Genomic DNA, 61,008 nt, shown 5'->3' on the forward strand with positions numbered 1-61,008 from the left:
AACACTTATCAACAATAGCCTTGTGTTTTTATTATTCATTAAGAGGTTCACAAGTTTGCCTCATTTAACAAGAATTTAATTTAATTTAATTTCTCAGTAAGAAACAATTACCGTTTTGCTGCCATTGTTTAAGAAACTGTCACATTCTGGTTTATGTTTAATCATGTTCTGATAACTGCTAATTGGTCTTTTGTGTGGTGTTAATGTTACTGCTATAAATCCCTGTACCTATGACTAACTCTTATCAACAATATGGTGATTGTTTGCTGAATGGTCTGCTGTGGACTTGTGACTGCATTGTGCCTGTTCCAGCTCTCAATACGACTTCAGTTTTCGAGCTTCAACAACGATGGTAAGAAAGCATCTTTGGTTTTATTTTCTGAATTTTGAATTGGTAAACATAGTCGTTATTAACTATGGAACCTGACCTTTCTGTAAAAATATACTATATCTTATGAACAATTAACTTATATTTATCTTTTTAAAAGTATTATTTTTTGGGGATAGAAAATTATATTTTTTGTATATTGCAGCTTTGAATAAGAATCTGGTTGTTTAAATCCTCATTACAAAAGTGCATCATCACACAAGAAGTCAAATTACCACTAAGATCACTTCACAGAGATGCCTTTATTATAACTCCCATTGTTTAATTTAAATCGTTCTGTAAAAATATAATGAATACATTATTTTAAATAACATCACGGTAAAAGTAAATATTGTTGTTATTTTCCCAAAGAGGCCGACCAATATTTGTTTACTAAAACCTCACCTGTGATTTTATAGGCCTGGGGGAAAACCATGAAAATCAATACATCAATGTTCTCTGGAAACCAACGTTTACTTAAATCGAAATTATAACTGTATCCAATGCAAAATTAGTTTATCATTCGACCTCATGTTCTACTAAAAAGATTTATCTTTGACTATTCATGTTAAATCAACGGCATTTACTAAAACTGAAGGTAGCATTACGATGTAGAGAGATCTATGTGAATCGTCTGTTGGTTATACTAAGTAATGTTTTAAGTGTTGTTTCAAACATTTGATAACTACTAAATGTTTTCCATTGAGCTTCTTCGTTGTTTTCAATCCGGTGTCTGTATTAATTTTTTATGACGGATTTAAAAATTCTAGTACTCATTACGTTATTACTATGTACATTAAAGTCCAAATATCTTTCACCATTAATCAATGTGTATGTGTCCTATTGTTGAATGATGCGTTTGCATAGATATTTTTCATATCGAACTGTAACATGCTGTAACTTAAAAACAAGAATAGGTAATATTTTTTATATGAATTGGATGAACCTTGTACATTATGAGTAGTCAGGTTTACTTCAGCTGAGAGTAGATTGCCGACACGCGCGGTGTTGACGCACCAAGATAAATTTCTCAGAAACCCTCCCGACGTCGGGACCCCACATGACCTCAGATAGGGCAAACGTTGATAGAGAGGCAGGCCCTCTGTACTGCACTACCATTCATAGACATGGCGTCTACAGTCAGTACACTTCTTGGTGTATGGACAGAAGTACAGTAACATCCTTACCGGGTGCAAGATCCTCTTCGTAGACATTGGGGACAGAGGAACAATCATTTTACGCTGTTGTCTGAGGTGCAATATATGGATTGTTATCCTTATTGGGTAGAAGACACTCTTCGTAGACACTGTGTCTACATGTCTCGGTGGAGGGAGACAGAGGTAACATTCATGATCGACTTTGATTCCCTACGAAGGTTTTTCATCCTTTTACGCCCCCTACTATAATAGTTTCGTTTGTTTCTACTAATGATAAGCGTCCTAGTCAAATTAAAAGTTAATACGATTGCTACTTTTGTCAAATTATATGCATCTGAAGTAAAACATAATGATCGTGGATTAATTCAAATGTCCATTGTCAATATAGAATGAAACTTGTTGTTAGAGAGATAATTACTGGAATGAGTAAAAGTACACGTACTTCTTATCTATTGATATCGTTTACTGAAAGAGTTAGAGGTATAGTTTTAAAATCAAATTGTTTTCACTGTAGAATGAAATACATCTGTTAGAGATTGACATTAAAAATCAAACACGAAATCCGTCAAATAACTGTCACATGCAGCTCAACAGCACTTAAAATGTTTATTACTTTATCTTTATCTTTAGGAGGTTTAAACGTTTTATTTTATATTTACTTTACATTTATAGACCCATAATTTTGAAACTTAACAAAATTTATAAGTTAGGTTTTACAAATATATTAGGAAAATTTCAGCTCCCTAAACCTTGTAGAAACAAAAGGGTGTTACAGTAGAACCTTGATAACAAGACTCTCATGGGGATTGTAAAATAACACTTGTTATCAGGGTTGACTTCTTATTGAGGTTTGTAATAACATGTGACTAGGGGTAAAATAATTTTAAGGGGATGCTAAATTTTAGCGAATTTCCTAAATAGGGAAAAAGCTATTCCGTAGGTCTCATGGTAAAACCTAGACCCATGACCCATTTACTTTTCCGTTTTCAGGTCCCCAGAGGCCAAAAACCTCCTCCGTTCAAATTCATATATATGTTTGCCCGTTAGCACGATAATCGAACAGATAATTGATTAAATTTGGTACAAACGTTTAAATCTACGTTTATTCTATGGGGTTCGTGAATCAGCATGATCGGACTATGGGAATGGGGGTTTATGGGGGGTTTTATGGGGTAAAAATTGGATTTTAACATTTTTTACCCTAAAAACATAAAATTTAGCAACTTATTTCCAAACCATTTTGTAGAGTAAAAAAAAAACAAATAATTTAGTATATCGAAGCGTTATTATGCGCCTAATGGCTACGGAAAATATTCAAAGAAATTTAAATTTAAAATTCCCATGTTATTCTTATTGTAGAAAATTGTTAACTGTTGTAGTTTTCTTGTTTATGAGCATATTTTGATCGAATTTGCATTCATTTCATACTAAACTAATAACATAAAAAAAATTCCTTTTTACCCTCCTTGTTGCAGCAAACCAAGTACTCAGTTAAAATAAAGGTATAGCTAAAGCTAAAGGAATAGGGAATAAATGTGATATTGGAGACATTTTAGTGTAAATCCAATAAGGCAAATGGAAATTCGCTTAGCCTGCAGGTTTGCTGTGGCGGGGGTATTGTATCAACATTTCAATAAAAACACACCTCAATACCTTTCCTGTAGCAGCAAACCTAGGTACTCATTCAAATTAATGTTATTTAAAATGGAAATAAATCTGACAATTGTCAGGGAATATTTTAGTAGAACTACTGCCAGATAAATGGAAATTTGTTTAGTCTGCAGGTTTGCTGCGGCGAGGGTATTATCTGTCGTTATACGGCACTGCATGCTATTTGGAAATCAATATTTTGGAAACTATGTATAGTCTATGGTATAATACGATGATTTCAATAAACAGACCTATTATGTACACGACTAATTGTTATCATCAACCAAATTCTATGTCTGGAAAGGGGTTAAGATTCCGGGGGTAAATTCCACGGGTAAAATTCCGGCCCACATACTAGGTTTTATACAGTAATTAAGTTTGTTATGATTAAATTCAAATGCGGGTGCAAAACCATTACGAAGCTAAGCCTTTGAGGGATATCAGTAAAAAAAAAACAGACAGGATCAGACGTGTTAACATGTGTTGTTCCTAAAGGCCCATTTACTTCTGAGCAGAAGGATTTGCTCGGAAGTAAAAGGTTATTATTATTAATACGGTTTGAAGGATATGCTTTTACTTTTACCTTTTACTAGAAGCAAATGCTTATAATCGATACCTTTTCCTTTTGAGCATATCCTTCTTTTTATTAATACGACTCATTATCTGATTTGTTTGCTACGTTGCAGTTCTGACGCTCATTGTTGAAGAACAGCTGTTTGACTGGAGAATATCGCTTGAGCCATAAAACATAACCTTACTTTCTCCGGTATAGTTTTACTGAAGTTGAGAAATGATGAAGCAATTAGACAATATGACCTACCCATTTAGCATACCATAGACCTATACCTATTTTTTGTCTAGCATTTAGGTTGGCTATCCAGGATATGAACCACCTATTAAAATAACCAAGTGGAAACATCTTTTGTTAGAAACTAGTTGTGTTGAAAAAGTACTCTTGAGGAATATCTAATAAGGAAATAGAATAACTGGTATGCGCATCTAATTTCTTTGTAGATTACGATTCATTTGTTAAGCGCTGTTATCAGTGTGTCGCTCGCTGTAGATGAATCAACATTGAATAATTTTGGACATTAGGATTTTCATTAGGTTATGCTCTAGTTACCTGATTAAAAATCCTTCTTTCCCTAGAATTTGAGGGTAAAAATATTTTACAAAACCAAAAACACCATTTTAATCTTTTTAAAGTATCATTTTCAAAATGCCACCATTTTGTTTCTAAAAGATTTAAGGAGCTGAAATTTTCCCACAAAATTTTTGAAAACTAACTTTATAAATTGTGTAAAGTTTCAAAATGTTCGTTACATAAATGAAATGGGCAAGTAATACAAAATAAAACGTTTAACTTCTTTGTGGAACACCCTGTATATAATTTTACTATGTTTCATTATAATTTATGTTTTGCCTAGATGACAACATTGAGTTTTTGCAACAATAAGAAAAATAGGAGGTCCGTTTCAGAGATGTTGAGTAGCATGTTCATATGGAGGTTAACTAACTACTGTAACAGCGTCGAAGTCTTTTGTATAAACTATGATCGATAAAAGTAAATCATTGCAGTTAAAATGTGTTTGTTTTAGTATATCACCTACGTGATAAGTGAAAGTGTCAAGTGTAATGGCCTACAACATGGTGCAGTCTTTTCATCAAGTAGAAGATGGATAATGGACGAGAAATAAGATGATGATGAGGAACCTACGCTTTGTACCAAGTTACATTTAGGTAAGTGTTTAAATTAATTATAGAAAATGCCGTTTTTCAACCACCCGATCAACCAACTATATCTGAAACAGTTGATCAGGATTGGCCCATATTTAAAGAACAGTTCTTAATCTATTTAAAAGCCACCGAATCAGACACTAAATCTGAGGAATTTAAAGTAGCAGAAGCATTATCAATCTTCCAAACTTTTAAGATAGGGGAAATAGGTAAACCAAATCTGGAAAATTTATAAGCCGCATTTAATACATTTTTTATACAAAAAACTGACTCTTAAGAGTAACTAGAGGAGTAAGGAGCACTTCCACTAACAACTAGTCAAAGCCATGCATATCCTTTCATGCATAAACGCGTATGTGTGTCCAATAGTTAAAATATGTCTAAGAGTCCTGTAACTCAAAATAGGTCTGAGAGTCCTCCAAGTCCGGAATGGCTGAGAGTCCAGATAGGTCTGTAAGTTCTAAAAATACAGATGTACCTTTGAACCCTAAAATTCAACAAAGCCCTAGATAATTTCTGAATCAGACTGTTAACCCAGAGGTAGAAAAGTCTAGTTTTCAAACACCTATAGGTCTTTGTACTAGGAGTAGAAGCTGGAAGGTTGTAAGACTTCCTAAAATATCTAAGGAGAAAACAGTAAAAGATGTTAGTTTAAAAAATCTTATGTAGAAAATGTCATGTAGGTTTCTTTTATGTAGGTTTCATTATGATTATGTTTTACCAATAACAAAAAATAGGAGTTCCGTTTCAGAGAGTAGCATGTCTATAGTGAGGTTGACTAACTAACGGCCATGATGTCTTTTGAACAAGCTATGTTTAAATAAAAGTTATCTATGGCATTTAAAAAGTGGGTGTTTGTATATCAACTAAGTGATAAGTGACAGTGTCAAGTGTACAGGCCCACAACAAAATCAACGCTATTTTGTTACATTTTTTATATTTGTTCCATGTAAATAGCATGAGGTTTTTCAATCATAAATGCTACAGAATTGCTTATTTGCGTAATGATGAAAAAAAACTTTAAAACTTTAAAAATTATGTTATTGCCAGAAGTCCCACATGTTATTACCCTTCAACGCCCAAACAAATCCATGTCTATATGATCCCCCCTTGTCCGAATCTTGAATCAATTGGTTGGATCAATTGGACCAGTGCGTTGAGTCGTTGGAAAGACCCAATTATTTGGATCAACGACTAATTTAAATTGGGGGATTTCCCAAACACTTGAACGTAATGCGATAACATTCACCCCGATCAATCTTTCTGAGCCTGTAATACCAAAGCCTTTTAAACATTTGACACATTCAGCACAATCAGTGTTATGATCCATAACGACAAAATCAATGCGTAGTTGTCAGCACAAATAATTTGGTCTGGCAAATTTAAATCCTACCATTACTCCAACTCGAGTGCAGGGCCGAGTACCAATTGCCTAAAAACTTTGACGAGGGTCATTTTACAGCCTGAGGCTTGGTGGTGCGAGTGCCGTGCCAGTCAGGTATCAGTGACCTGTTCCACAGTGCGACGGGTTTGGGGTGGAAAGATCGACCCGGAAGTGGGGTAGGATGAGCAAAACTTGTTTGAGGGATGAAATGAAACTATTATAACCTAACCTAACCTTACCAAATTTGCTGATTATGAAGATATTGAATGAAGATTTACTAATCGAATCGATACTTTCAATCGATATTAGGGTATCCCAGTTAAGAAACTGTACCCGGTCTCCAGTAAACCTGCCCAATACACCCCCTTCCACTAATACCCCTCCCCTGAATCACTCTTACCGGAGAGTCAAACAGCACTCGGGCCTACCTGACGGTTTTGTCAGTTTATGACCCACACACGGCAAAGAATAGAACGACACTCGCTCCGTTTCCCCTCCAACTCGTTATTGTTATATTTCGTTATGTCCGGGGGCCTCTGGTTCTATCCCTTACCCCATGTCATTCTATGTCAGCCTTAACCGCTTGAGATTATTCAAACTAATTTAAGTGATCGAAAGACTAAAAATGATTTACGAAGATTTAATGTTAAGAAATAAGCAGATTATCTCCGATGCCACGAACTATAACTCAATTCATCCTTACAACCACTAGAAGATTTAATGAACACCAAGTTACTGTTCGCAGAACTATTAGCTTTAACTGGACTGTCACGCGTTGTCCTATCTCTCCCACTGGAAACACTAGTTCCACTATTAACCCCGATTGTAGTTTTCCGGCAAAGTTGAAGTTGGATTAGAAGGAGGATTCAGAGAATTTTTAAATTCCTGAATCGTTTCCTTCCCTTCATATGGCTTGACATCTTGTGGAATCAGTTAGTTAGCGTGCGATTGTCGTCAAGTGTGATAAGACTTTAGTGCGTAGCTGTTTTGATTGCTGTTGCCTAAAAAGTGGTAAGTTTTTTTTTTATTTTGTTTAGTTTGTAATATTCTCCACTTTCATATCGATGTCTTATCATTTTCTTGATTTGTTACTAAGAATTTATACTCATTATCAATTTGTTAAATTATGATTACCAAATCTAGTTCCGCAGTCACATTTGGGAGAAACTGTTAATATAAACTGTTATCTTGAATTAAAAAATTAGTTCATTTTTTTATTTCAAACAGGATTGATTAGTGATATATTAACTAGTTTCTTTGGACCATAGACGCTTTGTATGTTTATACTTATAACCTAAATATTGTATTTTACATACACGTAAATATAAAAAGTTCTTGATACATTTCACCCTTTTACATACTTAAATTAATTTAAACTTTTAGAATAGGTTTTATTTTATTTACTTTCAGCATACATTTTAGATTTATGATAAAGTAGCCTACACTTTGCTTACAAACATCTTATCAGTAGTTTTTTTTTCGTCCTAGGACGCTAGGCACGAACCCGAGATTGTTTTTTACATTACCTCAGGCTATCCTAGGGGTTGTGGCATTATCACTTATACAGGGTGTCCCGGAACTCTCTACCAATATTTTAGGGCATTGTTCCTGGGTAAGAAACATATCTAAATATCATATTTAAATTGTCCGGAAGTCCTTAGTTACTCAGATAGCCGCCATTTTGTTTTTTTTTCACTTATTAATTTTTTTCTGAAAATTGGTTAAACATACGAAGTTGAAACTTTGCACAAACATTTATGACAACTAGACAAAGCTACAACAAAATTATGACGACGCTTTCAGCATGCGCTGCAACTAATATCCGGCGGTCACGTATCACTGAAACTGCCATATCTCAGTTAATACTCGTCCGATCTTAAAGATTAAGGTGTCGATCGATTTGTAATAAAAGTGCCTTAAAAAAGTTATTCTTGTAAAATTTTTGTCAAATCAACGGTTTTCAAGTAATTTAAGAAACAAATTTTTAAACAGCCGCCATTTTGTTTTATGAATTTGAAAAATCGTCATAATTTTTTTGTAGCTTTGTCTAGTTGTCATAAATGTTTGTGCAAAGTTTCAACTTCGTATGTTTAATCAATCTTCAGAAAAAAATTAATAAGTGAAAAAAACAAAATGGCGGCTATCTGAGTAAATAAGGACTTACGGACAATTTAAATATGATATCTAGATATGTTTCTTACCCAGGAACAATGCCCTAAAATATTGGTAGAGAGTTCCGGGACACCCTGTATAAAATCCATTGGTGATTCGGTGGGATTTGAACCCGGGATCTCAGGGACTGAAGTCCCGTGCTCCACCACTAGACCAGCTCGTTCCCCAATATCAATAGTAATGCAAAAGTGCTTTTCTATATGTTTCAGGTATCATGTTAAATAATATTTTATGCCACATTTTCTAATCTTTTATGCAATAGTTTGAAAAGTAGATGTTTCTTGGACGTATAAAGTTTCAAAACATACGTTTCAAATCAACAACTAAGCCTGTGGTGACAAAGGAAACAATACAATGTAAAGTGGATTGTCAGTTGAGCACTCATAATTGAACGCTCATAACAGTTAATTGTGCAAAGGGATCAAAATATAGCCTACTCTCCCACTAATACAATACTGATGTCAATTCCAAGAATGGGAATCATGTCGGACAGAATAGAATCACTTGTTACTTATACGATTGCAATGGCGAACCATTTAAAACTTAGTTTCACACTTTGAATGTATGAATATATTAGAGACTGTTTACGAGGTACAAACTAGATTCTAATCATTGACAATGTATTCAAGTGAAAAGTGTTCTATTGTTGCATACATAATCTTCAGCTTCAACTCTTAACAGATGAAGTTATATAGTAACTAACAATTGACTGAGGTCCTCAATCGTAGCCACAATAAACAACTATCGATATCTAAGACTTATAAACGTCGAGTGGTAGGGGGTTAGGTTATGTTAGGTTGTGTTAGGTTAGGTTAGATTAGGTTATCTATGCCAATTTATAGTTATTGGTAGACTTAAAGGGAAGTTGAATGATCTTTAAATTTGGTGACATTGCACTAGGTCATTTTAATGGGCGTAATCCATCATTCTTGACTGTCATTAATTCGAGAAATCAGATGAAGCAATTAACTACGATTTTGTCACTGAGTCTTGCCAATTGGCGTACATAACTAAAATACAAAACTTATCCCTTAGTAACCTAACTTAGCTACTAACTCAACACTTAAAATTATTCTAAATGTAAACCATCGTTTATATTTATTATCTGCGGATATAAGTCCCATGAATTTTTTCCCTCCGGCAGTGGCATTTTGAATTGAAGTCTAAGCTAGTTTAGTTTAAACGATTTTTAAAGGAAAAAGGTCGAAACTCATTAAAGTTTTGTGGATGTGCCAGGAATTGAACCCGTCCCTCCCACACAGAACGCCAAGACTCTAACCACTAGGCTAGCAAAATACCCATTATGGATTAATCAATGTCCAGGAGAAATTAGCTTTATATAAAGAAAGACAGTGTCAATGAAATGCCTTTTACTGATAGAATTTCAATAGTGCATTCTGATTCAACAAATTGGAATTTTTCGAACTGGTGTCTGGATTAGGCAATGTCCGAGTCATTGGAGTTCAAATTAATGAATATGCGATAAATTAATGAATGCGATTAAGATAATCCTCAATGAACACATAGAAATCGTCTCTAAACCTTATTCCAATTTTGAAACACCTAAAAATTTGAAAACATCTATTGACACCTTTATAAAATATAACTAACACGTAGTTACTCAGTCTTTGATTCAAAGTTTCATTACAGTTTAATTTGAATAAGTGACGTACCCAGTATCATATGGTTACAATTTATCACATTTTACAACACCGTGCTTTCCATGTAAAAATTCCAACTAAGCACTGCACGCTTGCAAAATCAAATCAAAGTGCATTATCATTACAAACAATAAAGCTGCACACTCCCCTTGTTTTACCAAATATCAATTCTTTGAATTGACAAACTCCCAATATGTGATAAGTTTCGCGCTTTTGCTGCAGGATTTATGTCAGTGTTATTTATATTATGAGCTATAATTACGTGCTGTATATTTATTATTCTGTGGGTCTGTAAACTCAATAGCTCCCGTGGAAATTGTGTAGATGATTTTATTTTACCTAGCTCAGCAACACATTCCATATCAATATAGGAAACCTGGCTGATCAAAATGTAGGATAATACATTAAGTGGAAGCTGTACATTATCTGTTCTATTTTTTTTATATATATCTATATAACTTCTTGATCAGCATTGTACGTGTTATTGATTCGCCTATTGGGTCTGATGATGATTGGAGTGTCCAATCGAAATCGATCACCACTTACCATCTTTTGTATATTTGCCGTCTTGTGAGTAACAGTATAAGCGTAAATATATGTTTTAAGTGTTATAAGACGTATCTTTATTTACTTTCCGTATATATATCTTGATTTAGATTTAAAATAACAGAGATTCAGTTCAGTTTGGTTTTTATCGAAATATAGTTCGTTTCAAAACATATTTTACGTTCATTGTTAAATTTGTCACAGTTCAGTTATAGAAAGAGGTAAACATTTAACTAAAACATAATTTCACGTCCTTCCATGAAGAACCAAATATTTCAACCTAATATTACATTGGGTGTAGGGTGTTTTAAACATTAAACTACTATTAAATCTGTTATAGTGATTAGGATATCACGAGTTTTTAAAACTTCGTACAACTAGGAAAAGTTGTAAACCTTCCAATTTATGTATTGATACTATCCTTGTCTAAACTTTCACTTGTTTATATTTTTATTTATTTGTCTGCAAAATACTTCTCCCCAGTAAAACTAAAGCGCATGAATAAATAGGTAATACGGACACTTATACAGTAATTAAAAAATGTGTGTGACATACATGTACACTTCCATTGTAAGCTTTAAATGGTTTCCACTCTATAAAGCTATGATGGTAAAACTTAAAATAATAACCCCACCGAAGAAAACCTGCTGTATTTTTACCAAACCATTTCCATAGACAATACATATTTATTCCTCCTTTAAATAACATTACATTTAACGAGTACTTAGGTTTGCTGCAACGGGGAAGGTAAACTGTTTTTGACCAAATGTTAGTATGGATGAAGTGTAAAAAATCTAAATTTGATCAGCATACATCCATAAACAAGCAAACTACAACAGTTATCATTTTTCTATATAAATAACATGGGAATCTAAAATGTACAGTTATTTTTTCCATAACGTTTAATTTTACAACGCTTTAATAAATTAAATTATTTGTTTTCTTAAGCTCTACGCTAAAGCTCTAATGGAAATCGGTAATTTCCTCGTTTTAATTGTACACATTTGGAAAAAACTATTTTAAAAGATTTTCAAAACCCCATAATACTCCGTTTCCATTACCCGATCTTGGTGGTACGTAGACTCAACCATCCACTTATATCCCACCCTACACTCTCAAGCCATATTTAATCAAAATCGGACCAAAATGTCTCGAATTGTTTTCGGACATATAAACAAATTTGAACGAATAGTGTTTTTGGCCTCTGGGGACATCAAAATGAAAAAGTAAATCGGTTCTGGGGTCTATCGTGCCACCTACTGTAATAGTTACTTCCCTTTAGGGAAGTTCGCAAATACTTTAAATATCAAATAATATTACAACTATGGAATAAACATAGTAAACACCGTTTTTTAATGACAACACCTACAAAATTAATAACACGCCAAAAAGGAATTCGTTTGGGCTTCAGTTGCGTAGGGTAAACATGGACCACTTGCAGCAAAAACTTGGGCGGAGAAATTTCTGATGCTCAGTGACAAAACAATTGAACATATAACACTATAGTGTTAAAAAGGGTAAACATCTATACTTATTTAATACGCAAGCAGGATTTTTGTGACAATTACTCCTCCGAAACTAATGAACCGATTGACATGTTTTTGGTGTCATTGGAAAGAGCGTAACGTGAAGTTGTGCAGGAATTTTTCTTTTTAGGGAAATAATTAGAGAGTGAGGCCCTGGGGCCCTTTAACTTTTTGTATTTCTCCATAAGATTAACATGGGAAACAAACATTGTTTTGAAACTTCAGCTGTTGTCAGAAATTAAATATTAAAAATCGGTCTCCATGGAAGCATGAGAAAATTCACAATGTTTACATTTGCTTTGACATTTAAATGTAAACAACCAGAACCGTCAAATGTCTATTTCACAATTTCAGACAGCTGATCCAAAAAAGTAAAACAACTATGTGGTAGGTTTATTTATTTAATCTTAAACTATATGATGGATTATTTATTATAAATCTACTTCAATGATTATGAAACATATTTTTCCCGTTGCGAACCAAAAATCAAAAGTGAGAAGAAGAACATTTGTTAATTGTAAACAGTCAATGTGCAAATGATCTATGTTGTATTAAAAATGGGTATAGTTTTGGATGATGGTTTGTGTTTAATGATATAAGTTATTAATTATTGAATTTTAATTTTAATGATTTGGCATATGAATATGCTTATGATAAATAACACCATTTCAGAGTTCTTCCAGATTTTGCCTAACTCCGTTCTGTAGAGTTTAAAGTAGCCTACACCTTATTGTCTACAAATTGTCTAAATAGCTTAGGTACGGTACATTATAAAAGCTGACAGCCTTTTTACGTTGACTTAAATTGTTAGCTTAGGTACCATTTCCCGTCCATGGACAGTTTGATAGTAAAAAATTAACCCTTTAAACTGGAATAGGACTGTTATGTAAATTGTGAGTATTTCCATTAGTTAATAATCTTTTAGTCGACTCTTTTTAAAAAATCGGAAATTATGACTGTTATTAGTTTTTAAACAAGTCATTTTTTTATAGATAGTAATGTAAATGCATTTAACTTGATAATTTCTAGGCTAATGGACTTAGGAAAAGTGATAGTAAAAATGGCGATCCGTACTCACTTGTAGAATTTCCAAGACCGCGAGCCGGTCCTCTTCGCCTATTCTCCGCGTCTTCCTCATGGCCTTCTTGATAATAACTTGCCAATATGTATAGGTACTATATGTAATATGGTTACTACCGTTGATTATATAATAAACAAAACAATATCTCTTCTGGTTCATAACAATTCCCTCCCAACCATCATAAAAGGATAAAACAATCAATATATCTTCTCAAAATAAAAACAAAAATTAAAACTTCTTCATGAACATAAAATACTTAATTCTTCTTGGAGGGAACTTATTTACTTCGATTAAAGATCGAGTTTCCTTGGAGGTTTTCTCTCACGCTGAGAACGGCGAAGAGGTCCTCCGGGGCTTGGGGTTTTTACTGTCTTCACTGGGTCAGGTTCATGTACTTCGTCTTGAATTATAGGTTGATCCATCTCGCAACCATCCTTCATCTCCTCTACTGTTTTATTAATACCCGGGCTAGTCTTAGGCCTTCCTGGGGAAACTGGTGTAGGTAATGTCATAAGAGTTTCTTCTTCGACATTTGTTCCAAATTTAGGACGCAAGTGGTCAGCATGAACAAAGCGAGTACGGCCTTGTACCTTCACTAAATAAGTCACTTGACTCACTACCTTAACAACCTGTCCTGGCATCCAGTTTAAAGATTCCTGTCTTACGCTTTTAACATATACTTCCTCCCCTACTACAAATGATCTGAATTTGCCTCTTCTCTTATTAGCCGCTTCTTCCATTTTCAACTGTTTTTCATCAACTGAACGAGCGAGGTGGGGTTTTAACAAGCTCAAATGATTTCTTGGTACAAATCGTAAGAATAACTCTGCTGGGGTACTTCCTGTGGTCGAATGCGGAGTATTTCGATAGGCGAAGAGGAAACTGTCGATGCGATGTTGTAAAGCCCGAGGTTCTCCGGACTTCTCATCATGTAAAAGCTGACGGATAAAAGATTTTTTGGTAGTCTGTACCGCTCGTTCAGCAAGGCCGTTCGAAGCTGGGTGGTACGGTGGGGTGACCACATGAAGGATAGCATTGGCTTTCAAAAAATCATCAAACTCTTTTGAATTAAGTTGAGGGCCACCATCTGATACCAAAGTTGACGGAAGACCGTAGGCAGAAAAACAAGTCCTGAGTTTCTCGATTGTCTTGGCTGACGTGATTGACGTCATGTAGATAACCTCCATCCATTTTGAAAAGCTATCAATAATAATCAAAAACTCCTTATTGTGGAATGAGGCAAAATCAATGTGTATGCGCTGCCAGCAATGCTTGGGCCACGACCACTGTTGTAACGGGGCTAACTGCAACGAATTCCGAGTGGACTGACAAATAAAACAATTTTTAACCATCTCCTCTAGGTCATTATCCATGTTGGGCCACCACACGTAACTGCGGGCCAGATTTTTCATTCGACTTTCCCCTGGATGTTCCTTATGCAAGAGTGCCAAAACTTCCTTCCGATGCGGCGCCGGTATCACAACTCTCCTTCCCCAGAGTAAGCAATCCTGCTCAACAGACAATTCGGTAGACCTTGAGAAATATGGCTTCAATTGGGGGCTGTTGTTATAGCTAGGCCACCCATTCAACGTATGGTCCAACACCTTAGACAAGACGGGGTCGTGGCGGGTGGCGAGACTAATCTCCTTGAAGGTTATAGGCATTTCATCAATGGAAGAAAAGAAAGCTACGACTTCATCTGGGTTGCAATCAACATTACAGGGCAGTCTTGACATTGCATCTGCATTACACATATCAGAACCTTTTCGGTAAACCAGCTCGTAATCATAAGCTGCTAGGGTCAGAGCCCATCTCTGAATCCGGGCGGCTGCTAAAGTAGGGATTGACTTGTTATGACCAAGCAAAAAGGTCAAAGGACGGTGATCCGTTGCTAAGATAAAACGTCTACCGTACAAGAAGGTATGAAATTTTTTTACAACAAATACTAAAGCGAGCGCTTCCTTCTCTATTTGTGAGTATCGAGCCTCATGTACTGATAGTGTTCTTGATCCAAAGGCTATGGGTTTTTCGGACCCGTCAGGAAGCCGATGTGAGATTACCCCCCCTACTCCATATGGACTAGCATCCGCCATGACAACTATGTCTAGTTTCGGATTGAAGGGTATGAGAACCTTGTTTGTCAAAAGGAGCTCTTTACTCTTTTGAAATGCTCTTTCACACTCTTCCGACCAGGACCACTTGACCCCCTTGTTTAACAAGTTGTATAAAGGGTGTAGCAGAGTAGACAAATTTGGGAGAAATTTCCCGTAGTAGTTTAATAAGCCTATGTATGACCGCAGTTGGGTTAGATCGGTTGGCCTAGGAGCCTTAACAATATCTGCTGTTAATTCCTCACTGGGGTATATTCCCCTTGCATCCAGACGATGTCCCAAAAATGTAAGACTGTCCCTAAAAAATTCACTTTTCCCTGCGTTAATTCGCACTCCGTACTGTTGCAATCGGGACAAAACCTCCTTAACCTTTTCGTACATATCTTCAAAAGACTGAGAAGTAATAAGGATATCATCCAGGTAACAGTGTACATTTTCAATCCCTGCTAGAATTTTATCCATAACTGACTGGAAAATTGCGCCAGCACTTGTTATCCCAAAAGGGAGTCTCTTATATCTGAATAAACCCTTAGGTGTATTAATTGTCAATAGCTCTTGAGAGCTTGGACTAACACAGATTTGATTATATGCTGAACTCAAATCAATTTTTGTGAAAACTTTTGCACCGGATATGTTTGAGAAAATATCCTCGGTTGTCGGTAGTGGATAATGATCGGTTCTCAACCAGGGGTTCAATGTAACCTTAAAATCACAACATATTCTTACTTCATTGTTAGGTTTCCCTACCACCACAATTGGTGTACTCCACTCAGTTTGCGTAACTGGATAGATTACTTCATTTTCCACAAGTTTTTCGATTTCCTTCTCAACAGCCCCTCTTAAGGCAAACGGAATGTTACGAGCTTTACAAAATATTGGTTTAGCATTCTCTTTCAGAACCAATTCTACTTCTGTTCCCTTTATAGTCCCTACACCTACTTCAAAAACAGGCGCAAAAGTTTCCTTCAAACTCCTTACGGTAGAATCTATTGGAAAATTCTTACCGTTTACAACGCCCACCATGTCCTTGTCCTTCACTTGTCTTCCATCTAGGTTATTATCCTTGACCAGTTTTCCCCAGTCCAATTTGATCCTGTTAAGCCAGTTCCTGCCTAGTAACACTGGTTGGTTTGGAGTTTCGCTTCGGATGATCACCATCGGCAGATCTAACGTTGTGTCATTATTTGTGACTCTCGCCTGAAACTCGCCCAGAACACTTAAACGCTGTCCAGTATAAGTCTTAAGGTAAATGTTGCTTTTCGTTAACTTAGGCCTATCCTCCTTAAAGGTATTAACAAAAACATCTTCTGGCATTATGCTAACCACTGCTCCAGTGTCAATAAGCATTTTGATAGGTAAACTATTGATTAACATTTCTACGGTAAAAGAATTCTTAGGTGTTGAACCATGACTACTACCAGTGTAGGCTAGGCCTATACTATACAACTCATATTCCGGCGCAGTAGCCGACTTAGTTCCCGCTAATTCATCTTCATCGCTCTCCGAACAGAGATTTATTTTGCCCTTTACCAAAGGTCTACTTGAAGGCTGCCTACACATTTTGGACAAATGCCCCTTCTTATTACAGTTATGACAGATAAAATCCTTGTAAAAACAATTCTTAAAATCATGGTTTTTCCCGCAGCAATAACACGATCTCTGGCGTTGACCTTTGTAGTTGTGATTGAACCCCCCTGATTGGTCTCTAGGCCTCTGAGCCTTTACAAAATTAATTTCAGAAATGGTGCGGTCTGATAAATCTGGGTGCAAACTCCTTACACTACGAGAAGCATCTTCTAAAACTAGGGCTAACTGTAATGCCTTGTCAAAGGTAAGAGTATCACCTTCGGATAATAGCCTACTCTGAATCTCGTTTGAACGAAGGCCACACAGAAACCTATCCCTGAGAGCATCATCCAAGAACTCCTTGAAGTCGCAGGTGGACGCAAGTTTTTTTAGCTGTACGGCAAACTCTGACACCGCCTCCCCCTCCTTCTGTGCACACTTATTAAAGACAAAACGTTCATAGGCCTTATTTTTCTTAGGCAAAAAGAATGAAGTTAAAGTCGTAACAATGACGTCAAATGTAACCTCACCGGGTTTCTTTGGCAATAAAAGATTTTTAAGCGTGCTATAAAGATCTGGTCCCATAAGGGAGATAAAAAGGGGAACTTTAGCATTGTCCTCAATTGAGTTTACTTTAAAGAAAAATTGTAATCTTTCAATATAATTTTCAAAAGACTCCTGGTCTTTATTGAACTCTTGTATTTTCCCTAGTATTTGTTTCGAAGCCATTTTTCGTGATTATCATATGGTGTCTAAAGTAAGACAATAGGCCTAGGCCTAAAAAGGGGCAACCCTAGACGTGAGTATGGAAGTTTTAAAAAGTTCATTACTCCATCACAAAACCAACTAGTTGGGAAAAAAAAGACTTATATACAACCAAATACCTTTCTCCAAAATATAAAATACTTTTAGCTTCGGAATAATGCTTGAATTCCAGTAAAAATCAAAATTTTCCTTCTTTTTCGACCAGATTTTTCCTGCAAGGCGTCTTTGCCTGTTTGGACCAAACTCCTTTTGGTCGAACACAATTTAATTTTCTCTTGTAAATCGAATAAAAGACTTTCACACGCGCACAAAGTAAAATACTTTAATTTACACTCGTCGCCAGTTAATGTAAATGCATTTAACTTGATAATTTCTAGGCTAATGGACTTAGGAAAAGTGATAGTAAAAATGGCGATCCGTACTCACTTGTAGAATTTCCAAGACCGCGAGCCGGTCCTCTTCGCCTATTCTCCGCGTCTTCCTCATGGCCTTCTTGATAATAACTTGCCAATATGTATAGGTACTATATGTAATATGGTTACTACCGTTGATTATATAATAAACAAAACAATATCTCTTCTGGTTCATAACAGATAGCTCCTGTACTTCTTTGCAATTGCTCAATTTCGAGCAACATGTACACTAGTAATAAATAATCTACTCTTTATTCTATGCTCAAACATGGAATAGCTTCCAGGATTGTTCAACTAACATAACATCAATGAACATTGGCACTTTCCAACTGATAAAATATTTAAATCCACATATTTAAGCAACTTGAGTCTTACTTTAGAGTTGTCAGATTTAAGATTGCATGGATAAATTAAGCAAATCCATAAAAACCAAATTATGTACAATTCCAGAGACAGAGTAAAAGTTGACATTGTAATATGCAATTAAATTTCAAAAGTTGTTAGCAGGTCAACCCAAGTAGTTAAGCTGTATAATAGTAATGCACGTATCAATTACTTTTCTATCATATTATTATAATATGCGGATAAATGTAACATAGTATAATGTATACTGTAACATAGTATAATGTGTAATGCAACATAGTAAAATGTTACATGGAATATTGTAACACAGTATAATGTAACAAAGTAAAATGTAACATAGTAAAATGTAACATACCGGGCTAGGCAAAAGTCTGGAACCCCCTGTTAACCTTTTAACGCGTTGCAGTAGGAAAACCAAACCAAAAGAAATTGAATGGCGCAAAACAGCGGTCAATATCGCACCCCTAATCAAAATGGCAGTCAATTTAATTATTTAAGATGAGCAAGCAAGATAAAGTCTGGACACCTCCAGTTAACTTTAAAAATTTCATATTTTAATACTGACCAAAAGGTGAATTTTCTTTATTATAAAGGTATGCTGAGTTTAGTTTTCCTGCTATAACCTTTTAAAAAGTTAATAAGGGGTATTTCAAAATTACTGCCATTTTGATTAGGGGTGCGATATTGACCTCTAGTTTGTGCCATTTAATTTGTTTTGAGAAACGCTTTAACATAAGGGGTCACTTGATAGGTGTTTACATTTGAACATTTGGGATTGACCCCAAAATACCCCATTTTGGGGGCTGGGGCAAAGTTGTAACTTTGATGAAAAAGTGCAATTTCTTATGTTGTAAATATGTGCCAAGTTTGGTTTTCCTACTGCAACGCGTTAAAAAAGTTAACTGGGGGGTTCCAGACTTTTGCCTAACCCTGTAGAATAATGTAACATAGTGCAATGTATTATTAACATAGTTTAATGTAACGAAGTAAAATGTAACTTAGTAAAATGCTACATCGTATTATGTAACAAAGTAAAATTCACTTTTCACTTTTCTCTCAAATACTTCTATAAACACTTACAGTATGTGTTAGATACTTTAACTGAATTACAATTCAAGTATTTTTCAACATTGCTTGTGTCTTGTATGCCTTTGAATCGTATTACGTAAATTAGACCAACTATTTTTCATTTCATGATGGATCTGCTTCAAGATTTAACTAACCTAATAACAAGAACAAGAGTAAATGAAGTGTTTATCGAAAACCTCAACTGCCCCTAGATGTGGCCTACTGATCGGTGTGGTCATCTACTGGTAAACATTTTGCAACATATTCTTTGATATCTGACAACCTTATTACTTAAGTAAGACCAGCTGTTCTTCATTTAATGGCGGTGAAGACGTTTTTGGAACTTCAAACGTTTCTGACCGTGTAGGAATGGTTCAGGTGGCCAAAGTATAATATGGCGGCCTTGGTGATTCCTGCATGGTTGGGAACGCAATCAACAATGATACTTCAAGATATTAACAACTTACAAACTTCAAGATTCAAGTGATTTGGATAAGTCTATTGGGACGATCCAAGTGGTCCTGGTATGGCAAAATGTATCGTTTCAGTGGCCCAGGTACTTCCGCTGTTTTGAAATGCACAATCATTGTTTTATCTTTTTTTTTAACAAAACCATAATATGTCATATTCATACAGATATACTAGGAAAACACTCTGATATCAACAACAATATTGTAGAAAGGAAACGTAATTTATTAAAGCAATTGTATTATACCAGAAAATCAATGAACTTACTAAGTATTACCACTCACTTTTGGATACAACGGTAGATAGATAGCCTATCAATAATGACTAGTTGAAGCTATTTTTTTATTCAAATAGAACTTGGTTGAAAAGGTTGTACGAAAACCAAAACTCATTTCTCTCGCTTAGTTTTTTTTATAAACCACGTACTTTTTATTCTGATGGTGGCAGAATCACTCTACTCTACAGTCTAGGGTATTACAATGGAAACTATTTCGTTGTGTACCATATTTAATTTTATTTAATTTTGTGTAACCTAAACCATTTTGGCAGTATTTAACCAATGATTTTGCTCATTTGTAATTTTTGACTCAAATGTCAGCATAAAGTAATCGTTAGTTGCTGTGGTGGTAACTCATTTAGGTTTTAAGATTGAGCCATCAGGCCACAAGGAGGTTAACAGAATCCCCCCATGTAAAAGTTGTAAAAAAATTCAATAGAATATCAACAGTCAAAAAAATATACATTAGACAAACGTACTACTACGCAAAACACAACGATTATGTAACAAAATATTGGCATGCACGACGCAACCGGGCTTAAGTAAAAGTCTAGAACATATAACAATAGATAGAAAATGTTTGGAATACCAAATGGTATATTGCAAATATTAAGAATAACTCACACCCACACCCTAAATCAGTTTTTTTTCATTCAAGGATCGATTTCCTAATGGTAGGGGAACCCTCTTACTTTTTCTAGTAAAAAAAAACTATTATTATTTAAAATATTATCATTGTCCTGCCAGCCTCCCCGATAGAATAGATTCCTGTCATAGTAAGTTACAGATTGTATTATAGTCATTCTATGAATAATTCTATTAAAATGATTTTACTCTATGTTTGTTTGACACCTGATTTACAGGGTAAACATTTTGAAACATATAGCTCTGAATTTTATATATGAGAATCGTATTACTTGAATTACAGCAGCTCTGATTTCCATTCCACATTGCATTTCATGATGGACAACCTCACGTTTTGGAATATCTTCTGAAACGTTTCTAACCGAGCAGGAACTCCTTAGAAGGCCTAAGTAAATTAATTACGGCCCTCTTGGCAGTTCCTTCATGGTAAGGAACACAATCAGCGATGGATCAAGTTCTTCAAGATAATGCCCAGCTTGGCAACAAGAAGAAAGTGCCAAGTGATTTGGTTATGTCTATGAACGTGATCCTAGTAATAGCTGTAGCAAAAACTAATCGTTTCGGAGTGTTAATTACTTCACGCCATGTTGTTCATATGTAAAATAGTATAGTTTATCTTGTACAAATATACCAAACTCTAGATAGCGTTTGGCGTATATAGGTAGAAGCTTTGAGATCTAGAGAGTGGTTGCCTGCATTAAGTGTAATAATTTATTTCTTAAAATTCCATTATTATACTTTCCATAAAACCTTAACTATCCGTCTTCGTGGCCCATAGGTCGGTGCGATGGTCTTAATACAAGATAAAGTAATCATTTGCAAAATGTCTTGAGAATTTTGTCTCTGAGAATTGTATAATCGAATTAGACTAGCTGTTCTTAATTTAATAATTATGAAGTAGACGTCTTTAGAACTTCTTCTGGTACGTTTCTGACCATGTTGGAATGGCTTAGACGACCAAAATAATATGGCCGTCTTAGTATTTCCTGTATGGTCAGGAAAACAATCAACAATGGATCAAGTGCTGCAAGATATTACCGGTTTTGTAAGAGGAAATTAGATTCGAATACTAATTTTAGATTTCCAAGTCCAGGGAGGCAACCAAAATTTAAGAAGAGGAGGTAAGAACTTAAGAATTATGGCTCATTTCGGTTGTAGAGGAACTTCAGGTTTTTTTTGTTTGAAATGTAAAACTTATATGGTTTATCTTGTAAAACTATTTAAAATGGAACTCTAAAAAGCAGAAACGGATTTGTGAATGAATATACCAGCAGTAATATTACGGAAGAATATTAACATGTGAATCGCTACCGGGCTGAAGTTAGTCTAGAACATATACAATTATATAGAATAATCGTTTAACATAGCTTTCTGCCTAAATCAGCTGTTTTATTAAAACATATTTCCAAATTATGGTACAGTAGTGGGAACCCTACCATAATTCTCTACCCCATTTGTCGTAAAGAAGCCACAATAGAATAACCACCTTTCATGATGAGGTACATGTGGCATTTGTTTATTGACCTTTCTATTAAATACTTCTATAAGCGATTTTAGCTCTATATTTGTTTAATATTATATTTTATTTATCAGATGAACATTTCTTAACATTTTTGGGGTATTTTCCATCTGACAATCGTATTACTCTAAGTATACACTAAGGGTTAAACCAGCTTTTCTACATTTCATGATGATGAAGTAGATGTCTTTGGATCTTGTACGACCGTGTTGGAAATGTGTAGATGGACAAAGTACAATATGGCGGTCCTCGTAGTTCCTGTATGGTTACGTAGGAACGTAGGAACGTAATCAACAATGATACTTTAAAATATCAACATCTTGGCAACAAGAAGAAAAAAATCAGAAGTTTCTGGATGTATTTGTGGGAAACTTCTAAAACAATAGTATATTTTCAACATGTAAAAACTGACTGTTTTATCCCACGTTATGCTTGTAAAATGTCTGTTTGTATGGTTAGTCGAGAGAATATCAAGGTATGTTGCGTGTAGTGATTTTGGCACAAATGTTTCCTTTCAGTGTCTGGGCCACTTCAGGCTAATTATTTTATTTAAAACACTGTGATTTATCTCGACAGATTTTAAAAATGTTTCTCATCATACATATGCATATATTTAATTTGAGGCTTTAAGATGTGAGGTGAATTTTACCCACAGTTATTGTAAAACAGACTGTGGGTGTCATCTATTTCATAAATTTTATTTTTATTTTTCTTCAAACTCTCAATTACCTATCACCGTAGTCTGTGTGGTTATTTGAAGCCAGTGAATTGCAGTTGTGGTATATTAGTCAGTGGTGACCGCACGGATAAAATAGTACAAATAAATAACCGGTCTTGAATGAACAATGTTTGTCTATCTGCATAAGACGCAGATAATTCAGCTACCACTAAACTATCGTATCTTGAGAAATTTTATTTATCTTTATTTATGAACAACGAAAATTTTCTTGTTAACCTCCACGAGAGAACAACGTCCTTTTATGATGAGGTACATGTATTTATTTATTGATATTTCGATTAAATGCTTATATACACTATTGTAACTCTATGTTTGTTTTATTTTATAACAGATTTACAAGGTGAACATGTATCAACACTTTTAGAATCTTCTATCTGAGAATAGTTTTACTTGAATTATACGAGATGGTCTTAATTTGATCGTGGTGTAGACGTCTACGGAACCTCATCTGTACCGATTCTGACCGTGTAAGAAATACCAAGTCATACATAGTCAAAAACATAGTCAAAGTACAACATGGCCGTCTTGGTAATTCCTGCATGGTTAGGAACGCCATAAAACGACGGTAACAAGAATAGGAGCCTCTTTAGCCTCTAAATGAGAACAGCTGACCATCATTTTACCATGGTGAAGTAGACATTTTTTGATCTTCATCCTGAACGATTCTGACCAGGTAGGAAATACCTAGATGGTCAAAGTAAACATGGCCTCTTGGTAATTCCTGCATGGTTAGGAACTCCATAAAACGACGGTAACAAGAATAGGAGCCTCTTTAGCCTCTAAATAAGAAGAGCTGACCTTCATTTTACCATGGTGAAGTAGACGTTTTTTGAACTTCATCCTGAACGATTCTGACCGGGTAGGAAATACCTAGATGGTCAAAGTAAACATGGCCTCTTGGTAATTCCTGCATCGTTAGGAACTCCATAAAACGACGGTAACAAGAATAGGAGCCTCTTTAGCCTCTAAATGAGAACAGCTGAACTTCATTTTACCATGGTGAAGTAGAATTTTTTAAATTTCATCCTGAACGATTCTGACCGGGTAGGAAATACCTAGATGGCCAAAGAACAACATAGCCTTGGTAATTCCTGCATGGTTGGGAATGCAATAAAACGACGGTAACAAGAATAGGATCATCTTTAGCCTCTAAATAAGAAGAGCTGAACTTCATTTTACCATGGTGAAGTAGACGTTTTTCAGTTTTCTGACCGTGTAGGAATGATTCAGGTGGCCAAAGTATAATATGGCCGTCTTGGTGATTCCTGCATGGTTAGGAACGCAATCAACAATGATACTTCAAGATACTAACAACTTGGCAACAAGAAGAAAAAGGTGTCTATGATCCACATAATGTTTGTAGCAATAATGCTTCATTTGGGGTCCAGAATTCCAGGCTTCTGTTGTTATAAAAAGTTTATTAAGGATTGTTTGTAAAAATATTCAAAATGTAACTCAGCAGAACTATTTTTTTAAGTTGAAGAGATGGTTTACGTTACCTACAGTTATTTTAAGTAGGCTATGTATTAATTTGTTTACTTTTTATTCTTAGTAAAACCTCAACTTATCGTCATCCTTGTCAATAGTTTATTTAGGGGATCTGAAGACAGTGAAATGCCGATATGGTTTGATAGAGGTGTATGGATTATATATATGGTTAATAGTATGTAGTTTAAGTAAATTAAACCACTGTCCATACATCTTGTTATATGTAACAGGCGGTCCAGTTGTAACCACAGTATTACGATAGTGAAGTACTGTCTGTTATAAGCCTAGACACCACTACTGAACACTTAGTTCAGTTTTACGTAGGCCTACATTATAATTATACACTAATAAGTAGCGATATTAGTTGAAAGTAAAAATAATAATGGGATGTAGATTAGTCTTTAATGTAAGTCTACATTCGTTGATCCATAATTACATATTTAGCATTATGTAATGTACATACTACTATTCTACCAAACATTATGTTCCGGGTCAAACTATAAATTAATTAATGTTATTTTATTCCAAATATATAACACATACAATTATGAACGCAAAATGACTCAAACAATTTAACAGTTCTTTTTAATCAGCCGTTAACAGTCTAAATAAAAATCATTTAGAAAGTGCAAATTAAGAAATTACAGCTATTGTAGTAATCACTTCCGTTGCCGTGCAAAGGCCATTCCTGTTTCAAACCTTAATCAGTGTACTGAATTATTACTTTTCAGCTAGTTGGGGATTTGGGAAATTTTTGATGAATGAGTAAGGACTTTAGCTTATATACAGGGTGATCAAAAAAGAACTGACACATTTTATCATACATTTGTATTTAATGATTTCTAACTACATGGTAACATTTACATATGTACAGATAGAAAAACTCAAAAAGTTTTTGACGATATTCAACCAATCTTCATATGGCCACCAATTAAGACTATGTCGGCGTTAAATCAAAATTTAGCACATCGCACACCTTTGCTGCATTTCTCGGGGTTGAAATTAACATTGCATGGCTAATCCTTAAACAGTGGCCATATTGAGATTACTGAATATCGCAAAAAAACTTTGTTTGTATCTGTGCATAATGTAAATGATATCATGTAGTTAAAATTTTGTAAGTAAAAATGTATGTTAAAATGTGTTAGTTCTTTTTGGACCACCCTGTATATATAAATATGTGGCATTACTGATCATATACCAGTACAAACCTGAATACGTTCTCACAAAAATGAAATCACAATTTTATAAGGAGTTGGTTTGCCCTTATCACACAACCATACCTCGTCAAAGAATTCGAAGAGGGCGGACCGAGGTGAGCGGTCTCCTCTGTCCGCCCCGACGAAATTTGTCTAGGCCCCTTAGTATAGTAGCACATACAACAATTGTCTAATGGTCTATTGTCTGGGATAGTAGGTATAGTCCACTTCTTGGTCTGCGCTTCAATGAAACACACAATTAACATGTATTTTTTTATCTGCAACACAAGTTACTTCAGTGGCTCTGGTAGAAGATCTACTCATTCTGCAAGAATTCATTTGACACGTGGAATGCAATTCGATGCAGTTGGTCAACACAATTCTGTAAACCACTTAACCTCGCACTCAACGCGAGACTTAATTTCTTCCTCATAACCTTGACCTAGCAACAGTTGCAGCTGACTCGAGCTGGTCTGTTGTGGGAGTGTGTTATGATTGTTCCCAGTATTTTTAAGTGAAGCGATCTCTTCCTCTCATATTTCCTCCTCTCTTAGCCTCCCCACCCTCTCATTCAACTACGGCTCTCAGACCAAACCGCTCGGATTCATAAAATAAACTCGGATTCGTAAAACGGTCCTGGGCAGCCAGCGCCGAGTGCACTCCAAGTAGTTTGATGAGGGTAAGCGGATGGCCAGGTAAACAGTGACGGAACCAATCAATTGCGCTAATAGGATTATTGAGTACTAATATTCCAAACGCATTTCACTTTCAGTGAAAAGAGGTTTCCTGAAAATTCACCACATTACGACTGAACTGACAGAAGTAACCCATGCTTATGAAGTTACCCATAATTATATTTTATACCAATTAATTTAACTTTTTTGTACCGACGTTTTGAATCTACATACTGCAAAATTGATACCAGCAAAACATGATCTGCAAATTTCGGCAGTCGAGACACAGCTCCACAGTAACACACACACAACACTCTGATAACAACTTTTAAGTATAGTTGCTGCCTAAAACCAGTTTTCATCAATAACTCAAAAGGGGAATTGACCGGCAAAGATTTTTTTCCTGTAGTAAATTTGGTTAGTGATATACGGTGTTTGGGATTTTCACGTTTCGTGCTGGATGGAAATCGAAGCCTTATATCAAATTATTTTGCTATATTCTAAAAGTTACACAGGAAAAAATCTTCCCTTTGGAATTGGAGCAGTAAACCCCCCGCAGTAATAAATAGAAAATGTCTACTGGTTATACTAATTCAAGTTTTTCATGCGGTTGTATAGTACTTTTCCACCCATTTTTCAATGTGTGTACTATGTGAACTAATAATAGTTAGTAGTGACAGTATAGTAAATGATACTTTTTACATGCAACGCAGTCAAGAGTAATATTAATATGCCCCTCTTCACTTCTGCATCACTAGACTCATCAAACTCCGCAGCGCTGGATGCACGACTTTGGCCGCGGCGCGGGTTGCTCTCGGTGCGCGCTCTAAGCACGCATAAACCTACCATTTTAGCTTATTTTAGTACAGGTTGGTTCACACTCATGCAATAGAATTCGCCTTTTAAGTGATTTTGGTGTCATTTTGGAGTCTTTTCAGTGCAAACATTATTTCCTGATATTCGATCGTCATCTGGAGGATGAAGTGTATATCGGGTCACCGGTGTTGTACCCTCTGCTCATTTTGACGTCACATATAGACGGGGTATGATTATTTAATGCAAGCAAGTTATCAGTGAACCGGATGATTAGAAATTAAAAAGAACCGGAGATGAACCACCCGGAATTGTCCTCCACGAGATTTTAAAACCCTGCTAACACCAATCTATCTACTTATTTACAGACAATTTTTCGTCGGACCGAAATGTTACTCCATTTATTTAATCTGTCAAAGCGAGTGGGACAAATTGTAACTGTTTTTCTAAGTAATTTGAGTTTGGCTGTAATGTTACTGGGCCGAAGTTGTACCCCTTATCAGATAAATGGAATTGTATTCCACTCTTTGACATGTAGAACGGCTTGTGTACGGGCTAGAATTGTACCCTCCTCCTGTGAGTTACATATTCAAAATCTATTTTGTTGAAAACCATGAGGTATCATTCAAATAAAAAAGTAACAAGTGCCCTCTGAAATGCAATAGGTTGGCTCGATTGTTAATCCCGAACAGAAAATAGTTATTGTTCTGAGAAAATATGATTGTCAAGAGATTACCCAAAGATTAGGCTTCACCACTATACTTCGTCTCGGACGATATGGATACTTATTTTGTTAAACGCTAATCGCCCGATTGAATGTATTAATTCATAGTTAACTTTTTAATTAGTGTTTGTCAGTAACACTTATTCAAGAAATCTACCTCATAATTACCAACTGTAAAAATTCTTATGACAAAGCCCTAAGCCAATTACGAAACGTAAGTACGCCTATTGCAATCCTATATAATACGGCAGATAAACAGATAACTACAGTATATAACGGTCCTGAGATTCAAAGATTGATGTTAATATGAAGTTCACAGGTTAGTTTAAACGCTATCCAAATAAAAAATACCGCAAATATATTTTGGTGGTGAAATTATTTTAATCGTTAGGTCTATCATTTGTAATTTCGGTAAGCAAAACTAAAGAAGTAGTCTAAATTATTGTATGGCTTTCATGGGACAAAGTTCTCAGATACAAAGAAAGTTCTCCTTCCCTCAGAAACATATCCAGTGTTACAGATAGGTGAATTTTCAACTTAAAGGTGTTTAAACCTCAGGGTCACGGCATTAACACACAAGTAAGAGCCATTGGCGATTTGAAGGATTTGAACCCGGCCTACCAGGTCGGAAGGCATTATCCTGCCTTACTCAATACGACTTTACCTCCATGTCCCCTTGCCATCCTCGTACAACGACCCCGGTCTTATAAATATTTACAAGGGCTCAGTGGCTCACTTCCAGTATAAATAGACTGTTCGTCATTGTTGATTTGAAATTCACACTGCCCTTTGCGATCAGAATACCGGATGAATGGCAAACTGATTTTAAACAAATCGAAGTAAATTATAAATGTGAATCTAATACAGTACTGAGATCTAATCTTTTAGTGAATATCATAAATTTGCCCCTGTGTCTATATGATTTTTTTTAAGATGTATGGAATACGCAACTCTAATCCGACTTATTGCACTGAAATTAAAGAATATATAGCTAAGAGCGAAAGCTGAATAACAAATCTTTAGCTACCAAGGTGTGTATTTTATTATAGAATGGCGAAGGATGGGTGTTTGTTCGAGTTATACGACCTGCGTAACTTCATTACTGTTGAAGATCAGCTTTTTCTATTTACAATCGACGATTACTAGGATTATTTATCCACTAAGCCCAATCCAAGGTCAGCTGGATTAAATTTCGAACCATCTTTTGACTTATTTCCTATTCGAACCAGTGTACTTGATTTCTATACGATCATTATAACCATTAACTATCATCGATGAGAATAAAGGTGAAACGTTCCCTGGCTATAGACCAGATAGATCTAATAGATCTGAGCAAGGTTACTTTCAGAGCTCCGCCAAACTGTTGATTCAGAAAGAGGGGTTGAAAGAGTGAGAGCGAAGACCGCGGTGAAGCAGAGTTGAAAGGCAGGACAGGATGTTCCGTTAGGTATGCCTATTGAAGAATAATGACACAGAAGATGGGACGACCCTTATACCTCGACTATGGATGGCATTTACGAGAATTTGAGGATGGGCAATGACCAGCCTACTTAAAATTTGATACTATATCTCTTTACTCATTTTATAGACAGCCATTAACGATAGTGGCTCTATGATTTGATCGTGAAAGGAACTAGACATTCCATTTTCATGTCGGAGTTGTAGCCAGTCCCTAGTGTTTGGATAAAACTGAAAGTATATAAGATAAGTTGAGCCACTGACAGCTGACAGAGGCTCTGGTGTAAATTACTGACGTCTGTCGACGACTTTTAAACCAGGCTAAACTGACAGGACATCCTTGTAACTAAAGAAACCTTTGTGTCTCATCAATGACACAAACACTGTGACATAAAGTAAGATAGAAAATATCTAATATTTTAGACTGTAGCACCGTTCAACAAATTGTGTTTAATGAGAAATAGCCACAGCTGGTCCATAAATAGATGACATATCTACTTTAGTTTCCAAAAGTCAATTCTGCAAGTACTTTGTCTCCTTTTACACTTTTGTAAAATACAGATATTTTTTTCACTTTTCCAATTGAAGTACAAAAATCGCTCACTGGCAGCAGAATAAAAAAGGTTCAATGTCATTTATCATTTTAGAAAGTTGCACAAGATACAAATACAATATCTTTATTTTCAAAGTTCAAGAATACAACAAGTTGAAAACTGAGGTAACTAAAAAATGTGTCTTATTACATTTTATATATGTTTTCCAACTAAGAGATTAAGAATCGTGAACTTACACAGCCAAGTTTATTATCAAAACGAACACACCATAATTGATTACATTTTATATTTTTTGCCTAACTAAGATTAATATTCGTAAACCTACACAACTAAGTTTACTATGAAAGTGGACCAAGATTGCGATGGTAAACGGTTTTACCCAGTGGTTTTTATCCATAATAACTACGTATAATTGTATCATTTGGTGAGCAAGTTTCCTGTTGTTGATTAAAAAATTCCATTTATAATAGAAGGGCTCTTAAGAACATTTAGCAATAAGGATCTTTATTATCCTTTAAACAATTTACAATGAAATGGGGGTTTTGAGAATTACTTCATTTTAAAAAGTAATTAAATACATCATAGAAAAGAATGGCAAAGATAAATTAATAAAATATGTCAAAATCATGGCCTAGTGAAGCGAAAAAGACAAGTTATGAGATACCAACGTTAGAAATTTACATTAATGAAATCTTGGTCATCTATTTGTATCACCCTCCTCTATACCAGTTCTTTGTGTATAAACTACCTTCATCCACTTTATAATCACCCAAATATGAGAATTTAAGACAATATATAGTGAGACATTATAGTTTGCCGTCAAATCTTCTCTTTATTCGTTTCTTTCACACTTTTAATTAATATTTTACAGAAGACATATATAACAGTTTGATTCCGTTATCGATTAAAGTTTAGTTGAAGAAAAAACACCTAGACTATGTTTGGTCAAGGCTCACCATGGACGATTTGTATATTTTAATACTTACGCTTTTAAGGAAATTAAATCGAATACTGTTGACGTAGGATGTAATTATGATATATGATGATCCATTTCGGGTGCATACCGGACGTCTGAACGAACTATTCAGGAGCAATGAAGCGTTCTGAAAACTGATTCTTGGGAGGAAATTAGTTGAGATTTCCGGCTTAAGCAATAGAAAGTTCAACAGCCATACATTGAACGATGAGCCTAATTAGTATTATTAATATCGTTAAATAGTGTGACATAAATACTGGACATTCGTTTATAACTAAAAATTACATTTAGGCCTACTCAATTTTTATAGTAAGTAAACCCGGTTAGCATTAAATAATGTTTAGAACAAATACTTTCACCATTTGTGACTATTTAAGATGATAAAGTTATTTTGAATTTAGTTAAACGTGTAATCGTTTTAATTCATGGAGAAATATACATGTTAGCTTTAAAAAGTTATCCTAATTGGTTAATAAAAACGTGTAACTATTTTTGGGAGAGATTTTATATAATAAACACAATACACACGAGTGTTTAGTTATTTTCAAGAACCAATCAAAATCGTAACCACACCCATACATTGGAAGTAATATGTGTATAATTTATTAGTAAATGCATAATGGCACAGAATAAAGAGTAGGTAGCTTAACTATTTGGCTAACTTTTTATTCTGTGATACTAGTTGGGCAGAGTGAAAAATAAATCGGGTTTAATCACTTTCACAAATTTCAGCCAGATAATATGTATAGTTTGTAGAAGTGATGAATAGCTCGTCGTTGATCATGAGCTAATATACATAAAACTCTAATATAATTTTATAACTACTGGTCATCATGTATAATAACTGGATTAAGTACTTTAGCTGTAAAATAAAGTATATAATATAAATATATACTTTGTTCCACACTGTGTGCTGTGTTCCACAATTTTGCAAAAACAAAAAATAATAAAAATATACCCTTAACATGTTGTATTAAGTAAATTGTACGGTTTAACTTAACATAAGATTGCGCTCTGTGCAATGAGTGAAAGATTTTCACCGTTTAAATAATATTATGCAATTTCTCAGCATAATTTTTAGATGCAGCATTACGCATTTTTGCGACGGAAACTTGAATAACCATATCTATTCAGAAGTTAGCCTCTTTACACCTGGTATCATGATATCATGGTATAATAAAATTTAAAAAACCATTCTTGATCAAAAAAGTTATTTTAATTCAATTGACTTTGACGATTCAATTACGGGATTTTAATAACTCTTGAAATATTGTAATGGGAATTGGAAACACCTAATGAACAGTGCAGTTTTTGGGATATTATTTCAGTATTTTCCCGTTTTAAACCAGGAAAACTATAGTGCAAATCTTCTTGAGCAAACTATCTTACATGGAAGATTTGACACCCTAATAGCAAACATTTAATCTTAAGATATTCATTGACAATCCTAAACATATTTGAACACGATGGTATTCCAAACGCCATTGTCAGCCGAGGGAGCTTATCTAGGGCTGGGGTCGATGTACGGGCTACGCATCGAAACAATCTCTTCCATTCTCGAATTTCAGCATTTCCTCTAAGTCACCAAATTCGAATTTAAAATATTTCTGTTATACAATAGGATTTCTGAAACTGCCCACCCCCTTCCATTCTTGAATTCCAACATTTCCTAGAACTCATGAAGTTTCAATTTAAAACATTTCTGTAATAAATTGGAGTTTGTGAAACAGCTCAATTCCTTTCATTCTTGAATTTTCACGATTCCTGGAAGTCACCAAGTTTAAACAATATTTCTGTAGTACATTGGAGTTTGTGGACAATTCAGGTTATCATTAAGTTGGAATGGACGGGTGAGTAAAATCAAGTAATATCAACTTTTCTTAGTTCTAAAAAGAACTTAATGAAACAACAAAAAATAATAATCTGAAATAGAAGTATAAACAACATGTAGTATATAAAGGTTGATCAGATTTTAAAAACATTTTCTTTACAGGCAATATGGTAAAGGGTTTAGGGATATAAATTCAAATTGCACCTTGTAACTTGAAAGAAATTTAAATATTTAATGTTGAGGTTTTATTTTGACAAATGCACAGTCCTTGGTTTGGGTTAAAATTGTAAATTTGCGGTGTCACAAAGAAAGCGCACGGTTAACCCATTTGGTGTTACAAAAGGAATCCATATCTTCTTAGAAAGTATAAATGTTATGTACGCGGAAAATAAAAGTTGAATTAATTTGTTCCTGATTCCCATCACACTTTATGATAATAGGACTGGCTAAATGATTATTACTAAAAAGTGTTAAATCATTTAGGTGTGTTGAAATCAGCATGAGTATACCTTCATCAATGATAACTTTTCATATATATTTAGAGTCTTGTTAGTATTTAGGCTTATTCATATTCAGCAAAAGTGAAGCTGTGTCAATGGCAACTTTTAAAATATATTTACAGTTTTAAAGTATACTTAGGCTGGTTTTAAATCAGTATGAATGTAGCTTTGTCAATTTTTTTCTAAACTGTCATCATGCCTCATGTGCGCTTTCATCGATGTGCGTTTTTTTTCGTATATTCTAAATCTACAGGGTCTGATAAATTTCTGAGAGTACATGTTAACGTAAAGAGGTTGGATAGTTCATGTTGGATAAAGATTTGTTTAAACACAAAATATTAAACTACACAGTTGTAAATGTAATATTATACTTATAATTTGTGTGAAAGACTATTAAATACTGATTCGTTAAACCTGTGAAACAGTTGCCTAGTAAAGAGGAAGTTTATCAATCCAAAAAAGGTTTAATTTCATAAAAACACGCGTATTTATATTGGTAGGAAAGTAAATGAGAGAAACGTCTTATAACACTTAAAAGATATATTTACGCTTATACTGTTACTCACAAGACGGTAAATATACAAAAAGATGGTAAGTGGTGATCGATTTCGATTGGACACTCCAATCATCATTAGACCCAATAGGCGAATGACAGTCAGTGAATGAGCTGTGAATGTATGATGAGTGAATGTAACTGTCATTCGCCTATTGGGTCTGATGATGATTGGAGTGTCCAATCGAAATCGATCACCACTTACCATCTTTTTTGTATATTTACCGTCTTGTGAGTAACAGTATAAGCGTAAATATATCTTTTAAGTGTTATAAGACGTTTCTCTTATTTACTTTCCGTAAATTTAATAACACGTACAATGCTGATCAAGAAGTTATTTATATTGGTACACAGTGCTGTATTCTAAGAATCAAAATCATTCAAATTGACATCATAAACCAGTAACCTCCAATCAATATTTGACATCTAATGACTTGACTTAATTCCTGTTTTTGGCTATCTTAACATTCAGTGCTTACGTACTAAATTTAATGTCACCTCACTTTTTTGTGAAGAAAATCAATTAGACGTATTCTGTGGCTGTGAACATTGGCTAGGAAACAGTGAGATAGGAGCTTTCAGCAAACTGAACTCATTGCAACTTGTAGCAAGTTATTGTCGGGACCTGCACAAAAATGGCGGTGTCTCTATATATGTGAAACAGGACTTAAGCACTAGGTCTAGGCCTATTAATCTTGTGCAGTACTGCAGTGAGCTCGATATTGAGATAGTTGGTATTGAGCTGATCGACTTCTCCCTCATCGTCCTCAGCATATATCGCTCGCCCGATGGACAGGTTCAACAGTTCTTCGATCTGCTCGACCAGTGTCTAGACTACCTTGCTGGTTTCAAGAAAAACATTATCTTGGGCGGAGACTTTAACATAACCCTCAACGCCAATGATGTAGTGGCCAGTGACTTCGCAGATCTACTACGCTCTCATGGACTGTTCATCACGAGTCTTCTGCCTACGCGTGGACCTCGCTGCCTTGATACAGTGGCCACAGATCTTAACACATGGGATTACCAGGTTTGGACAACTGAACCATATGTGGCGGACCATCAAGCGGTTCTCATGAAAGCCAACTCCAGTATGGTGAGTCCTTCTTTAACAGTTCCTGCATGGTTAAATCTTTATACTAGATATTATAGGCTATTAGATGACGATCTTATTCCTAGCTTTAAACATGCTCTTTCACAGGTTCCCTGGGATGATGTGCTATACCATAAGCAAGCCGAATCGGCTTTTGAGGCATTTTTTGAGGCATACATTTCAGTTTTTAATACTTTTTTCCCCGTAAAAGTCAGCAAAAAGGTGAACCCTCAAACCAAAAAAAAACCGCTCAGGCCTAAGGACAAAACTTGGTTTACTGCCGAGTTGAAGCAGATTCAAATGTTTGTGCTAGCATTCAGGGATAGATACATGGCGGCGGAGACTCTCGCCAATAGGGACCATTTCTATACTCTTTACACCAGAGCTAAAAGGTTGTATAGGATTAAAATAGATCAGGCAAAGAAAGCTTCAAATGTGAGGCTAATTGAAAGCTCGCTTAATCCTTGCAAGGCGGTATGGAATTTGGTCAACAACAACCGTGATACTGGTCAAGTGCTGTCACCTGCCTCTAAATGTACTGCTAGTCCCGATGACTTCAACACCCATCTCATCGGTACTGTAGCGGGCATAGTAGGCCTCGCTCCTGTTGATAGCAACGAAATAGTCAAAGACATACAGTCTCCCGATATCAACCTTTCAACCTGGCAACCTCTTACACCAGAGAGCCTTGTCACCATGGTAGGCCATTTTAAGACCTCTCACAGCCCCGACATATATGGAATGACTACTGTCATCCTAAAGCACACTATAAACATTGTTGCCATACCTCTTTGCCAGGTCCTGAACTCCTGCCTAAGTGCCGGAATATTTCCTAGAATCCTAAGGGTGTCTAGAACTGTCCCCATTTACAAAAAAGGTGATCCAGCAAGTGTACAGAGCTATAGACCTATATCTATTATACCAACTTTCGCTAAGGTCTTTGAAACCGCCATTAAATTCCAGCTAGTCTCCTATCTTGAACGCAATAACCTGCTGTCTAATCTGCAACACGGCTTCCGTAAAGACAGATCAACTGTCACTGCCGTCTCTGAGCTCATACATCGCGTTCAACAAGCCTTTGAGGATACCAACACTGTTGCCTTGACATTATGTGACTTGAGCAAGGCATTCGATTGCGTCTCACATGACATTCTCCTTGCTAAATTAAATAAATATGGGCTGTGCGGTGCAGTTTACGACACCTTTGTCACATATTTGGGGAACCGACAGCAGATCGTCTCAATAGCCGGAGCTAAGTCCCGAGCTCTCAATGTTCCTCACGGGGTGCCTCAGGGGTCAGTTGTGGGACCTGTCCTCTTTCTGATAGCCATAAATGACCTTGAACTAGGTGGCAATGCACTCAGGTTTGCTGATGACACTACCCTAATTTCTGTTGGTGACAATCCAGGAACGGCTTCAGAAAGAGCTGAAGTGATGTTTAGGGCAGCAAAAGATTGGTTTGAGACAAACAAACTAAAACTCAACCAAGACAAGACACAAAAAATCTTGTGTTCACTTCAGTCAAACTTGGCTCAGGACGTTGATACGGTAAATCTACTGGGCTTTACGATCGACCCAAAGCTGAGTTGGAAAGATCATGTGGATAACGTGGCAAAGAAATTATCAAGGGTTACACATCTTCTCAGGAAACTAACAAGACTAGTTGATAGGGCTTATCTAGTTGTGGTTTACCACGCATTATTTCATAGTCACGTCACTTACGGTCTTCAGCTATGGGGTCATGCATCCAATGTCTCCAGAATCCTTAAACTGCAGAAGAAAGCTCTGAGAATCATGACTGGCAGTGGGCGACAGGAGCATTGCAAGCCTATTTTTGTTGACTTGGGCATACTTACCATACACAGCAACTACATCCTTCAATGTGTCAGCTACGTACACTCCAATGTGCATACCTTCACCACCAGGCAGCAGGTGCTTGCGCACAACACCAGGCGCAAAGACCACATTGATGTGCCCTATTGCAGGCTCAGTAGGACAAAGGATGCTTTCCCGGTCATGGCCCTCAGACTGACCAATAAGTTGCCGGTTGCAGTTAGGGACTTAAACAAAAACCAGTTTCAAGCCAGGTTAAAGTGTTGGCTAAAAGCTAGGCCATATTACTCGCTTAAGGAGTTCTTTGAGGACGACCTCACGGGACTTTAAATCCACCGCCATTAAGTTTATTAATCCGACTTAATGGAAGTTTGTAAATATTGTAAATATTAGTTTTCATTTTTAAAATTGTAAATAGTTGACGCAGCCTAACCAGCTTATGCTGGTATCAAGCCAAGGAGGAGGTAATAAGGTAATAAGGTTTTCCCATGGGGGACGTAGGTTTGCCACACACGCCTTCCACAGTACACGGGTCTGTGCCATCAGCTTGATCGGGTCGCCGGATTTCTACCCCCGGATATTTACCCCCATGACAAAACGCCTACGTCACTTTGACGTCACATGTATGGGGGTAGATTTCCGGCCGTGAACTTTTAGGATGGATAAATTATTGTATATTCAATCAACTCACATTTCACGGTTTACTTAACAGTTGAAATTAATCGAAATGCTAATAAACCTGACACCGGAACTTTACCCCCGGAAATCTACCCCCAGACATCCACCCCCGGACATCTACCCCCGGACATTTACCCCCAGACATCTACCCCCGGAAATCTACCCCCAGACATCTACCCCCGGACATCTACCCCCGGACATTTACCCCCAGACATCTACCCCCGGATATCTACCCCCAGAAATCTACCCCCAGAAATGTACCCCCAGTGGTCAAATCATAAATGTCCGACCCCGGAATTATTTATTTCCGACCCCCGGAAATCTACCCCCCGTGCTACACTACGCATCGGTCAATATTCATTGTTGTAATTGATTTTAGTAATTGGTTTATAAAAATAATCAATGGCTCTTCGTTTAATAATTACCCTCTAATATCTAGTATTAAGCATGTGATATGTCGTTGTCTTGTTTAATGTCATCTATCTTCCCAATTCATTAAGCTGTTACTGATTTAGGTGTAATTTTTAAGCTTAAGATTCAGTGCAACGCAAATGGTAATTAAAAAGGATATTTTGATAAAGGGCTCCAAAAGTTTAACCCATAAGCATTTGATTTATTTTCAGACAGTGATTTAAATTGTTAACCAATTTTCACATACGCTCATAGCTAACGGCACATGCACGAGCGCAGATCGTGAAATTTATAACATATTACTGAAGGAGGTTATTTTCTGATTACTAGTGGTAAAAATGCAATTAAATGTTGATAAAAAGCCTGCCACAGGTTGATTAATAGTCCAGTCAATAAATGCTCAAAAGGGGGGTGTAGAGGACATGGAGAGGGGGAAATTTTTTTCTGCGGGAATGTGTTCGGGGTAGTTAGAAGATAAAAATATCAAAAGTCCCCGCCCCTGGCCCTGCTGCTTCAGCGGGGGGAGGGGGGGAAAGACCCCATTTTTTAGTTTTTTACTTCTACACTGAAAACCGTTCATCGTACGGAAAAAATGTAAATTATAAAAAGGAAGATGATGAAATGCTCTACAAGAATGATCATTTTCATTTCTTCCATATATGCATTGGCTTAAAAGATATTCTCAAAATAATATAAAAATTCTTAAATAAATTGATTTTTCACGCGTTTTTTATCAAATAAGTTTGTATAATCCATTAGCCTGTTGTTGTTTCACATCAATCAGGATAGAAAACAGGTTTTCGAACACTAACCTATATAATATAATATATCAATCGTATATATTGTGTTAAAAATAGTTTATATAAATTTAAATAAGTCATGTATATTTGTCATGGAAACAAGTAATTTTGGCATAATTATTACACTAAAAATTAAAAAGATTATGTTTGTAGCTATATTTATCCAGGTTTATTTATAACAATTACCGAAACCAATATTATTGTTCATGGTCTGGCTCACTTGGGACGAGAGGGTCCGACTTCTGTCCCAAAAACTGGTGCCATCTGGAACTGAAAACCACCATCTAGGACATCTCCATCATTCAATTCTTGTTTATTAGACTCAATATTGGCTATCGAAATGAGTATTCGGTGTAGGCCTGTATATTCTTCATCTTCCTCATTCATCAGAATGGGCATTTCATGTAAAAAGTTCCCTTAGCAGTTCTGGCATAACGGAGAACAATTATTGGACATTTTCTTGCATGCACAAGTTGCACATCTGGCACTGTTATAATCTTTAGTACATTTGCAAAATACTTGATTAACTGTTCCTGGTTACTATAATATCGGTGCCTCTGTTCAAATGAATATCTACTGACCAGTGGCGGTCCCTTAGTGGGGGGGGGAGGTATATATCCTCTCCGAAATATTTTATTAGCTAACAAAAATACTATTAGCTTAAAGATATTTTAGAGCTCAAATGCATATAAAAATACGTTATTGTGCTTCAAATTCCACATTTTTTCCGGGGGGGGGGGGGTTAACCACCGGAGGCCCCCCCGGAAATTAAATCCTGGGACCACCACTACTACTGACTTTTTCAATCTGTAGCGTCTTTCTTGGTCTGCCATCTTCGTGTTGTTTTCTGAATTGCTATATCCGTCAAAAACAACAATGCATTACCTTACAAGGTAATATGTATCCACGTACCTCACTTATCCATCACATATCGCACTCAAGATCCCCTTTGCCAAATAACCTTATGCGTGAGAATCGTTAACAATCCTGTAAATCTTGATAACTTTTTTAACTTATACAAATCCACAGAAAGAATATACAGGCCTACACCGAATTCTCACTTCGATAGCCAATATTGAGTCTAATAAACAAGAATTGAATGATGGAGATGTCCTAGATAGTGGTTTTCAGTTCCAGATGGCACCAGTTTTTGGGACAGAAGTCGGACCCTCTCGTCCCAAGTGAGCCAGACCATGAACAATAATATTGGTTTCGGTAATTGTTATAAATAAACCTGGACAAATATAGCTACAAACATAATCTTTTTAATTTTTAGTGTAATAATTATGCCAAAATTACTTGTTTCCATGACAAATATACATGACTTATTTAAATTTATATAAACTATTTTTAACACAATATATACGATTGATATATTATATTATATAGGTTAGTGTTCGAAAACCTGTTTTCTATCCTGATTGATGTGAAACAACAACAGGCTAATGGATTATACAAACTTATTTGATAAAAAACGCGTGAAAAATCAATTTATTTAAGAATTTTTTTATTTAATTGAGAATATCTTTTAAACCAATGCATATACGGAAGAAATGAATATGACCATTCTTGTAGAAAATTTCATCATCTTTCTTTTTATAATTTACATTTATTCCGTACGATGAACGGTTTTCAGTGTAGAAGTAAAAAAACTAAAAAATGGGGTCTTTCCCCCCCTCCCCCCGCTGAAGCAGCAGGGCCAGGGGCGGGGACTTTTGGTATTTTTATCTTCTAACTACCCCGAACACATTCCCGCAGAAAAAAAATTTCCCCCTCTCCATGTCCTCTACAATCCCTTTATTGACTGGACTATAATGAATTAATAATTTTTTCACTATCAATTACCTCCAAGTAATACGAAATAGCATAATCCCTACGTCGTAGACACTACCCGGAGTTTTACATTGGCTAAAAAGTCTAGTTGTTTACACAAATAATTAATCGTAAAAAATAAAACATAAACATATTTTTTTATTGGTTCTGGTTGTCAATGCTGGTTGTGAAATAACGGAGAATAATGTAAAAGAATAAAATTGGATATTTCGGGATAGGGAAGGCATTTTACCTCATGGTTCTTTTGGTTTTACGAATTTATTTTAATTAAATTAGAGTTTAGTATGAACATTGCTTAAAATTATATATTTTTTGGTCATTTTTACGTTTCATACATTAAAGAAGCCAAAACAAGTCTTTATCTCAATTTCTGTCTTGTCTGTCAAGACCCAGAAGGCATTTTACGTGGCCTTCTTCTCAAAAACTAGAGCATCCATTGTGATTCGATTCCAATGTTAAACAAGACAATGACATATCGCATGCTTAATACTGGATATTACAAGACAATGCTTAACCGAAGAGCCGTTGATTTCCGGGGCTAGATGTCTGGGGGTAGATATCCGGGGGTAGATGTCTGGGGGTAGATGTCCAAGGGTAGATATCTGGGGGTAGATGTCCGGGGGTAGATTTCTGGGGGTAGATTTCCGGGGGTAGATGTCCGGGGGTAGATGTCCGGGGGTAGATATCCGGGGGTAGATATCCGGGGGTGGATTTCTGGGGGGTAGATGTCCGGGGGTAGATTTCCGTGCTATGGCAAATCACTTTATAATCAAACAATTACATGTTGATTATTTAATAATATATTGGGGGTAAATTTCCAGTCGCGGGCTGTTTCTCGACCGTGAATAGGCCCCGCCCCTCGTGACGTCAAAATGACGTAGGTGTTTTTTTCATGGGGGTAAATATCCGGGGGTAGAAATCCGCTACCCCTCACCACAGCTCTAGCACTCTTCCTTGATTTCTTTGTCGACCGACCTCTTCCAGGTTGTCTTTGACCTTCCTCTTTTCCTATTCCCTAAGGATTCCACTCGAGGGCTTGGCGACTAAAGGTGTACTTTGGCCTTCTTAGCGTATGGCCAATCCAGCCACACTTTCTTTCCTTGATAGTCTCATTTACTGGGCTTTGGTTTGTTACTCTCAGTAATTCTTCGTTGGCAATTCTTTTAGGCCAATGAATGTCCAATATCCTTTGAAGTGAAGGCATTTATTGATAAACACTTGCAATTTGCTGGTTATAGTCTTTGTTGCTTTCCATATTTGGCAGCAATATAGTACAGACTTTACATTTGTTTCAAATATTTTTAATTTAGTTTTTCTTCTTATTTGGCTTGACCGCCAAACAGGTGCAAGCTGAGCAAACGCTCCTTTGGCCTTCCTCATTCTGGTTGCAACATCCTCGTCCATCCCCCTCCCCTGTCTTTGACACAATGCTTCCTAAGTCATAAGCCATAAGCCATAAGTCATAAGCCATTTATTTAGCCAGATCAACCAATTACAATTAGTGTTAGCTATGTCAAAATAAACTAAAATGAACTGGAGTAAAACTAAAATACACAACTTATTAGGTATTTAAAATTTGTAAGACTATTTACAAGTTGTGACTACAAGCCAAAAAATCCGGACACTGTAAAATACTTTATTTAAGAGCAATCTCTTCACCGCCCTCTTAAAAGTCTGGTGATCCTGCTCGGTCTTCAACGCCAGAGGGAGGCTGTTGAACAGCTGTGTAGCGTTGTACTGGAAATAATGTTGAAAGAATGAAGTGGAGTGTTTGGGGATGGGAATGTTGTGAGTATTTAGGAGTGAGTAACTGTGACAGGAAGCAACATCAAACATGTCAAGATTCTTTTTAACTAACGACAGTATCTCCAATATGTACAAAGAAGGAAATGTTAGAATGTTGTACTGCCTAAAGATTTCTCTACACGATTGTTTTTTTGAAAGGGAGAAGATTACTCTTAGGGCCTTTTTTTGGAAACGAAACAATAGCAAAGTTCTTTGGTTTTCACTTCCCCAGACGGATACAGCATATGATAGATATGGGAAAACTATGCCATAGTATGCGGACAGAAGCACCTCATTACCAGCCTTTTGTTTCAGAGTTCGTAGAACAAAAATCCCAGTGGAAACTTTACTGGTTACACTTTTAATATGATGGTGAAATTTCAGATTTTCGTCCAGTATCACACCAAGAAACTTTACACTCTGGGACGAGGTCACTACTTTATCTTCTAGAAGAACATTAAGGCCACAGCTGTTTGCTGACGAAGACCTATTAGACATGTGGAAGTTTAACATTTGAGTTTTTTCCGCGTTCAAAATCAGCTGGTTTTCATAGCACCATTGCAGAAGACTGTTCGATTCTAGAAATGCCATTAGCTCCAATGATTCCATAGATGGACTGGAGAGGGTAAGATACGTATCATCGGCAAATAGGCAAGTCTTTGACGAGCTGACACACTTAGGAAGGCTGTTAATGAAAATAAGGAACAGTGTTGGCCCCAGGACGGACCCTTGGGGCACTCCTCTCTTGATCAAGGATTTTTGAGAAGCACTTTGTCTCAGATAACCAGCTCCATCAACATTAGATATGGAAACCAACTGTTGCCTTCCTCCTAAATATGAAGCAAACCAATCTAATGCCACTCCCCTGACTCCCAAGTCACACATTCTTTTTAAAAGTAAGTCATGGTTGACCATGTCGAATGCCTTGCTTAGGTCAAAAAAATATGCCTGCTACATACTAAGTCTTTCACTATCTTGTTTACCAAGCTAAGGATGGCACTTGTAGTTGATTTATTTTTTAAGAAGCCATGTTGGTTAGGGACAAGTAGTTTATGAGTTTCAAGGAAGTCATATAATCTATTCAAAACAGCTTTTTCGAAAATCTTTGACATTGTAGAAAGCAGACTGATTGGCCGATAGTTGTCGCAAAGTGTTTCATCTACTTTCTTAAAAACCGGTATAACCTTTGCCACTTTCAGGGCTGATGGAAATGTCCCCTCGATAAACGAATGATTTACTAGGTGGCATAAATAATGAATAAAAATAAATAATGAAAAAAAAATGAAATTGGTCAACTTGTTCAATCAGACATCTAATGAACGCCACTTAATTTTTTTATATTTTTGCCTACCCACTCTTTAAATGTAGATGAATCTGTGACTGTTTTGTATATGTACTGTTTATTTACAAATTCTAGCTACGGTATCACGAACCTGAAAATCTGTGTAGGAAAACTAAACAAAGCTGAATGTTTCCAACGATCCCTGTTGTTCATACTGTGATTTCATCGTTTGCAATCAACACCTCTAGAAAATTCCTTCGTTGTTTATATTTTTTAAGTCGTACTTCTCTTTATTCCCAACATTTTCAAATGAATATTGCATTTTTAATATTATATTTTGTCAAATAATTACCCTTCTCCGATTCTTTAAGGAATGCATATTTTCTATTCTTGCCTTGGATAGACATTAAGACATTAAGGCAAAATAAGAATTTAGAAATAAATTTGTTGGATTTGTTTGTAAAAGCGTTTTTATATGTCAGACATTTTATAAACGGATAATAATACAAGAGTGGCTAAAATGGGCTGTAAGATTTGTTATTAAATTCTGAGTATTCGTCTAGTTTATATTGATTACAGAATGCCACACGGGTATTTCGTCCATCATATTTAACACTTCAATGAGAATTTAATATATTCAGGATTTTAGGGAACTTTCCTTATTGGCGAATGTATGTGAATTATTAGCTTTGCAATTGTTATAACAGACAATAACAGCCACTCTCTGCAATTTGTGCATCTACAATCATATACGACAGAGCATTAAATAAATATTAAATTTCAAATAAATATATATATATATATATACGTGTATTTATTTATTTATTTAATGATATTATTTTGATATCACGATATTATTATTATATTACTATACTATATTATATTATTATGCTATTATAATATATTATTATGATATTATTTTTACAAATTTCTAGTTTCCCAGTGATTGATTCTGACAATATATAATACATCTTTAAAAACGTAAGAAGTAAGTTGAAAACATTGAATAAACTTGTGTAAAGTATATTTGAAGTACAATGTAAACATATCGACCGATATTTCGCCTTCAACACGGCACGTCGTGGCGGTTTAATTTCCTAGGAATCTGATCCGACGTGGTTGACGCCGTTCAAACTGTGTATCTGACAACGATCTCGGAAGAATAGGGAATCTAACATTTTTATTAATATTTAAAACGTTTTGTGTATTGTCATGTTGCGTGTAATACCGGTTAATCATCTAACATTTCCAAATACCAGTCCTCTTTAAGTAATGTCTAATTACACAAAATAAAACACAGTTTGGATGAATCATGCCACCTTTTGGCACCTCCGAATCAAAACTTAAAATATTAATACATTTCTTGACAAAAGTTTTGACTTTTACTCTCATCATCATTTGTCATGAAACCATCAACTTCTTTACCTGTTTTATAAAATACGGTGTCATTAAATACTCGTAATATACGAGATCGAGTTATATAGGATTACAAAATTAAATTAAAATTCCTGTGAACAGTTCTAACGGTAACAATGGGCCTTAAGATACATAATGTTGATCTATATTAATACGAGTCCGGGAAATATATTAGGTCTGCTTGAATAGCTTCGTTGAATGTTTCGATACACAAATAATGTGTTTGACAGGCTGAGATAACTTATAAAGAAATTTTTATATACAGGGTGTCCCGTAACTCTCTGGACACTTGTACTTATATAGCGTTATTCCTTAGGTCAAGACAAACACATTTCACCTTAGGAACATGGGTCTGTGGTGTCTAGTTTACCGACTGTCGGTATTTAAGTGTTTTTTTACAAAAACATTATTAACTCCTAAACGGTTTGAGATACAGCTTTGATATTTTGCAAAAATGTTAATCTTATTAATACCTATTATTGTTAGAAATTATACTAAAAAATCATTAACCGTTTCAAAATGGCGGTCATTTAAAATATTTGATGCCAAATTTCACGAAAACCGTTAACTTTACAAAAAAATTGCAAGGGACAAAAAAGTTTGTTAGTTTTATTTAGTTTTCAATGATACCTTATTTGTTATGATTGGATAAATAACAACAGAGAAACGTGTTGTTTTCGTAATGCATGACCACTTTTCTCCGTTTAAACAATGCTAAACAGCGTTGAAGTGAGGATAAATTAGCCCATAGTATGCCGTCAACAATATCTCCAGATTCTCATTGTTCCTGTGGTTACGCAGAACGAAAATACTAGAACTGAGTTTTTTTTATGTATTTGATATGGTCATGAAATCTAAGATTCTCGTCTAAGATCAATCCAAGGAACTTGACATTTGGTGTAGGGTGGACCTCAGTTTCGCCCAGAAGGAGACTAAACCCACTGTTTGATCGGTTTGAATGATTTTATAAACGGAAGTTAATGAGCTGTGTTTTGTCTGTGTTGATTTTCAATAAACTGGGGGAGTGACTTAATGTTTTTAACAAAAACTGAAGTACAAAATAATTTGTTAATAACTTTCTGTTATTAAATTTTGTTAATAACTGCCGGTTAATAACAAAAGTTAATTAACTTTATGTTATTAACTCCAGTGTAAACGCGGCTTAAAGAAAGTTAACTAGGCTAATAAAGTGTGTTTTAAGTAGGATATTAATGGCTTAGTATAAAATAAATAAATTTACCATGTTTGATCAAAATATATCCATAAACAGGCAAAGTACAACAGTTTACAATATCCTTCATAATAATAACATTGAAATTTTAAATTTACATTTTTTTGAATTTTCTCTGTAACCATTAAGCGTACAGATAACATACTAAATTATTTGTGTTTTTAAGCTCTTCAAAGTGGTCTAGAGAGAAATTAAGATTTTTTTGTTTTGAGGGCAAAAATTGAGAAAAACAATTTTTACCCCATAAACCCTCCCCATAAATCCCCGTTCCCATGGCCCGATCATTCTGGTTCGTGAAATCATTCAAGTTTGAATGAATGAATGAATAAAGTGCTTAATTTTAAAATAAACATTCCTCTCATAAACATGATCAAACACTTAATAAGCAATGGTCTACGACCGTCTGTTTGGTTGGCACACCTGGAAAACACATTTACCGTATGAAAATGAAGTTGAAACAAAATACACTTAATAACATACACAAATTTACATACAATTTTACATCCATTTTCAACAAAACTAAAAAAATACCTTTTTCATAATATTGTTTACATAACTTTTATTATTTTATTTTTAAAATTATTAGAATTTAAAAAGGTTTTCACATTATGAAATCTATAAAGATCACTATGAATATTCAAGAAGACAGGCAATTATCTTCACTAATCCCTCAAAAACATCTGCTGACTCGAAATTAATATCCAAACCGTGTTTTCGCCCTAGACATTTCCACTCTTTGGCCCAAAAAATACCTTTTCCAATTACAGATTTAGCAATAATTTTTGGTAGGCGTGATTCTGGCATATTAAAAACCTTAAAAATGTATGCTGCGTTAATTTGTAGATTAAAGAAATATAACTTTTCAAAACATGTTTCTAAGTAAACAATATAATTGGGAGTGTTATGTGGCAATCTAAACATCCTTTTAATAAACGTTTTCTGAGCATTTTCTAACTGAGAAATTTCTGAAAACCCCCAAACTTGTGCGCCGTAACACAAAATAGCTCTGAGAATAGATTCGAAGCACAATATCTTAATCTGCAGCGGGACTTTGTTGTTGTCTACTAGCCTTTGCCATACTAAATTAATTGCATAATTAGTTAGCCTCCTCTTCTCTATGAAATGTTTTTCCCATGACAATGTCGTTGTAAATAACATTCCCAAATATTTATAACTATCTACCACTTCAACCTGTATATACCACCATCTATCATGTCCCGATAATCTACCACCTTTCCTGAAAACCATTAATTTGAATTAAGATAGATTTACTGTAAGGTTCCAAATTGCACTGTAACACTCCAAGTTTTTAATCATCATTTGTAATGCTGTTGCTGTGGGGGCCAACAATACGATGTCGTCTGCATACATCAAAACATTTACTCTCTTTCCACCGAAATTACAGCCACCTTCCAGCACCTCTGGCAAATCATTTATGAATAAGCTGAACAGGAGAGGACTTCCTATACATCCTTGTCTTAAACCTGTCTTTGTCTCAAACTCATCTGAAATGCCGCCCTTACACCAAACCGCTGCAGATGTGTTACAATAATAACTCCTCAAAACATCTAAAACGTGCGTTGATACGCCGATTGATGAAAGTTTTAATAAAAGTGATCTTCTATCAATAGTGTCGAACGCACTTGAAAAATCCACAAAAAATGCATACAACTTGCCACCTTTCTCCGCTAAACGTAGTTTGATCATCGATGCCAAATTAAAAATATTATCTGTAGTGGAATAGTTTTGTTTGAAAACCCGCCTGGAACTCCGATAACATGTGGTTTTCATTGACCCAATTTTGAAGTCTATTATTTAGCATTCCTATAAATATTTTTTAGACTTATAATAGTCGTATGAAGCTTAAACTACTCTAAAGAAAGTTAACTAGGCTAATAAAGTGTGTTTTAAGTAGAATATTAATAGCTTAGTATAAAATAAATAAATTTACCACATTTGATCAAAATATATCCACAAACAGGCAAACTACAACAGTTTACAATACTCTCCACTATAATGACATTGAAATTTTAAATTTACAATTTTTTGAATTTCTTCGTAACCATTAGGCGTACAGAAAAACTATAACATACTAAATTATTTGTTTTTTTAAGCTCTTCAAATGGGTCTAGAGAGAAATTGGGAAATTTTGTGTTTTGAAAGTCAAAAATGAGAAAACAAAATTTTTACCCCATAAACCCCTCCCCATAAATCCCCATGCTGGTTCGTGAAATCATTCAAGTTTATCCCGCCCTACACCATCAAGTCAAATTAATTTAAAATCGGGCAAAAATTACTCGAGGTTTCGTGGTGTGAGACCTACGGTAATAATTACCTTCCTATAGGGAAATTCGCTAAAATGCTTCCATATAGGAAAATTTGACAAAATACATCCCTATAAGGAAATAAGCTAAAAAAAATCTTTTCTTCATCAAAAGTGTTTAGCTAAAATGCTGATGATTTTGGTCAATTTATATTTCATTTAGCCAGTTTCACAATAAGTTAAACGAAACGTGTAATATCATTACCTTAAACTCGTTTTGACCAGCAACACTAATCAAGACTAATCAGTGAACCACTTGTCGAATTACTCAGAAGTGCTACGTTAATTTGTAACGAAAATATCGCAACACGCATTTAAGGTCATTTATCCTATCCACATTTGTTAAATATACATATATAACACCATACTACCATAGGTTATGGTAGTATATTTTTACTTATATTTAATTATTTTTCAAACTAAAAATTGTGTTCGTATTTAAAATATTAACAAATAGATATCAACTTATATTCCATAAATGTCATCAGACACTATATCTTGGAATAAATGAAAAAGCGGAACGGTTTATGATAAAAAAATAATCCAAACTTTCATTGCTAAATTAACATGGATTCCACTGGATATGAAATTTTCTAGTTTTAAGTCTTGTCTTGTCAAGCCTATTATACAGGGTGTCCCGTAACTCTCTGGACACTTGTATATAGCGTTATTCCTTAGGTCAAGACAAACACATTTCACCATAGGAACATGGGTCTGTGGTGTCTAGTTAACCGACTGTCGGTATTGCGGTATAATTGCTACCGATGATGACGGAGGGTGAGGACAATTGGACCTGTGTGTCACATTACATCCAGGGTATTCTCCGCGCCAAGAAGCTCGACCTTGACCGGGATGCGGTGTAGGTCTTAAAGTATCCAAATGCCATAAACGGTGAGAGCCCTGAGGGCTTAGGTAACATGTTGGCCTGACTTGAAGTAATGTGACAAACAATTCCAGGTCTGTGTCCAACAGAGTAGAGGGGGTTTTTTAGTGAGTAGTCTGCGATAGATTCAGGAGTCTCACACTACAGGCTGGCTACCTGTGTGCGTAAAAGCATTTTCCCTCCTCTCCCTTAAAAAAAAAAAAAAAAAAAAAAAAAAAAATTATCCTCACTTAGCGTACGCCGTTCCTATTTGGAGTTGCGAGTGCCAGCCATATGGTGCCAGCAGACTAAAATGTTGTTTAAACTCCAAAAAATGGCTGTGAGAACTGTTTTTTTTTTCTCTAAAAAGGCGTAAACCATGCCGTAATTATTTTTTCAATTTAAAAATTTTGACATTCCCATCTATTTACATTATTGAAGCTTTAACATTTGAGAGAAAAAAATTTTCTAAATTTGACTTTTCTGTAAAAAAGCAATACACATTGCGCAATTCACATACATTACCAATTCCTAAACATTCAACAACATTTTTCAAGAAGCACTTACTGTGCAATGGCATAACACTTTTTAATTCACTTCCACTTCCTCTTAAACTTGAACCAAACCTGTTAAAATTCAAAAAACAATTAAAATCTTTGTTGATAAAGTTTACCTGTTACAGCGTCCAAGAATTTATAAATAAAATCAGCCCGGGATGAATAGTGATCTAGCCTAGATGTATAAAAAACTGTATAACTTTAAGTAGTGTATAAGACCTACTCTGTAAATAGTTCTTAAGTATATATATAAGCTAACTTTTATTTAATGATGACTTAGCCAATACAAATTGTACAATATTTTGTTAATTTTGGCTTATAAATGATTTGATTTGATTTGATTACACGTGTTTCGTCTGCTGCAGTTGGTACTGAGGGCCGACTAGCGCGCTCTCTGTAGCACGATGCTGGGCGCGGGGGTTGCGGGGAAAAGAGAGGGACTTGTTATTAACAAAAGTTAACGCGCTAAAAGAGACCTTTAACTTTTCTTATTAACATTTGTTAAAAACATAACACGTTTTCTTTGATCTTTACCGACTCTTGATGGATAACATAAATCTTGTTAACAACAAGGAATTTTCTGTTAAAAACACGAGTAAAGACCTCGGAGTCTATTGGAATTCTTCCCTTACGCCTGAGCACCACGTAGATGAAATCTGCAGGAGAGCTTGTGGAATCCTCGGTCTGATCTTCAGAGTGTCAAGAAATGGATTTTCAATAACAACTCTAACTACCCTTTACAAGACACTCCTACGCCCGATTTTGGAATATGCTTCGGTGGTTTGGAAACCTTACCATGACATCTACGTTTCTCGGTTACAGCGAATTCAGAGAAGATTTGCAAGAATGATGGGAGTTAGATGTGGCTACAACTATAGAGACGTCCCAGTTGAAGAACTTGAGTCCCTGCTGAACCTCCATACTCTGGCCAAGAGAAGAGATGTTGCGGACCTGGCTTTCTTGTTAAAACTGATCAATGGTAAAATTGACTCTCCTCAGCTGTTGGAAAAGCTGTTATTTCGAGTTCCAGGCAGTACCAGGTCTACAGATGTTTTCTTCAGGGCGCAGTACAGAACAAACTACCTGGGTAATAGTCCGATGATCCGACTCCAACGGCTAGGAAACGAATTCTCAACTCATGTTGACCTCTACAGCGACAGTCTAGCCTCCCTTAAACATAAAATCCTACACGTTTAATTAATTCACACCACATTACACTTCACATCCAAATACAGATTTACACCAGACTTCACACTACTTATACTACAGAACTACACCACTTACATTAGAATACAACAGATCAAACTCAGACATCCTACCATATCACATTTCATTATCATTGTTATTGTTATTATTATTCTTATGCCTTGTTTTTGTTATGTCATAGTTTATTATTGTTGATCGATTGTATTGTTGCTATTACTGATGAAATGTTGTTTTGTTATAATTTAATATTTTGTATTCATATAATCTATTATAATCTTAACTGATTGTATTTTGTAAATGGCATTGCCGTGGAAAATAAAAATGAAAATTAAAATGAAAACGAGTTATTAACTTTTGTTAAGAGAAATTTTTGGGCGATTCTGTTATGTTAATAACTTTTTGTTAAAAACACATGTTATTAACTCCGGTGTAAACGCGGCTTAGGCTTCATACGACTATTATAAGTCTAAAAAATTAGAAGTGATAGCCTTTTCCGTAAAACCTTGCAAGTTATATTTATCTCGCCGCCATTTTCCAAGATGGCGGATTTTGCTGAGGTGGGATTTTTCAGGAAGTTTCAGGAAGTGTTTATGGGTGATTCCCAAACAAATTCCAGAAGAGATTGCCTTTGAACTAATTTGTTCTAGGTGTGGGTCTGTTTTTGCATAGCTGTCGCTGTCCTGTACTAAATATGTATTTTAAAAGAAATGATTTAGAGCTGAATGAGCTCTTTGAATGTGTTCTTCTGAGTCATTTATAAGAGTTGCCAGTAGAGTATAGTTTTCACGATAGATTCCAGCATATCTCACCCAACAGCTTGTATTCGGTACGTCAAGGTTATGTAGGATCCGTTTTCAAATTAGCTTCGCTTTTCTTACGTTCGAATACACAAGAAAAATAACGTCTTTTATTACTTAAGACACATCTAAAACGTGAACATTTAGATTCCAGTGGTAAGTTATACATTTGTAAAATATGTTACAATGGGGACCGATTTTGACTGCTCACATCGGTATTCATCAGGTCCATTTGGAGACCGGGCCATCATTATTATATTCGTATAATAATGCAAACACGCAAAATACTTATCAAAAAGTGATTTTTTATGTGTTTAGCTATCGTATTACTTTGAAAATCTTTGAGAGTAAGGTTCAATTTATAGAATCCTACAATTTATTCTTGAGATAATTTCTCTAATTAAATCCACTACACAGTGTTGATTTGAAAAAATCATCATACGTATAATATATTTTTTCAGAAAATCCCTTTAAATACCTTTTGAGATAACAACTAAGTAATAGGTTATACAACTAATCCGTTTACCTTAATTTGAATAGGTGGGTTATTTTAACCTAAAAATACAAATGTTGTATACGGAGGATTTCTAACGTGTAGGTGTTAACTTTTTTATGTGTATATTGGTTTCGTAAGAACCCTATTTAAGCACTGTGAGAAATCACCAAACTAAAATCTAAAAAAAAAATCCTTAAAATGTTCAACCCCTTTCTCTCAATTTGGATAAATACATTATTTATATAAAAAATGATTAATCAATTTTGAACTAGCCTACAGAGCATTTTTACCGGTTACATTATCCATTAAACAAATACGTCCGTATTTTATTATTCAAACAGAAATGGATTAAATAGATTTCCTAAAACATACTACAGTATTATATACGAGAGGGTGTTGGCTCCAGCGCATTGTCAGACTAAGGGAGTGATTGTGTTCTACCCACTACCCACTACCCACTACCCACTACCCACTACCCCCTACCCACTACCCACTACCCACTATCCACAGACCACCCACTGACAACCTCCCCTAGATTCGGACATGTTAGCAGAAAGCTACGATACCGTGCACTGTCAACTACACGTTTTACTTTACGTTTATAAAAATTAACAAGTCCTTTGACCTTTTCTTTTGGCAGTCTCATACATTGATAGTAGATATTTTTGGTAAATATATACATCGATTGAGGTATTTTCAAAGGGACTGAGGGTGAACTTATTTCAAATTTTATATCGTCTTCGACTACTATGTATCAAGGCTGTATATAAAGGTTAGTAAAACATCTTTTATTTCTTTTAGGTTAAAATATTACAGATAACCTTTTATTTTGATATTCTCATGCATTGAAAGTAAATATTTTACGTTAAGTTAGACTACGTAACTTTGAAGATTGGGGACTTCTTCGAGGGCGCTGAGGGTGCGCTTATTTATGTTTTTTTATCCTCGACTACCTACTATGAATCACGTCTATTGGCTATATAGAAGTTATTCAAATATTGTGTATGTCTTCTAGGTAAAAATATTTAAAATGTAAATGTATACCAATCATGAGCTACTAGTGTGTATTGGATGTAAACAAGGAATAAATGTGATAAGCAGACGCTTTGAACTTCAGTAAAACGATCTTCTTGTTATCACCAGTGCCAGCATGCCGGGTTTTTACTTTAAGATTGTTGACAGTTCAATTATCACACTCTTATTATGTTCTCTATAAGCTACAGCTTGCGGTAGAACAGCTACGTAATGATTCTTTTGTAGCCTGTATGTTTTTATGTCCTTCGAAATTAGATGATGCAGTAAATATCGCATTTTAATACGATTGCAATACAGTATATATAAGTAACTTTCATTAGGGAGTTTATTGGAATTATACTTATATTTTTATTAAAGTTTTTATTTTCTTCTCTGTGGAATTATACAGGGTGTTTTTGTGTAACGCAACCCAAATAATTACAACAACCGTGAGACACTTTTGGACCCAAAACCATCTCATATGTTCCGTTTTTATCCATTCCCGATCGGCTAATATGCAATGTTGCATAGATATCTATGAGCTTTAGTTTTATTGAAAATGTATTGTAAATAAGACTCAACATGGTGTTTTCCCAAACTCAATAGTAGGGCCTATGTAGGTTTGATTGATTTTCTACAGAGGTGGTTTCCTTCAATTTTAGACAATCTTTGAATATTTGATTATTTAGGTATTGGAATCACACCTGGAACCTCAATTTCAAAACTGTCTTGCCATAAAATCAATGATTTACTTTAATATACAATACATACTATCTAAGCTTGCGAAAACACCATTTTGAGGTTTAATCAATTCTGATTTATCTGGCCTATTCAGATTTCCAATAACTAGAGCTCAATTAACTATGGAACAATGCGTATAAGCTGATTTGCAATTAAATAAAGAAAACAGGGAAGCCAAAAAATGAGCTTGTTTTGTCGTTATTTTTGGTTCCTGCTAGATCCATTATTTAAATATACTGTAATTTTAAAAGCTACTAAGGTCGGTTTATATTTTATATAGGACATTGTTATTATGTAAACAGAATTTTTTTTCTATTTTTAGCAACTGTTCTTATGAGTTAACTTTTGCAAACAGAGATTAATAACGAAGATAAACCCCCTGTTTATGGTTAAATATCTTTTCAATAGATTAAAGAAGTCAAATTTAATAAATTGTTTTTTTTTTACAAATATACTTGTTCTCTTTTTAGAATAAAACCCTAGATGATCTTTTGCACTTTTACAAGCAAAAACATGGAACTTTGCAATACTTTTGCTAAAATGAGATAGTTAATGTTGATATGACTCACTGTTAATGCACATTTTATACTATTACTATACTTATACCAAGTTTGGTTGTTTTCTTACATATGACTTACATTGATCAGTTTCAATATCTCAAAAGGTACGTTGAAAGGTAAAATAATTGGCCCTGCCAATATCTAAAATACAAATTAGAAATTAGAAATGTCATGTATATTTACCCAGTAACCACAATGAGGAATACGAATTTTTAGAGGCTGAATGGTTTCATTGGTTCTCATATCTACTGGATATACTACAATGCTCTTGGTTGTAGTATAACCCGTAGCACAGCCACGATGGCTGTGCCCGTAGCCGTCCATCTCATATTAGTATTCACTAAGTTATCAATAGGGCACCACCTCAAATTCTTAGTAAAACCAGTACCTACCGTTTTTTTATATATATAATTTTTTTTAGACCCAGCTTGATCAATGGGCTTTAAATTAATGTTCCAAAGCTTATCCTAGTTTGAAACAAAGCGTTGTGTATAGCTTCACTCACCCCATTCTACATCTTTGTTGTACTGAGCATAATTTTACCCAATTATGATCGGAGAAAACGTTTAGAATGATGTGAGATACCTTTTAGCGAATTTCCCATATAGGGAATAAGCTATTGTATCTTGTTGCGGACTATATACAGCTGTTTTAAGAAACAGCTGTTTATAGAAGAAATGGTCCTGACCTTAGCTAAAAAGCGAGCACTATAATCACTCAGCTACCTATCTAGCCTTAATTCATTACCAGTATATGCAATATTGTGTCCCTGCCTTGATGTCAAACTTCCGTTCTTGTACATCAAGTGAAATTGTATTGGCTCAAAAGGTACTGTCCGTTTGCGGACGGTAGTCACTGGCCGTGTATGTCTACCGTGTTATATGCTATTTTACTAAAAATTTATGACTAAATGACACTATACAAAATATGTGCCAGTGACGATCGATTCCTATCAGTGACATCGGCCATCCTAATCCTAATCTGACACTTGACTAGAATTGCTTTATTAATTCCCAACTGAGTTCATTTATATGTACCTGTATGTAAATTTGATCATGTATATGTTTTTCATGGGTATTTATGTTTTGTATATGTACAGCAAAATGAAAAATCACAGAAAAATATAGATACCGTCTTTTCTCATCATTCTGTGTAACAATGCAATTGTGGCATTTCTGATAAATTGTTTAACTACCCGTTGCAAATTAATGACGTTTAATTTACATGTAGTGTATATACATTTAACATTCTATTAAGAAATATTTTATTACATTACATTAAATTATTCTAAAGTATGTCCCAAAAAGAATGGACCAAAAGTAAACTGGCGTGAACACTTTACTAGTAATGATAACAAATTATCTTTATATATATATTTCTTTTACTTCCTAAGTTTTTCATCCAATGGTTTCACCACTTAACCTCTACATGTTTCCGTTATTTGGCCAAAGAAAGTCAAGTTCGTGTTCCAGTTCTGACCCCACATTTTGGCGCATTTCATTAGATATTTTTCAGAGGCTTCCCTTATCTTTGCTTTAGGTTCATCTATGTTTGTGATCGGCGAGGGATACACTTGATCTTACACAAACCCCCAGACAAAATAAACGGTATCAGAAATCTGACACATACTTTCTCCCATTAGCTTGTCAACAGCCTTTATCATGGGTAAGCTGTGGCGTGTCGCAACACTTCGGCCCAAGTAACACTTCGGCCCAGTAACATTTCGGCCCGAAACCCTCAGATGTGGCCTACGGTCCAACTCTCTACCTGCCCACTAGTAACACTTCGTCCCAACAAAATATTTGAGAGGTTAGGTTAGGTTAGGTTGGGTTAGGTTAGGTTAGGTTAGGTTAGGTTAGGTTAGGTTAGGTAAGATTCCATCGATTCTCCGTCATGTAATGTCAGAGGATGCAAGGGGTGACGGTTGGGCGACATTCCACCAGAGGGTGGTTGCAAAGTATACAGGTCATGTACCTCTTACTACCTGAACTGCGTTCCTCAACCCTTGTCAATTTTTCGTCGGGCCGAAATGTTACTCCATTAGCTTATTTAATCATCTGTAAAAGCGAGTGGGACGAAGTGATACTGTTTTTCTAAGAAATTTGAGTTTGGCCGAAATGTTACTGGGCCGAAGTGTTACTACATCAGCTGTGGGAGTAACTATGATATTTTATAGGGAAAATCACAAAAGTTGCAATAACTTTTGAACCATGATTGTTGTAGCAATGATGGGGGTTGAACGATTTTGTTTAAAATTGTAAGGACCATAACACATTAATTTTAATAAAAACTGGCTTTTTTCCTATAATACAAATTTTTTGTTATTTTATGGGAAAACAACATAAGTTACAATAACTTTTGAAGCGTAATTTTTACGGAAGCTGTATTTATACCATTTTGTTCAGAACTGAAATGACTATAACATATTAACTTTTTTTCTAAATAGTAGTTCGGTCCATTTTCGAGAAAATCCAATTTTTCCGTTATTTTTGTTTTTTTTTATTGGAAACTCACCATTAAAAATAAACATTACGAAAAAATGAAAAAAAACTTTTGGATATACATTGAATTAGTACCTACATGCCAAATTTTATCAAAATCGGACTACATGTGTGGTATGTAGCTCTGTAAATATCCACAAACACAGACATCACTTCGAAAACCTTATTTTCGGGTTTAGGGGTGCCCAAAACGGATATATCAACTACTCAAAACTCAAACTCGAAAATTTTGAAGAAAACATTACTTTCTCCATACTATGGTATAGGGAGAGAAAGTAAAAATCACACTAAAAAGATGTGCTCTCTCTAAACCATTCAATACACCGTGCTTTCAACTACACCTCCATATCAACTGTATGATTCAAAAAGTCAAACGTGCTAACAACAATAGAACAGCTGATTAGTGATTACTATTAAACGGCACCACTAAACAAAAGGTATAGATGCCAGCTTTAAAATTAACCATATTTGACTTTTCTATGACCTTTGGTAAGAAGTATATCAAGCTGTCAATTTGATCCATATATTTTGGGATACTGTATTTCGTGATTTTGAAAACATAAATAATTAGATTAGTTTTCTACCATGTATTAAACATTTCTACAGATTCTGGATCTAGAAATCAAAATTTAAAATGAGTTTGTCTGTTGTTGAGTCTACGTTATAGGTCCATTGCCGTTATACAAGACCCAGCAAATTGTTCCCGGATATGAGTCTGGCCGTCTGAGACATATCTCATAACTTCGCTGCTCTTTTATTCAGGCACATGTGCCTGACTGTTTCCATTTTTTATCAGGCACGTGTTATTCCAGGAACGTGTGACAACAAAGAAATTCATCCAGTTAGAAACATACAGGGTGATTGATATAAGTGTGCCAGCAGTTTTATTCGAAAACTATAAGAGATATCAAAAAAAGTTAAATGGTAAGTGCCTTGGATTTTTTATTTAAAAAATTATAGTCAAGTCAAAAAAATTATTTTAGCCGCCATTTTTCCAATATGGCCGCCAACTTTGATTTTTCTTACGGAACACCCTGTATTTTATGATGTATTCTGGTAGAAAAAGTAATTTTAAGACGATTTTATTCTTGTAATTTTTTTCATAAACCTAACCGTTTCAAAGATAATAATGGTTTAAGTTGTGAAATTTTGAATGGTTTTCGAACTAAACAGCTGGCATGCTTGCTTAGGCCTTTATTTAAACTCATGCAGAAATTTCAAAACTTTAACCATTATTATCTCTAAAACGGTTAGGTTTATGAAAAAAATTACAAGAATAAAATCGTCTTAAAATTACTTTTTCTACCAGAATACATCATAAAATACAGGATGTTCCGTAAGAAAAATCAAAGTTGGCGGCCATATTGGAAAAATGGCGGCTAAAATAATTTTTTTGACTTGACTACAATTTTTTAAATAAAAAATCCAAGGCACTTACCATTTAACTTTTTTTTGATATCTCTTATAGTTTTCGAATAAAACGGCTGGCACACTTATATCAATCACCCTGTATACCTTATACATTTCGTGATTGAACCTTTGATAGATTGATTGTAAATATAAAATTCCAAATGTTGCTAATGAAAATCAACTTACCTTAAGTACAGTATCTAATTAAGTTTAACTTTAAGTTTAATTTAATTTAAGTTTAAGTTTATTGATAAAATATGTTTATCACGAGATGAATCTTGTGTAGGTATGGTCTAAAATTATGTTAAGTGTAAAACATGAAAGACGAACGTTATTGGAATCGTTGAAATTCTTAGGATTGAAATTTAATCTCATTCGAGAACTCGGAACTCCAGTGTGCAAGGTTCAAACCACCCCCACGGTGTCCGTGAAGATCTCGTTCCTGGAGCTCATGCATCGAGGAATGGGGCTGGACCGCAGGTAGTTTTGTCCCCGCGTGGTCTAGCTCAAACATGCGTTGATGTCTCGTGGAAACTTCCTTTCAAGCAAGATGGAAAAGTTGATTTGGTGAGTAGTTTTTAGAGGAAGGTTATATCAGCCATTTGTCTTATGCTTATGTTTTCGAGGCTCCGAAGACCATGTGCATTAGAATGAAATGAAAAACTAAATGAAAACGTTTATTTATCCCAAAAGACAGAGAAGTAAGTTTGTAAGTTGAAATTTGCCGTACTTATGGGATAGGCCTACATTGACGCGTGCCTGTGCGTAGGCCTGGTTGTTATCAGTCTAAGATTAAAAGGAGTATAGGGGTCCCGGCCACTTGTCGTAAATTCAGGGGCCATATTTATATAAACTAACTTAAGATAACCTAACCAAACTTCTATATGCGTATTAGGGCCAGAGGATGCCGGTTCTCCGTTTCCCGATTAAAGGTCACAAACTGAATTTCGGAAGATTTTTAAATCCTTAATAATTGTAGCCATTCTTTACTGCGGATGAGTGGATGTTGGCGACGACAACCAAACCGTCTTCAATCAGCATTGCAAAGCCAGGGCAATCTAAGACAGAAGACATTCTGAGGGCGAGGGGTCGAAGGGTCAAGGACGGTTTAGTCAAAGTCAAGTCAAGTAAGGTTAGGTCTGGTCAAAGTATCGGCCTCTTCTTCGGTAATTGTGTGCAGTAAAACAAGGATATGTCTGTTGAATTTCTGTATTGAGGGTAAACTAAAAACGTGTTGAATATTATACGGTATTTTTGAATGAAATTTCGATACAGAATCTGAGCAACATATTAAGACAGTTTGTAGTTAGAACTTGTAGCTGAGGAACAGATATTCCAGATATTCTATTGTGAGTTTCTTGTGTAGTGGTGATGTGTGATTAATATGTTCGACTGGTATTACTCCCGTCTCATGGAATCGCGCGTCAGTGGAACAGGCCTATTTTTCTTCTAAAAGCTTTTTTCAAAACTAATTGATCTTTGAAACACATTCAAGGGTCCCAAGGTGGTGTGATAGCATGCTTCCCAGCAAATAATTCCAAATGAAATCCAGGATTGCACATAAGCGAAATGAGCTCGATTTACGTCATCCTCGTCTAAAATGACACACATTAAAGGCATAAATGTATCGTTAGATGTGTCGATTCATAAATGTGGTTGATTAAAAGCATAAATGTATTTACATATCTTTTTCATTAAAAAATCGACATGCTCTGTCCACTTCATTAGGCAGTCAAAATAAACGCCTAAATATTTATAATAATCTACTTTTTCAATGTATTCACAATTACAAGATTAACTGTTACGGTCACCGCAACAATGAATCTTCAAATTGTCTTGGCAGATCAGTGCTGATACTGAGTGATTAGGAAGAAATTTAGTCTTGGTCACATTAAGAGAGAACTGTCAATTGAGTTGAATGTTTTTTTTTACTAAAAAGATTAAGATAGAACGATTGCCATTTGTCATTGAGTTATTTATAGATTATTGGCAATTGGCATACTTTTAAAAGTGCATCTGAGATGTTTGTATCTTTTCCAAGCCCAAATTGTGAATTAGATATTTTTATTATAAAGGTACTTCACTAAACTGTTCCTTGACAATACGCTCTAAAACCTTGGAACATACGCTTAACAAAGTTGTTTCTGTCTTTTGGATCACCTGTTATAAAGTGCTGTATTGAATTGAGCCGGAG

General features: G+C 35.2%; 3 protein-coding genes across 3 annotated transcripts; 2 read left to right on the forward strand and 1 right to left on the reverse strand.

Moving 5' to 3' along the window:
* Positions 1-13,571: 13,571 nt before the first annotated feature.
* Positions 13,572-15,854, reverse strand: LOC129000425 (uncharacterized protein K02A2.6-like). Its single transcript, XM_054427391.1, has one exon. The coding sequence runs from the start codon at positions 15,852-15,854 to the stop codon at positions 13,572-13,574; it is 2,283 nt and encodes a 760-aa protein (XP_054283366.1).
* Positions 15,855-21,402: 5,548 nt separating this feature from the next.
* Positions 21,403-37,241, forward strand: LOC129000431 (uncharacterized). Its single transcript, XM_054427397.1, has 3 exons — positions 21,403-21,489; positions 34,689-35,081; positions 35,187-37,241. Exons 1-3 carry the CDS (start codon positions 21,403-21,405, stop codon positions 37,239-37,241), a joined length of 2,535 nt encoding a protein of 844 aa, XP_054283372.1.
* Positions 37,242-50,632: 13,391 nt separating this feature from the next.
* Positions 50,633-51,286, forward strand: LOC129000440 (uncharacterized). The gene has a single exon (XM_054427405.1). It carries the CDS (start codon positions 50,633-50,635, stop codon positions 51,284-51,286), a length of 654 nt encoding a protein of 217 aa, XP_054283380.1.
* Positions 51,287-61,008: the final 9,722 nt, after the last annotated feature.

Source organism: Macrosteles quadrilineatus, unplaced genomic scaffold (genome assembly GCF_028750875.1).
Source record: "Macrosteles quadrilineatus isolate MER2022 unplaced genomic scaffold, UCM_ALF_1.0 Scaffold_1__1_contigs__length_201487025, whole genome shotgun sequence".
Classification (NCBI taxonomy): domain Eukaryota; kingdom Metazoa; phylum Arthropoda; class Insecta; order Hemiptera; family Cicadellidae; genus Macrosteles; species Macrosteles quadrilineatus.

Bases quoted from the DNA above. Each gene is read 5' to 3' on its own strand.
- LOC129000425 (XM_054427391.1), bottom strand. From the start codon at position 15,854: ATGGATAAAATTCTAGCAGGGATTGAAAATGTACACTGTTACCTGGAT.
- LOC129000431 (XM_054427397.1), top strand. From the start codon at position 21,403: ATGGATCAAGTTCTTCAAGATAATGCCCAGCTTGGCAACAAGAAGAAA. The intron at 21,490-34,688 runs GTAATAGCTGTA...AATCTTGTGCAG, and splicing joins TGTCTATGAACGTGATCCTA to TACTGCAGTGAGCTCGATAT. The intron at 35,082-35,186 runs GTGAGTCCTTCT...GCTCTTTCACAG, and splicing joins TGAAAGCCAACTCCAGTATG to GTTCCCTGGGATGATGTGCT.
- LOC129000440 (XM_054427405.1), top strand. From the start codon at position 50,633: ATGGATAACATAAATCTTGTTAACAACAAGGAATTTTCTGTTAAAAAC.